General features: G+C 37.7%; 1 protein-coding gene across 1 annotated transcript; it reads left to right on the forward strand.

Annotated features, from left to right (window-relative positions):
• The first annotated feature begins 15516 nt into the window (after nucleotides 1-15516).
• Nucleotides 15517-57743, forward strand: LOC145987291 (scavenger receptor class B member 1-like). Its single transcript, XM_083121808.1, has 9 exons — nucleotides 15517-15647; nucleotides 38500-38591; nucleotides 44007-44167; nucleotides 45680-45824; nucleotides 46870-47076; nucleotides 49165-49534; nucleotides 53263-53384; nucleotides 55264-55392; nucleotides 57521-57743. Exons 1-9 carry the CDS (start codon nucleotides 15548-15550, stop codon nucleotides 57668-57670), a joined length of 1476 nt encoding a protein of 491 aa, XP_082977934.1. The 5' UTR covers nucleotides 15517-15547; the 3' UTR covers nucleotides 57671-57743.
• The last annotated feature ends 14346 nt before the right edge of the window (nucleotides 57744-72089 follow it).

Consider the following 72089-nt stretch of genomic DNA (forward strand, 5'->3'; position numbering starts at 1 on the left):
TTTTACACACAAATGGAATACCTAACTGCCCTCCCTAACATGCAGTGTAAAAGATAGAATACAAGAAAATATTTGTGTCTTAAAAATAAATTTCCACAGTGACAAATCACGAGACCTGGTGAAAATAGCCCCAAAGCTTGGTTCATCACCTGGTGAATGAAGGTAGTCGCTGATTTTATTTTATTACTACAGTATATATGATTACACAAAAATATATGATTTAACATGAACATATTTGAACAAGCATAATTGTGAAATCATGAATATTTCTCTTCTATTTTCCATTCCAAAGGTGTACACAGAAGAGGCTTTATCCCTTCAGATAATTTTTATTTGACATAAATTAATATAGGTCCAAACTCTGCTATTGTAATTTCGATATTCTCATAGTACACACATGCATTTACATAAATCAATTTCTACATGTGCCTATAAGCAAATACTGAACAGGTTTTCTGATGAGAATAATTTTACCATCCTGCTCGTGTGCACTTATGCAAGTAGTTTAGGCAGGTATGTAGCAATTGTTTAGATTTGAATAATACTGAAAAACTTTTACAAACACAGTTATTTTCATGTTATTAACTTCAGAAATGAGTATTTTCTGCATTTCAAAATGCACAAGATATGGACATTTTAATAATCAGGTATGTGTATTGGGTTAATTTGTGGTTAGGCATTAATTTATGTGGAATGAATTTTCTTTACAACTTTCCATGTTCTTATTTTAAATTGTGAGATCAGTCTTAAGGATATTTTGTTGTTATTTTTTCAGGTAGTGCAGGTCCAAAAAGTGAGTTCTTGACTTCGTGGCTAGATGGGCAGGAAGTATTTATGATAATTCGATATTCCAAAGGACAAGATGCAATTCTTCATGGCAAGGGATATTCAGCTCAGCTCGACCATACCTCTACAGTCCATTCCAAGACCCACCAACTGATCCTGAAAGAGGTACAACTATGCCCATGCTCAGCAGAGGAATGTTGCGGAGAGTACCTTTGGGATATGGAAGCGACGTTTTCCACGTTTGTCCAGAAGACTTGGAAACAGTTCGAGACATTGTTATCGCGTGTGCAGTTTTCCACAATATGGGTATCATATGCAGTGGCGATGTTGAAATTTTCAAGGAACCTCAGATATCATGTCTGTAGAAATAGAGCCTACACGTGTGCATCGTAACAATGGTGATGAACGATTCCCGATAAGGTTAGGTTAGGTAGGGTCACGTTTAGGTTACAATAGTTAAAAATTGGTTTCAAAAGAAATATGCATAGCCCCACACACCATTCTCGCATAGCCCCACGAACCATCGACACACAGCCCCACAAACCATTTGCGGAAACGTACGTTCTTCAGTTACAAAAACACTTTTATTAAAAAAATTACAATTACTTTGATCAAAAAACGTGAATGAATTAAAGAATGTTCCGCGAAGCAGATAGGTAGATACAAATGTCAAAAATTGACAAAACGAAGAAGTTATAGGTGTCCGGGGAATATCAGATATTTACTGGTTTTTAGTTTCTTTCGTGATTTCTTCTATTTTATGTATGTGGAAAGAGGACATCCAGTAGATTTCAGGAAAAAAAATTGTAAATATTAACAAAGTGAACAACATCTGTTCTATGGTTTTCTGAAAAGAACATGACAATGTGCAGGTAAGTTTGGACTAGATAGCCCTTTCTCATTTGTTGCAAATTGATACTTGGGTAGAAAATGGAGAAGCATCCCAGTATTAGACTGATGTAAGGAAATTATGTTCAAACAGATTGATGCTACAGTGAAAGAGTGGTAAGGTTGGTAACCTTCAAGTTCATAAGATTCCTCAAATGCATGCCTGCAGCTGTAAATGCCCATTTTGCTCAACTAAAACTTTTTTTTTTATCTTATGCTTATGGATATATATTCACAAATGAATTGATTTTTCTAATATATAATGTATCAAATTTGTGTCCCAAAAAAGTTGAATTGAAATGGTTCTCGCACATATCAATGCAGCGATATCCGTTGAACCATAGAAACTGCAGGCTCTTAGTGCTAACAGTGTTGGACACGTTCCATGTACATATTTACTCCAGGCTGTCTACCAGTCAAAATAGTCAAGAAATCATGCTTGTGGTCAAGAATGTTTGCTATTTTTTTTTTACAGTGTAGCGAGTTAAATTGTTATATACCTGTACTGGGATTTAATAATATTGAATATTTGAAAATTTAAATTATATTGAGTTGTGTTTAAAATTTGTTTACTTTGGTTCTTAAGAATTACATTTTTGTATGCATAAAGTTTTATAAAAATATTACATAACGTAATGTGGCCATTCCCCATCTAAGATGATATCTGGAGCATTAATTTTTACATGCATTAATAATTAAAGCAAGTCAAGCACAGCTTCAGTTTTCATCTTCACCCGCCTTCTGGTAAGGGTTTTTCACTGAATAAAAATATCTAAATTTGCAACTATGCCTAAGTAGTGAACGATTAAATAAGGTTAAGAAAAAGGGAAGAAAGATCAAGAATTTTGTATTTGTTATTTTGGTAGACACCCTGTACTCCGTTGATTAAAAATCTGTTTTGCAACGTGAATTGACAATGATAATGGATTTGAAAAACAGATGCAAAGACCTTCAAAGCAAGACCAAAATTGTATTTGTAGGACTACAATACTATAAGATAAGTAGTTTCGCAAAAATTGATAAGATTAGTTTTTTGACAAATTTTAAAAATCTGAAAATTAAGAATTGTTTAAAACCTTCCTGGTTGCACCGTAATAAAATTTCATTAGAATCGGACCACCCATTTCTTTTTTATAGAATTTCAAAGAGAGCGATCGTATGCAAAAAAAAGGGGGGACACTCTTTTCTCAAGACAAAAAAAATTGCGTAGCATAGATTAACGCAGAATTGAGTACGCTGAGTTTTGATGTAACTCGTTTCTATGTAGACTAATTACTGGTTAATTTTTAATTTGAATCCAAACTCGAGTATCTATAAGTTTTAATCCGTGAGTAGATAATTATTTTGTTGTTCTTGTTTCTCTTTCATCAACGTATATGAACAACAAAACATGAAGCTACAGCACAGCGCCTGCTGTGAATTTACGTCTTGACTGCACACCGCTGCGTGATTTTCTTTTGTTTTACTACCAACATACAACCCTATCGCTAACCCAAGAAAAACATACAAAGCCAGGAAAGTAATTCATCTTCTGTAACAAAATCATCACTTATCGAAATAAATGTACTTTTACGACTCTGTTCATAACTTCACGTAATTTATTAATGTATTTCAAAATGTGTTTTGTTGTTTCTTTTGACAATTTCTCTTGCAGTTCTTTTAAGTTGGTATCACTTCAGGCAATCGTATCTCAGGATCGTCGTCTTGGCGAAGAGAAAGTTTCTTTCCTTGGGAAAACACCCTCAAATTTGCCTTTTCTCAGCACCGACATGAGGGGTTTGCTATGCCTCTATTATCGCGAGGAATTTTTATGACAGGAAATGGTAGAAAGTTGTGTTCACAGATGAAGCTAACGTGCCGCCTTTCGTTGTCGGCGATTTTCCACAATCTTTCAAGTCGAATGCTAACAATAACAAATCAATTTGCCTTCTGCTGGTGTTCGGTGTACAGCTATCGATAGAGGTGGGCACGCGTTCTGCACCATAATGAGAAAAGGCATTACGTATGTGAAATATATTTGGTGAATTAGACAGCATGTCTTCCTCAATAATTCAAGATAGCAACGCTTATGCTAGGGTGCCACCCATCCTTCTCATCTGCTAGAAATACACACACACACCCACAAACACATACATGTATAACATAATTTGCCCACGCTACGAAGTCAGTGTTTCTACCTAGTAAGGCAAGGAAGGATGTTTCACTGTGTCTGTGTCACTTTATCCATTTCATCAGTTTTTCATTCATCCATGTTGTCGTACTTACCCGTAGAGGCACAAAAGCGGCGTAAAATAACTCAAATAGAAATAGGGTTTAGGGTGGGATAAAATACAGCCATCTAAAAATAGTAATGTAGTAAAAGTAAGAAAATAATGTCCTAGCACAATTGGGTAGCGTTTGACATAATTTCACAGTTCAAACAGCACTTGTCACGGCTGAGTGGAGTTCCACTCCACATCTCCCCTCCATGTTCAAGTAAGATGAGCAGGAAACGTGTTTTTAAGCTGGCCGTTGGAGGTTCCATAGCAATAGTTTATTAAGGAATTCTCCCGAGAAATCAATAGGCCTGGCAACGCTGACGTGAGCCAGAGCTAATGTTGCTTCCCCCTGCCCTTTCCCGCACCCGCCGGCGCGATGTGCTTCTGCGCAGGTCTTTTTGCTTGTGGTTCTACTATAGCTATAGGTCTCGCGAGACAATTGAGCTCTGGGGAAAGTGGAAATCCGAGGGGGCCATATGGGTTTTGTCAAGAGAAAGGCAGGCTGGTGGAGCAAAATTCCAATGTTGCCATCTACAGATGTAAACAATTAACTGGTTACTCAGTTTAGATGTAGATTTGCATAATTCGGCAAAAGGTGGTTCTGCATTGCGAAGCCAGGCAAGAAATGTGGGAGAAGCCTCGTTTCACGAGATACTCACCGATGTCAGTGGCGAAGTGGTTAGCACAGCGCGCTACGACGCGAGGAGCATCGGGTTTGAATTCCGGCCTGTAGATGGTGGTGTTTTTGTGCGTGTCCCTTCATCAACATCATCATATCATCACTCATCGTCATCTTGGCAATTAGCCAAATGTGGCAAGAAAGCGAAGTAAACTGAACCAAATCAATTAATCCAATTTGGATAATGGGATTATTAATTCATTGATTGACTTTATTTATTTTACTTCGCTTTTCTGACACTTTTGGCTAACCGCGAAGATCAGGATGACTGATGATAAGACGAAACTGATGAAGGGACAATCACAAAGAACACCCATGCCCAGGCCGGGATTCGAACCCGGGACCTATGACGTCGAAGCGCACTGTGCTAACCACTCCACCACAAACAGTAAAAATGGGTTATTAGAAGGCTTCTAAGAGATTCTTACGTTGTGGGCAATACTGTACCTACACCTATCAAAGAAGTTGCGAGAAAAAATCAATTTTTGATTTGGGGGTCACATTATGGAAATGTTTACTTGATCTTTGTTTTCCTTATTAAAGAACTGAATCCAATAGGAGGGTTTTGATGGAGAAACCAGATATTATTGTTGTGCGCGCCGATTTCTTTAGAGTTATTCAAACTGCCCAAACACTGGAAGAGCCGTGTACTATTTAAACGAAATATATATATACATAAACGAACATCATACGGTGTTAAACGTGGCAGTGTGACAAAGACGTTATAAGGCCTTTACCACCAAGTGGAAAAGGAAGGAGAGGCTTCTAATGGCAACCATGGACGTAGCACAGTTTCCTGTGGCCTTTCGCAAGTAAAATAAATCGAGAAGAGACGTATATACGTATTGATGATGTCAGAGGGATGGACAGACGTTATAACCCAATAACTTCCATTACGAAAAGGAGAGAGAAGGAAATGGGGGGAAGAGGAGCTCGCGGCATTGCATACAAAGCAATATGGCCGTAATAGGTTAGAAGCTCGATATACATTTTTTTCTATTAAAAGAACGTAGTGTATATACAGCTTTGCTAAGAAATGCTCTAGGTTATCACAGGCATTCTGGTAACATATATTGAGAATAGCAAGAAATTAGTGCGGTTGCACACACTGCTTTTGAAGGGCGGAGAACTCATTACGAGGGTTGTCACTGCTTCCGCGGTCAACTCCAATACTTTCTCCTCAGAGCTCAAGTTGTGGCGCGAGACCTATAGGAGCGCCACACACGGTCTTTCTCGCAACTCTTCAACTCGAAGTCGGCCGTTAGAGCGCCTAACCAGCCATAGACACAATCTAGTAGTTTGTCTATGGACACTGTAAGTATCGACAAACGTAGGGATGTCCCCATACACTGCAATAAACGCTGAAACATTACTTTCATATAATTTTCGCGTTTCATTAAATATTATCCCACTTTGAAATTTTTAAGAATTTGGAAATGTAAAAAAATCCATTCTTAGCTCGCGGGCTATAGAGAAAGAGGCGGCTGGCCGTAGTTTGCCGACCCCTGCTCTAGATTACAGAGTGAAAGGGGTGTCCGAAATCTCAAAAACGAAAGTCTGTTAACAATTTTACTTCAGTTGGCTGGCTGAATTCAGTTTTAAGTCAACTTTATGCACAGACAGGCTAAATCAGGACTGGACCTACAGTTTAAAGTGGGATCCGAGCCGCACAGGGTAAAATTTAACTTCGGAGTAAGAATAATTGTATCTTGATACCAGTGAAAATGTTGTACCAGTGGCGTATACTGGTTCTAACGAGTGGGTAATCTCCGACCCTTGATCCTCAAACTCCAAAATTTTCTGTGCAATTTATGTCAGGATCCATATTGGATTTAGGAATATTGTGTCGGAATGTTTGTCTTATTGCTACGACCACAATCAATTAATTCTCGTTATTGCACTTTAATATACGTGTAGAATTTCAAATAATAAAACAAGACAGTATTATAAAGCTATAAAAAAACAACCTGTGATATATAAAATGAAAGACGTGCATTAGTGAAATAAAAACCCGCAATATTAATTTAAGTGCAAAATTCAACTTACTCCAGGACCCGATTACTTGTGCCGTACCACATCCAAAGCACGCTGTTTGTCCAGTTGCACGTCAATACGTGTCTGTGCGAAAGATTGCAGCTTAACAAAGGAAGTTATGTGACTTTTGGATTTTTCGTGTTTGGCACAAGCGTTGCAAAGATTACAGTATAGGCCACGCGTCCATACATTCTTTTCAGCCCCGAAAAGTAAGCACGGCCAACAAAAAAGCAAAGCTTATTAACACTTATACTTCCTGTCAACCATGGTGTTTTGTCATAATTTGCTTGCGAAAATGCCTCACATATTCCCGATTTTTGTCTTTGTGTGTAGAAATAAGTTCAAGCGATGACACTGGACTACCTATATTAACAATTTGCAACTTCTCCTGAAAAGATCTTGTTCCAAAAGGTTTCACCAGCAAATCTTGCATCACATCCATTACCCTTTAACACAGCACTATCACGACAAACACTAACACCTAAATAAATAATAAACACGAAGCACAGCACGAAGCCAACGACTACACGCATTCAGTTTCACGCGCCAAACTTCTGTTGTTGTGTTCCTGGCTCAGAATGAAATTCCCTATGAATGACAAAAAATCCTCCCTTTCCGAGTTCGAAATGACAGGTTTTAAAAGTTCGAATCATTGCAGGCCAGAGCCACAATTTTATTCGGAATGGTGATCATCCCTTATTAGCAGCCGCCACATAAAGTTGAAACAGTGGGGTTAGAAGTCCTGAAGATGAATCTCAGATTATTACAACGTATTATGCAAGGTGTTTAACCCTGCTAATGAAGTAAAATTAATTACCACTATACACTTTTTATATTACATATTTGTAGGATTTCGGGGAGTGGGTTTCAGCCCCCTGAGTCCTCAACCTGACTACGTGCCTGATGTTTTTTTTTTCGTTTTATGTTTAATTCGTTCATCTTCATCACTATTAATCTAAAGAGGCGGAATATAGCAACTTAAATTAACTAATATATATATATAATTTATTTTTGATATCTTTCCCTTTAAAAAATATTCAGTTCCGTGAAAGAAGTATTCTCGCTGCTTTTGAAGATTAGAGAGGAGAAACAATCACTATTTTTGTAAATACAAGGATAGGGAGAGTCAGCATATATGTGCTTTAATTGCTTAGGCTTTGCACTTTAATTTAGTTTGCTTCATCTTCAATATTTAAGCTTTTTCCTTTTGATAAATTTATGTTCAAGTAACAGAAATCAGCAAGACAGAAGCAAATGTAAAGTGAAAATTAGCGTAGAATTGGTTTGCCCATGTTATTCAATTTTCCTGTTCTTCGCACTCTACCGGATATGTTTTCCCTAGTTCCTAGTTCCCTAGTTCAGCGGAGGGAACGGGAGGGCTCTGAAGGTTGAGAGTGCGACCGGTGGACTCTCACAAGAAGGAGCTTACCCTGGGCACGGAATCACCGCGCCTGAGAAGCAGTTTCCTCCCCCTATTTCCTCTCTCCTCCCTCCTCGCCAAGGGTTGTAAGGGAAGCGGGAGGAATGACGTCAGGGTGAGATTCCCTGAAGTCATTCCACCGGCTGGAGAAAGGTTCCCGGACATTCAGCGGCAAACGGTTGGCAGCATTCGCGCGCTTGAAGCAAAGAAATGTATGCATCGAAATTGGTTTGGAAGAATATTGCGAAGAAATGTATATATATATATATATATATATATATATATATATATATATATATATATATATATATATATATATATATTAAATAAGAAATACAGCCGGGTCATCTGCGATTACCTAGATGCCCCAGTGTATACGCCGCTGTGTTGTACCTACTCTGCTAGGAGTAAGGTTAGGCTAACCCTAACCGATTCGTAATGTAAATGACGTGAACGTCGAATTCGTATTAGCACGTTCGAAAATATTTGTATAATTTAACGTGGAAAAAACTTGTTAGGAAGCTACATAATTATTGTATACAACGCATATTGTCAAAAAAGACTGAAACTCTAAGCAGCTCAGAGGAATACGGCTACGAGAGTACACCGTATTCCCTCATAATTTTACGAATAGGTACAGTAACCCCCCCCCCCTCAAAGTCAATCTACACGCACCGCTTGAAAACTTGTGTGACAAATGCAACAGTTATGGCTTGTAGAAATAGATTTTAGATAATATACCCAAAAACAGGTTTTATCGTCCACATCACCTCCTAAAGCATAAAATTTCGATAGGGAATATTTTCACATGAAAAGAGGACATTTTAAAAAAATGTGATTTTTGTGTGTAGAAGGTTTCAACAAATTTTATTTTCAAATGGCGTGGCGCTAGAGCAGGGTGGCTACAAACAAGCAGAAATGAAATTCCCTGACTTTTCCAGGTTTTCCAGGACAAAATTTACATTTTTCCCTGACAATTACAAACTAAACTAAATCGATGTTTTTGCAAATGGAAATAATAAACTCATACAGATCCAGGTATGGATTTGTTAAGTACCAATATTATCTTCTATGAAATTGACTCAATTTCTCTATTCTCTATGATTTGAATTCAAACTGCAAAATAGTGAATTTGGAAAATTATTACAATTCACAAGCTAAGGAAGGATTACGGAATTTTGTCATACGCAGTAAGTTTAAAATAAAATACTTGATTATTTTTAAAGTTAGGACTAAATGAAATTAGAGTGAAGAGTGATTGACTAAGAAATACAATTTGTAATTTTTCAGTTTCCTTATACATTCTTGGTATTATATGTTGATATTTCCACTGAGGTTTGGAACCCTCTGCTTGCAAGAACCATGAGTGCGGACTCATTTTGCAATGCATAAAGCTCTCTTCTCTGTAAAGCAAACAACTTAACTCTTGCATATAAGTGAAACAATTGAATCGAACAAAATAAAGTGTCATATTTCCTTACATTATCAATGGGATTTCTGCTTCAGTGCAGTATATCCAAGTGAAGTACTGTGAAACTGACAACATGCAGTTATACTATTAATGCTGTCGAAAAGGGTATGTAGGTATTAGATATTTAACGCAAGGAATTTATAGAATTGCATTGTATAGGTACCTGATTTAGCTAACCACACATTAAAACAGGAACACACTAATAATAAAAGCTTCTGAAAGTTCATATACGAGGAGCATCCTGAAAAAAGCTCCAATGGTGCCTATACGCAGCACTGGTGGTCAGAGATAGACACACACCCATGCAGGCAGGAAGAAGTGGCATGTAGCAGTAATCTGGTACAGTTGCAATGCAGCCGTTTTAGGACAGTTCTAGGTTAAAGATTGCAGCTGTCATACAGTCTCCCACCGAACCTAGTCTACAATGCACTCTCAGAATTTGGCACAGAGCCACCAGCAATTGTGTGAGGTGTGCAGACAGGACATCGTGCATGGTCAGATGATGGTGCAGACAATTCACGGAAGGCCAATTGAATGTGCACAACCCCATACAGCTGAGTACACACGGGCCCTTTGCGTGAGAGATCTTGGACCACTCCCTGTACAGCCCTGGCCTTGAATGTACCGACTTTCATCTCCTTGTTTAACTGAAGAGGTTTCTGGCAGGGCAAGGATTTGACAGCTACAGTGCGGTAGAGATAGTTCCAGTCTTTTCTGTCAGACACATACACCATGGGCATAGAAGATTTAGTGCCATACTACGACAAATGCCAGAACGACGTTGGTGATTATGCCGAAAATTAGGTTAAGACTCACTGTTACTAATGCAATAAATTACAACTGATATTCATGTTTTATTTATGCCTAATCGGTAGGGACCTTGATATTTTGTAATTTTTTTCAAAATGGTGTATTTTCTTATTTTTTTATTTTTACTATACCGAGTTATTTTTCTCAAAATTCACATTTTCATTTTAGCGCATTTTCTGGTAAATGTCTGAAATTATTCCTTCATGTTATTTTTAAACTACTGTTTCAAATTGTAAGTCACATGGCTTACGCCTCTTCGTGAGAGTTTGATATCTTGAAAGTTCTTTTGGGAAAGTTATTTTCCATACCCCTTTTTTTAATTTTAAGGTAAGGATTTTAGATAATGGTGTTTCCCCCATATATACTGAAGGGTGCATAATGACCATAAGTGGCGACGCACACAAAAAATTAAAATCAATCAATCTCACGTGACAGATACCGATATATTATGGCACCAAAAATTGGTATTATCTTTTTTTGACTTGTCAGTATTACGTTTCCCAAAATTCGCGTTTTTGTTTTAGAACATTTATCTGCCAAATATACCGAAACTTAATACTCCATTGTGCTTTTAAACGATTATTTTAAATTGTAGATCACATGGTCTACGTATTTTCGTGACAGTTTGATACGTTGGAACAGATTTTTGAGGAAGTAAAAGTAATAGTAAAGTGCTCCCCTGCACTTTACCATGAAGGTGTATAGGAGTGTGGAGTTAGGGCCCCACACTTTCTTGATCACGGCTGAAGGCGGGGGTGATGTGATCAGCACCACGCTCCTGGCTACCTTTATCCCTCAAAGTTCCCTCCATGTATCCGCTTGATGTGACGCTGGGTGGGCGCCGGAGCAGTTTGAATAGGTGGAAAACATCCCGGTTCTCCTCCGCAGGGGATCGACCCCGGGTCTCTCGCATGGTAGTCAGACGCCCTAACGACTGAGCTCCATTATTTCTCGCTCGACAAATGCTGATGGTGCGAACTTAGATTGGTAATTCAAAACACATCTCGCGTGACAAAACCCGGAGATGTGGCTCCCGTGTGACGGTAGATACGCACTCGATCTCTCGTTAGAACCCTGCCACGTTGCTCTGTGATGCACATGGTTTTGATAGAAGTTGAAAAAATTGTGGGAAATACATGATTTAATGTGGCTGTCGGAATTATTCCATGTACTTATAACTCTATAGTTTACTCTTGAGTAAAATGTTGGAAAACTTGCATGTTCTATGTACACAAACATGGCCTAGAAAATACAAGAATGTTGGATTTCATGGAATATTTCGTTGTTTTAGGTCATTTCTTTTTAAAAAATTCCTAAAAACGCCAACAATTTACATTTTATGCCAAATTCGCATTATTTCGATATTTATTGTAGAAAGGGCGAAAAATGTGTCCAGACATCACTGCACATTCCTAAACGTAACTTCGCAGCAATTAACATTTTTCACGGTTTTGGCGTTTGCGAAAAATCAATCGGAAATTACTTTCTGGCCACCCCTCGTATAAATCAGTAGATGGAAAGTAAAAATTTAGCAGGGCTGGCAGAAAAAAGTCAATTCTTGAAGAAATTGATTTGCTTTTATGATTGAATGATTCGAGTAAATATGATATTAAAATATTTACGTATTTATTATATTTTATTTCATAATATTGGACATTAACGTTACTCAGTGAGAGATTAATGAGCACCTCTCACGAGTTTAAACAGACAGGACAGAAAATGGTGTTAATTTCATTGCAATACTAGTGTTGCAGTAAATTTGAGGCTGTGAGCATGCACTTGCCAATTTTTATAACGTTCACCAATTCAGATTTATGTTTCACTTTTTCGTGATAGTATTCAATATATATCCCGTTTTGTTGGATTGTTCTTGATATCTAATGTGATTGTAAACGTATGTTAACTTGTGCGAAACCAGTAATACGTCAGGAGGATGACAGCACTGCTACATTAAATGAGGTGAAGTAAGCCAGAAGAGTAACAAGATTCCAGCAGCATATTTGCAGTCTAAAGCTCTTCTTGTTTATGCATATGATTTTGGTTGAATGTTGCAGTCCAAAGACATCGAACAAAAATCATAAGAGTCCCATGCATGCAATTTCTGTCACATGTTGTAATGAGATACTTTGTCGGGTGCCGATATTCGACAAAAATCGTATGTTTCAATGGAACCTATTTGTTTCCATGTTCCTTCAGTTTGCCCAACAAAATGCCTTACTACGACGTCCGACAACTATCGGACGGCGCCACCCGCTCCCATCCCCTCCATCTGTTGACAGTTCCGTCTCCTTACTACTCCCGATGGCCTCCCCGATGGCTCAGTGGTAGCGTCGTCGCCTTGTAATTAAGGGGTCCCAGATTCGATTCCCGGTGGAGGCACATAGTGGTTCGGATCCCACTTTAAACTGTAGGCCCAGTCCCGATTAGCCTTACTGTGCATAAAGTGGACTTAAAACAACAAATCAATCCAATCCAATCCTTACTACTCCCATACGGACAAGAAAAAAATGATAATTCAATGCATTTTCCACGTAATATTTAGAGGCTTAACCTTTACTCCCTCGATTATATTATATGGTATCATCAGAGTAAGGTCATTCTGGCCCGATGAAACCATATGGTATCATGGTGCAGATTACGAAATGAATGTGCATTTTGGATCCTCATACTCTTCTGTTTGGGTTGAAACTCTGACACAGGGCTGGAGCAAGCCTAGGTAAATTCATATTGATGACCAACCTCCCCCCTCTCCGCAACATATCCATGACACATTTCCGAATAGTTTCACATTTTGGCTCATTATTCAACTTGTATGGCACCCAGGAACATGAAACAAGTTTCAATCTCTTTGGAATCGTCCATTCTTTGAAGAGAATATTAAGGTTTGCGCCTTCTTCCGAAAATAGCGAGAGAAGAGGGGGGGGCAAACTCCAGATTTTTGTTTTTTTTCATTGAAATACGATGATCACGCCCCCAAACCCCCCTTCCTCGGATCGGCGATTTTAATTGTACACGGTTGCATGCTAGGATGTTTTAGCTGAAAAACAAAACTTATCCGAAGTAGATTGCTCCAATAGTGCCCGAGTTATAACAATTTTCCTCCAAAAATGCTAATTACCTATTTTTCGTAACAAAAAAAAGAAATCACATTTTGGCTTATTATTCAACTTGTATGACACCCAAGAACATGAAACATGTTTCATTCTCTTCAGAAATGTCCATTCTTTAAAAATAATACTAAAGTTCGCGCCTTCTTCCCAAATAACGGAAGAAGAGGGGGGGGCAAACTCCAGATTTTTATGTTTTTTTCATTCAAATTCGGGGGTCGCGCCCCCCAAACTCCCTTCCTCGGTTCGGCGTTCTGAATTGTACACGGCTGCATGCTATGATGTTTTAGCTGCAAAATAAAACTTATCCGAAGTAGATTGCTCCCATTGTGCCCGAGTTATAACAATTTTCCTCCAAAAATGCAAATTACCTATTTTCTGTTAAAAAAAATATATCACATTTTGGCTTATTATTCAACTTGTATGGCACCCAAGAACATGAAACATGTTTCATTCTCTTGATAAATGTCCATTCTTTGAAAAGAATACTAAAGTTTGCATCTTCTCCCCAAAATAGCGGGAGAAGAGGGGCAAACTACAGATTTTTATGTTTTTTCCATTGAAATTCGGGGGACGTGCCCCCCCAAGCCTCCTTTTTCGGTCCAGTGTTCTAAATTGTACACGGTTGCATGCGCTGATGTTTTAGCTGCAAAACAAAACTTATCCGATGTAGATTGCTCCCATAGTGCCCGAGTTATAACAATTTTCGTCAAAGGAGTGTTCGAAGTCAATGAAGACGATTTTCCCTGACATTTCCCTGACTTTTTTTGACACCTCAAATTCCCTGACTTTTCCCGGTTTTCCATGTCTGTCGCCACCCTGTAGAGTATACGTTCTGAGTTCATTTGACAGCTAAACAAATTGAAGGGTCAAGTGAAATGAACCGGAAACATATATCCTTTGGTTTCAATATAGTTCCGAGATTACACTGGTGTTTTGAAAAATAGCAATTTTCAAAAAGTGTATAATGTTTTGGTAGTGAAAGCATACGGATTTCATAAATTTTATTTAAATATCCGGAAAAGGATGGCGAGTGAGGTCCAATCTACGCTGATTCTCCATAATGTTTGGTGTAGGAAATTTTTTAAGTGAATTTTGTTTCTTCCTGCACCACACTTCCTTTACACGAAGAGTAATTTCTTCCTGAATTACAGAAAAAATGACAATTCGACTATTTAACGAAAACATTTCACGTATTGTGCTCAGTGGTGAAATTTGGTACATAAATAGTCAATTGATGTCTTTAAATTATAAATTTTCTCAAAAACTTTAAAGTGGCGTTTGTGAGGGTTTTAGAAATTTTCGTTTAAGTTTTTGGAAAATTGCAAAATTTAAATACCACAGTCACGTTACACTTCAAATTAAAGTTAGTTAAAACCAGAAGAGAATGACACCAAGTTGAACTCCCTAGGTCAAATAGTTTTTATACTTACAGGAGTTTAAAGATTTCAATGTCAAGTTTTAGCGTTTTTTGCTTTTCGAAGATCAATAGCTCATAACTAATAGCCCCCCCAATTTTTGAAATGTTGTATTTTTTGTCGTATTGATAGGTATAATGAATAAACGGGAAAGGATCTTAAAAATCTTAATTCTAAAAATTCAAAAAAAATATTTTTTCATTGATTGATTTGACACGGAATGACCCATCTTCGGGTTTGGAAATTCGAGGGTTTCTTCAACGTTCGGTGAAGTTATTTACGTTTCTTTTAGTGGGGAGTAAGTACCTTTAGCTGGCTACAATGAAAACAATGAACATTCCACTATCTCGACAATCGCTCCCTGATTCAGCCTTGCTTTGTTCGCAGGCCGTGGGTTTGTGTCAATGTTAACGTACCCTACTTTCAAGTACTCGTATTAGAAAAAAACTCTAAATTACAACATTACGATATAATGACGAGCTGAAGGTCGATTATGGAAGTCATCTCACCTTCCTGAAGGAACCCGTGGAACGATATGAAGTAATCCCGCTTTAGGTTCCCACGAGAATCACTCACTTGAAATTTCCTACGACAGGTTGTAGCATCATGCCACGATCACACTGTGGAACTGGGAGTCTACGGTAAGCAGTTGGTGCAAACAACAACCGGCAGAGCAATGGCCAACTCGAAGCAACAGACGCAAGGCTTCAAGGATGTCGCTTACGATGTGATCAAGGACAGCAAGAAGGAAGATGAGGATAAGAGACGAAGATGGGGCAAGTAAATACAAGATACTGTAACTTAATCAGGGGAACCAACTTTAGAGAAAACATTGCGATAATGTTGTATATGGCATAAGAGGATGAGGATTTGCCCTGAAATGCCTTTTTTGTTCATTGGCCAGAAAATGTAGACTTTTACATTTCAGGCCATTTCTGACAGGAATACATGAATTTTATAATGGCCGTTTTTGCATATTTTAGCCATAGGTGAAAATAACTAATTTTTTAGTATCTCATCCGGGAAAATGATAAGAAATCTGTCGATGTACATTACTTTTGGTGCCCATGTCGTATTTTTGGTGATTTTTGCATGCTTATTTTGTGAGTTTTTAGTGCATATCTATCCTTACCTTGAATTATAAGCCCTTATCCTCTCTTAGTTTCTTTCCAGACTAACGAGGTTCTGGCGTCTGAACCCATGGCCAGTATAATCTTATGGAAATTGTGTCGTGTACCATCCACATGTGTTTGTGATCGTCCCTTCATCTACTTCATCTTATCACCTTTCTTCATCATCTTCGCAATTAGCCAAAACCAGCAGAAACGCTAAGTAAAATAAATCAATTCAATCAATCAATGAATTCAATCTCGTAGTTTCCTAATAACGCTATAAGTGTATAATGATGAAGCATTTTAATTTCGGCGACTTTATTTCTAAAATAAAATCTAGCAACAGGCAAATCATTGGATGGGTTCGAACTCCTCATGCGCACATAAGTTTGCACCACTGATGAATCCAGTTAGGGTATGTCTTCAAGGAAAGGAATCTTTCGACCATATTTGCCGTCTGTTGTTGAGGTAAATTCAATGCAAAGCCTTGACTATTTCATGTAACTATTGCTCCATCGATGTGCTAAAATGTGTGGGAAAGCGTCAAGTAGACTTCTAACCAAGGGGTTCCGGTTTCCATACCCTGCGGATTCCACTTTTAACCGTATTAGCCTATGTGCATAAAGTGGACTTAAAACTCACACTAAAACAAATATTACAACACAGAAGTGTCCGGGATTGTACATCAATGAATTAAATCAGGTAGAGGCGCGGAAAACCTGAAATCGATCGTCTTTGGTGGCAGTGGCGTCTCGTGGCCTCAAATTTGGCCGGGGCTTATTTTTTAAAGAATTTAAAATATAATGAAAATTCACATGAATTACAAAAAATAGGTATTTTTTTTTTCTTCTAGACTACAAAACTGGACTTACTTTTTTGAAATAATTTAAAATGTAATGACAAATTACATGACTTACAAAAAAACGGATATTTATCTTCTTCTAAACTACAAAACTGGACTTATTTTTTTAAAGAATTTAAAATATAATGACAATTCACAAGATTACGAAAGAAACAGGTATTGTTGTGAAACATACCTTTCTACGAACATTGACTCCTGTTCTTCTGCTCAGCAAATTAGTTAGTTATTGCTCAGCAAGTTATTATTTTTTCGTTGAAGCCCTCTATGATTGAAATGTATTCTATCTATATTGTAAGCAACTGCCAAGGCATTTGGTCTGCCTTCTCCCATTGCATTTCTTAAGCAGGTTTTAATACGCTTCAATGTGCTGAAACATCGTTCAGATTCAGCTGTTGCCACTGGAGTTATTCAAACTATGTTTGTCATTTTTACTGTTTCTGAAAAGGTACCCTCTAAATAATTTTAAATAAAAAATGAATGTAATCTACTGATAGAGTTTATGTTTTTCAACTCTTCACTACAATAAAGAACACGAAGTTCCCTCTTTAGTTTTCCCTCTTCTATGAAGGGATCATAAATCTGGGAAGATGCCTTTGTTTAAAGATTGTTCTCTTTCATTATGTCCTCGTAGAGCAAGTCTTTCATTATGTCCTCGTAGAGCAAGTTCATGTCGACGACAGAATTTTAAGCAATCGATAATTCTATTTAATATATGCCTATTTTTCCGGACAAATTCATTGTGTCTTGTAATTGACAGCCTATGTCCTTCATCAATTTGTGTTCGAACATCAACCCTGCCAAACTCACTAAAACATAGCGAATGAAAGCCACCAAAACACTACAGAACAACACGCGAGATCGAACGCGACGCAAAGGAAGTAGCCCCGAATCAGCACTCAAATCCATTGCACTCTCCCCTCCTCTCTCTCCTAGCAGACCTTCACTGTAACGTAGGTGGGTGTAGGCCACGCCTTCCTTTGCGAAGTGCCCCGGAAAACGATAATTGACATCAATGCCGCTAGAAGCGCTGTCGTATCCATTGCAACAAACGATGAATTTACGTGGGTAAAAATCGCCTTTTAAAAGACTGTATGATTATGCGTTATGGTAATTGATAATTACGAGAATACGTCCGTTTTCTTTAGGGGCTAAGCCCCGGAAGCCCCAAGGGACGAGACGTCACTGTTTGGTGGAGACAAACTGAATGCGAACATACTCTTGCAATAACTTACTCCTCGTAATAATAATGGTATATATGAATAGGGGAAAGTAACCAAATTTCGCCTAGTAGCATAATTTCGCCCATCAGAGTTTTTCAGCTGATATGAGTTGTCAACAAACTGCCATAGATCTTAACGTTAGAAATGTTGCGAAAGCAGTCAACTGCGAGATATTGAAGAATATTGCATTATGTGTGCTCCTTGGGCTTTTGAAGATTTTTACCACTGGATTTTTTAGAGGTACCAACGTTTTATAAAAGCTACAGGAAAAGGTATTTTCTATACAGTTACCGATAAGTATGGTTAGTTAGTAAGAAATGTGCTGTAATGTACAGTTTTTTTTTTACGGTTACTTAAGACTTGTGCTCTGAATTCGGAAGAGTCTCATTACACGGCCTCAAGTAAACCCAAATTTCACCAACCTGACGGATCCAAATTTCACCTAACCGTTTCAAGTGGGTTGAATGTACAAAATGTTATATTTCGTTTCATGAGCATTATGTTGGTGACACAGCAAAATATCAACTTTTCACCTGCGAAAATTGCCTCAACATCTAGACAGGGGTCTTAAATAAAAGTACAGCTAAGTAGACTATTTTTAGATTTCATGTTTTCAGCTCACACTGCAGCCAATTTTATTCTTTTCAGTTTTTTCTTGCAGTTCAAATGCTTATGGTGTCACGCATTTCTAATAATTACATACATATTTTCTATTATTTGGTTTCATTACTTGTAACTACCACCTATATGTAAACTACGCAGTGGACGAAATTTGTAGCCTGTTTTAAAAATGACTAGTTTCGTAATGTTTTGGTATAATACATTTTTCTCATATTGTTTGGCTGACGTTCCTTTGATTCCTTGTGTACACTTAGTTTAATGTTTTGTTGTGTTTAGATCACTGATTACTTATTTGTCATGTGTAGTGCAGTAGATTTTGTGTGAAATAAAGAAAGAGTGGGCAAAATTTGGGTACTTTCCCCTATATATGCGATCCTAGAACGGCTAGAGATACAAAAATACCTTACTCTACCACCAACTTTCACATGTCTCACGGTAAGGACTGTAATTACCTTGAACCTGGGGCACGAGCATAATTACACGAGCACCCAAGTACCATAATTTCAGTTATAACACCGTATACAGGTAATTCTGTGTGCTTGTTCAGTTTCGCGTGCAATGCAAAATTAGATTATTCAGTCAAAGCCTGAAACATTACTCAAAGATTTCCACGAGGTGATAAGACATTCATTCTAACGGCTGATGTTCGACACCAGAAGGACCAAAGATTTATCTATCGGTATCGGTATCGAAAATTCCGGTTCGATCTTATTTACCGATACCGGCCAATATTTTCCCGGTGTTTCTGGGTCTGCAAAAATACCACTCAACACTTTCGCGGAATGTAATTATCCTGTAAAATACCAAGTTTCCATTGTTTTGTACAAATATTACGTAAAAAACTGTATTTTGTGATTGCACAACAGGTATCTATATATTCTAATGTATTATTTTAATATTATAAACAGGGTGGGAAAAATCATGGTTTTGTTTTAAAAATAATTTATTCAAATAGATTTTTTTGATGTTTCTTTTTTAAAAAATGCTTAAAATTGCATATGTGGTTTTTGGCACCATACATACCTATAGAAATATGTTTTTATAGAAAGGCTTTTTCTAGTAAGCGGCCCTGTAAAATATTTGAACACTTTGATTAAAGGAAATAAAAAAAATGTAAATATCTGTTTCTGATACTGCACATATGAACCTACCATGAAAATGTTTGTTGAATGTGTTAATGAAACTATAATAATTTCAGTAAGTTACCTTCCAGTGAAAATAAAATATTCTGGATGTACTATACAATTGTAACTTAAAAAAATATTTTCTCTAGTCTTCGTAGTTGAATTGCGACTTTTTTTTAACGGTAGTTTGCAAAATTTCAGCTGCCATGTTTATTTACAGTTTAATGATTTTACTTTTTCTTACCCTTCGTGCTGTTAGGCGTCGGGGTCCTTCAACCACCTGCTAAAACTCTTCCTATCTTGTGCCATTCTTTTAACTTCCATTAGTGTCTTCCCTCCTTTACTTACCATCTCTGACAGGTATTGTTCCCATTCTATCAGAGGTCTTCCTCTTCCTCTCCTTCCTTCTAGTCTGGCTGGCATTACATGTTTCGGTTTTCTTTCTTCTCCTATTCTCATGACATGGCCATACCAGCCCAGTGTTCTTCTCTCTATTATGTCTTCAATTTATTCTACTTGTAACTGTTCCCTGATTATGGTGTTCCTGATTCTATCTCGTCTGGTTTTTCCTATGACTCTTCTGAGGTATTTCATCTCTGTTGCTGTTAATCAACTTTTGTGCTTATTTTGGAGCGTTAAGCTTTCTATGCCATAGAGCATTGTTGGTATAATTAAGTTTTATAAATCCTTAATTTAGTATTTTCTTGTACCTCCTTTTTTCCTACAATTGTATTACTTATTTGGTAATAAATTCCATTTGCTTTTAGAACCTTGCTATTTATTTCTACTTCTACTTTTCCATCGCCTGTTATTATTGTTCCCAAATATTCATACCTATTCACTTGTTCTAGCTGTTCTCCTTGCCATTTTATTTCTAATATGTCTTCACTTCCATGCTTTGATATATGCATTACTTTACTCTTCTTTGGGTTCACTATCATTTCTCTATCTTGTATTGAGCTGGCCCATTCTATTACTGTATGTTGTAGTTCCTGTTTAGTTGATGTTACTAATGCTATGTCATCAGCATACAGAAGTGATTGTACATAAACTGGTTTCAGTTTCCTATTCCCAACCTTACATTTTCGAGTTCTTCTTCTACATTGTTTATGAATTTGATCCATTGTATTATAAATAGTAAGGGGCTGAGGCTATTTCGTTGTTTAACTCCTTTGTTCATGTTAAATTCTTTTGATTTCTCGCCTCCTATTCTCACTATTCCTTAACTGCCTTGTAGACACTTTGTATTCTTCTTACTAGTTTTTCTGAGGCTCCTATTTTTTGTAATGCTGACCATAGTTGCTGTCGAGATACTGTATCGAAAGCTGTCTTTAAATCCAATAAGGCTACAAATAGTTCTTTTTCTCTGCTAAGGAATTTATCTATAACTTGTCGTAGCGTCAAAATGTGATCTTGCGTTTGTCTCCCTCTTCTGAAAGCTGCTTGTTCCTCTTCTAACTCCTCGTCTATTTCATCTCTTAGCCTTCATTCTAATATTCTTGTGTATATTTTAGAGCTACTGAAGATAGACAGATTGCTCTATAATTTTCACATTTTACAGTGCTATCCTTTTTCTGGATTGGTATGATCATGGTTCTTTCCCAATCTTTGGGTATTTTATTTCTCTTCCATGCTTCATTACAAATCTTCCACAACCATTGTACAACTTTCTTTCCTCCCATCTCTATTAGTTCTGGGTATACTCTGTCTGCTCCTGCTGCTTTTCCTAATTTCACTCTCTCTATTGCATCCTCCACTTCTTGCATTTTTATTTCATCTCTTCCATCCTCTTCTATATTTGCACTCTCTGTTGCATCTTCTTCGTTCATCTTCCCATTTTCATCTCTAAATGTGTTTTCGTAGTACATACTCCATGCCTTCAATATACCTTCAGTTTCTGTTTGGATCTTTCCTGATTCATCTTATATGTTTCTTATTCTCTTTCCATACTTTCCCTTCATTGCTTTTACTGTCTGCCAGAACTTTCGACTATTCCCTTGATAGTTTTTCTCTATTTCTAAACCAAACTCATCCCATGATTCTTTGTTTGCTTGTCGGACTGCTTGTTTTACTTCATTTCTCCTCTGAACATACTCATTCTTATTTTCCATGTACTTCTTTCATGCTTATTTCTTACATTTAACTATTTCTTTAACCAAGTTATTCCACCATCTTGATCTTTACTTTGATCTCCTATGGTTGTTAAGCTACAAATTTCTGTAGCTGTCTTAATCAATACTCTTTTTCGAATATTCCATCTTTCTTCTAATTCTTCATTATCTCGGTTCTGGATACTTAGCTCTCTCTCTCTCTCTTTTGTTCAACTCTTCCTTCACTTGCCTTTTAAATTCCTTTTGCTTGCATTCTGTACTTAATTCTCCTATTTTAATTTTTGTATACTTTACTTCTTGTATTTGTTAAGGTTCCTGAAATCTTGTTTTCATTATTAGTAATTTATGTTCTGTGCTTAGTTCTGCACTTCTGTACACTCTGACATCTTGTATTGCATACCTGTATTTTCTGTGTAAGTGGAATAATCTATTGCACTTCTTGCTCTTCTCCTTTCTGCTACAAATATTATGTTATGTATTGTTTTATGTGGAAAAAATGTATTTTCTATAAGTAAATTATTGTCTGTACAATATTCAATCATTCTTTCTCCATTACTATTCTTCACTATTTTTGTTGTATGCTTTCTCATACACTCCTTTCCCTTCTCTGGTTCATTTTCAATTTTGGCATTCAAGTTTTGCATGATGATCACAAGTCTCGCAAAGTCCTTAGCCTAATTCATAGTATCCTGTAGGTTGACATAGAAAAGATCTTTTACACATTCATTTGCATCCTCTGTAGGTGCATAGATCTGAATAAGTGATATCTTCTCCTCCATTTCCATATCTACTCTTCATACATTCTTCTTCAAATATTATACCTATACCTTGTTTTGCTCTTGCTTTCTTATCTACTCCTGACAATATTAAAGTATATCCCTTATTCACCAGTATCTCTCCTGATCGTTTCCTTTTCGTCTCGCTTATACCCAAGATTTTAATCTTGTATTTTTCCATATCCTCTATTATCTCACATTCATTTCCTGTCAGAGAGGTTATATTCCATGTTCCAATAATCATTTTCCTTTTCTTGCCTTGTCGTTTCCATTTGATCTGTCCGGCATCTACCTTCTGTATTCTCTGAATAAAATGAATTTCGACGCCACGTGTGTTATTAGCCCTACGGTGAGTCTAGCAGAATGAAGGGGCTGCCTTCTTATGGCTTTCCGGCCTGCCAGTTTGGAGGGTTTACTCCCTCGCAGTGTCACAGCCATTCTGTTGCTCCAACTCCGCCTGTGACTGTCTGGTTCTAGACTCTTTTGGACTGATGTCCTCATTGACTCTAGGCCAGTACTGCTGCTGCCCCTCTCCAGGAGGCTGCTGCCCCTCTTCAGGGATTTTTATCGACTTCCCAGTCTAGATCTACAGTGTTTAGCGAAATCAGGGTCACCTCGAGAAGGATGTGTTCATCGAACACGCACTGCAGTCTTGGCAAGGGAGAGGTTATGTTCACTTCACCTTACCCTGGGTCGCCCCTCGACCCCCAGTTTAATGATAATGACATTATTTTTGATTTAACATGACTAGTATTTTGTATATTATTCTAAAGAAAATGTTTGCTATTTTTGCCTATATAAATTATTGAATTTTAAATCAAGAGACATTTAAGTGTGTTTAGAGTTTACATATAACATTTCCTTCCATAAAAGCTTCACACCATCAGTACATATATTTTGTTTCTTTTCCTATCTTGGAGCTTAATAAACACCATTAAATGATTACGAGATTAATTTACTTACATTAAAAGTGATTCTGATATCTACAAAATTCTTATGTACATTATTCTATAAATTATTTATTTAAAGTGATTTAAATCAATGATTCAAAAAAAATCAAGTGATTGAAATCAATTCACATTGATTCTAAAGCAAAACTCTGGTAAATTGATGCTTACAATTGGAGTGGAACACTCACTCATTAATATTAATCAATGTTTTGAACAACTTTTAATTGTTACAATTTTCAAGTATCGGTATAAGCATTCAAAGAGGTATCGGTACAGACTTACAAATAAATATTATAGTACTTACACCAATCCTGGTTTCGACGAATCGACCAGGGGCACTGGTTCCCTCTACCCAAATTCCTTACGCCTCCCGTGTACGGAAATACGAGGGTTGGGCCACAAGTCATGGGAACTATTTTTCTTTCGCGTGAATGCAGGACGGGCACCAAAATACGAAATATGCAAATGAAAGGAGCCAGTGTATGATACTGTGGAATCTATGAACAATGCAGATCATGTCTACCAGATTTAGGATAGAGAAGCGTACAAAACATCCCTATAGATAGCATCTTGCCTCCCCATTTTTTGCCACTTTTGCCCCCGCACCATGGTAAACTTTATCTACCAAGAGAACCCAATCGCCGCGACTGCATCGTGCGTGATGGCTTGTCTCGGCCAGCCGCTGTTTAAAAGCTTATAATTTGTCGTTTCTTTATATTTCCTATATTTCCTATGTGGGACGTTCAGTATCTATGAAATTGACAATTTTAATAATGTCCAAGAACGTTCTCTCTCTATCATAATTCTATTTTGTTTATTCATAATTGAATTATGATACTGTAGTCAATTTATTTTTTTCACGTAAAATTACATTTTTACTTCATTATTTGATTCTATAATTAAACGAATAGTACTTTTGATTGAAATATTAGAACACGATTTTATGTAGTTTGTGTTCAGTAATTTCGGATATTTTAAGGTGTGTCAAATTAATCCGTGAAACTGGGAAAAATCAAATTAGTTGCTTAAATGGGACAACAAAATAAAGAGAGACACGTGCAGGAAAAGATGGTAAAAATATATGATTGCCTACTCGAAAAGGAGTGCATAACCTTCCGCATGAAACTTCCTCCTTCTTTTAGTCTTGAGATTATGGTGCTAATAGCTATGAAGACCACTCAAATATTAAGATATTAAGACCGGTAATCGGAATAGAAGACCGATTAACTGGTCCTGTGCAAGCGGACATTTTGCAATTGCAGGCAGAAAAGAAAGTGAACCGACGGGTTGGAAACAATTTGCAATTTGTCAAGTAGGCGAGTTAGCTGGGTTGTCCCAAAAGACGATTTCGTTTGCGGTACCAAGACTAAAAGCTTGACCCTCGCAGCTGAATAGGTCAACCACCTGTAAGTTTGGTAAATCCGGTTTTCGAGTTGCCGGAAAAAAAACTTTTTTTCTTTCTTTCCTTTTTGTACATGCGCATTTGAATTTGAGCAGCAAGAGACGGAGAGAGGTAGATCATCGGTTGCTAAAGAGTTGTCCCACATCAAGTTTCAACAGGTTCAACAGGCCAGAGCAAAGTAGATCACAAAGATGGTAAGACGTCTCGGGGAAAGTACTTTCGAGAATGTGGGCTATGTCGTTGTGAAGAAAGAGAAGTGTAAGGGCAATACGAGTGTGATAAGAACAGGTAGGTAAAACATTATATAATAATCTTAGAGGCGTAAGTTTCAGTAATTTTGAGAAATGACAGGCAGGTGCAACTCGTTTCCTCTGTAATCTTACCGCGGTGTGAGTCTGTGTTTTTACGTTCAAGTCGTTCAGCTCCATCTGTTTATCTAGCGTTGGTTGAGGTGGGTAGGTGAGGTTCTGTGGGGTGGAGGGCGTGGTTTGGGGGAAACTACGTTGTAGTAGAGTTTCGATAATCCAATGTTCCGCATAATCCAAAGCAAGAATTCCGCGTTTTCTTCTGAAAAGTGATCACATAAGTTAGGTGATCAGATTTTAAAACAACAAAAGGAGCACTTTTAATATTTTCCTGCAGGAAAAACGGGACAGCAAGATGTACCATTTTAAATATAAAAACCATTTCCTCATAAATACTTAAGTTTGAAAACTAATTAAACTAATAAATACTGTGTAAATAACGTACATATGATGATATGCACTGTACTTCAAGCAAGCATTCCTTTAGAATTAGCTAATACGGGACTTTTGAACTCCGGTCACCTGCTTTGTGAACTGAAGCAATGCACAGTCCTGATGCAGACGACGCTCGACAATTTCTCTTGAAAGTCTAACTTCAATATTGTTGAATTATTTTTTCCCTAACATCGTTGTTACTATTGTACTGAGCAATCTAAGTATAACATTAAATTATTCGGAACAGTGCTGTATACATGATGTAGTTTTCATTATATTGTCTTCTTCTTTCACTTCTTCCTATTTTCCTGTCGGTCCGTACAGTCCGAGTTTTTGTAACTAGGTAGTTTCATTCCCGTATATTTCGAATTATCGGGACCCTAATGGTCCTGAAGATGAAAGCGGATCTCTAGATGACACTATGGGGGACGTTGACCTAATTTAAACCAAGTTCTGCTCTATCTGTATTTCGATTTAATTTAACTCGCTGCTCTGCCTCTATAGGTTTACTAGAATCTCGATTGATTGAGTTGCTGTTTTAAGTCCACTTTATGCACAGTAAGGCTAATCGAGCCTAAACCTACAGTTTAAAGTGGGATCCGAACCACTATGTGCCTCCACCTGGAATCGAACCAAGGACCCCTTGATTACAAGTCGACGACGCTACCACTGCGCCATCGGGGAGGCCTTTCTGGGATCTCGAGTCTCGCAATGTACAACTTATACAGCGTGTCACCGCACAGACTTTCACGTCGTATGGACGTCATTAAGGGCAAATAACTGTCTTACTAACTTCTTTTTGTTTGACGCCTCGTTTCGATGCTACGAGTCCTTGAAAAAACAATTTTATCCTGAATATTTATGCATCTACACAGAACAGGATCACAATATTTCCGGATATCTTATGTCCAGCCAAATATTTCCTTCACTTTTTATTGTATCTTTAGTTTCTTTCTTATTTTTATTTTATAATTGTATTTATACTCAGGCACATATCTAGAATTATATTTCGCAATCTAATGCTTACATTTAAGTAAGTTTTTCGGATATAACTAAACTTCATATTTTAATAGAATTTTGGACTTGGTAAGTCTTTCGGGGAGGGATCCGGACCCCCTGGGCACCTCCATCTATATACGTACTTGTTAGAACTCGATTAGTAGGAAATATACGTAATCAGTATTCTGAGACAATTTAGATGGTAGAACAGCATATGCTGAACCTCGGTCTCTGATGAAAGATATTTTTATTAACATCATCGCCATGATGATGATGAATATTATTATTATGTTACTGTTTCAGTGGCGAGGCGTCCGGTCTTCGGTAGATGCGACGATGACAAACTAAAATAATAGAACTATTGTTTTTCAAATATTTTAGCCGGACCCTGTGGCCGAGTGGTTAGCACATCGCGCTGCGACGCCAAGGGTCCCGGGTTCGAATCCCGCTCGGGCTTGGTTCTTTGTGAATGTCCATTCATCAATTTCATCATTTCATCACTCATCCCCATCTTCGCAAATTAGCCAAGAGGCACAAAATCTAAGTAAAATAAACTAAATCAATCGATCAAATATTTTAGAAAAGAAGCAAGAAATAAGTCAGAATATTCGCATATTTGTGCGAAATTAGTCAAGTGACACCATAAAACAACTAGAAATACGCAAGAGATGCACTAAGTTTAGCGCATCGAAAGGAGAGCCCAGTGCTACACCCATTCCAACCCTCCCCGCCCCGCTATGTTTCCTGTTGAGTGAAATGGTGTCAGGCGGCCCACGTCATCGCAGGAATTGTGCGAATCCAAGGTCTTTCGACAGCATCTTGAAGGGCTGGTCATAAGAGACCTTTTCCTCCGTGTTTACAACCACGGCAGGGTTTCTGTGACGTCATCAAGATGAAACTTCTCAGAGTGTCTACTATTTCCAGCACTGTAAAGCATGCAACGCTTTGAAGAATATCGCAACACAACTTACACAGAATACATGAAAGTAACGGTGCATAGAAAAAATATAAGTAAGCAAAAGCATAACTTTACCCACGGTTAGTGCTGGGAAGAACTGGAAAAATAGCACTTCCGGATCCATTGTATTTCTTTCAAAGTATTTCTCTTTTTAATTTTTTGAATCCTGTTGTTCAAATATCGATTTCGAAAAAAAAATGTTCTTGCTTTACAAAACACGAAGTACTTCCTGTTGTTTTGTGTTTACTATGGTTACAAAATACAATACTGATCTAATTTTTTTCTCGAGGTTAAAGACATACTTACTCAGAGAGAACATTTCTTTTCTAGCACATCTTACCTTCACACTAGGGAAGGCTAAAAATATCAGGATTCCGGAAAATTTACAAATCTCAATTCTGAAATTTTACTACCTGGATTTCGGAGGCAATCTAAATTTCGGAGAGAGAGGTTTAACAATTTTTCCATTTTTCGGGTAGAATTTATCATCATCCTTATTTTACGATCATATACTTCCAGGTGAAAAAAATGGATTTCGCCATCCCTACTTCACACCATAGAAAACTTCACATCATAGACAAATGTTCTAATACTCTCTGTTCACACGTCATCATCACACTGTTATCATCATTATCAATGTAGGAATTGTGCCTTTCTTCAATCTCTTCTTCGGTGCAATTCGTAATAATTCGAATTTTAAGTCACCTTCGTAATATTTAAATAAAATTGTTAGCAACCTGAAAGTTTGTATTTTCGATAGGATTAGCTCTACCAATTTTTCGGAACTTCTCATCGGACGGAAATGTATGGTAAACAAACTCAGAATATTTTTGTTTTCTTGAGATAGTGTGAACATGAGCTTACAGCACCGTGAGATATTGTAATCTCTCAGATACTAGAATGTGAATCGCACAACATAACGCATGACCTTGGAGTTTACCGTGCACCTCCCCCCCTGGTTAATAGATATACCCTAACGTTTGGCAAGTCTTGCGATGACTACCTAAAAATGCCACGCTTCGCCACTGATCTGTTTGGTATTTGTGATTAAGTCGCCTAAACGCACGACTATGAAAATAAGCGACTGGGCAGAATTACGCTGGTGCCACATATGGGAAAAGCAAAGCGAGAGCAGGACAAAAGTGGCTGGTTCCCGCGCACTGTGTTGTAACGTCAACCGGGCTCATGGTCGTGTGCACGAACGAAGATCAAAATTTAAACTCGGATCGGGAAAGGATAACTGGAAAATTCCATTGCACGAAGACAGTTCAACACTTGATCGCGATCTAGGAACATCAAAACGAGTTTATCTTCTGATCGGCCATTCGCCACCGTTTTGGTGTCTGATCCTGGTTCACCATACTGACGCTTCGACTGCAGGCAGTTGTTTTTGAATATATAAAAAGCGGAAAGAGATATCGAGGGCGTGCAAACGCTAGTGATGTTGGGTGTACAATGCTGGTAATTCGAGAACTGTGTAAAAACTGCCAAAATAACAATAATAATTTGTGGTTCTGTGGTGCAAAGTCGTAATGTTTCTAAATACTTTCTACCCCAGAACACAAAACATATATAAATGTCATATATTACGTGCAAGTGCAAGGTAAATTAGAACACAGCAATGTTACGATATTGCTACATGGTGTTGAAAATATCAAATATGATTGTATAAATTTACGAAAATACATGTTACTGGCTATTTACACGTCACGACACTATAAATATATAAGAATTAAGATATGAAAAATTCAACTTACTTACCACAGACATCAGTATGGTATCAAAATCGAATGCATTTCGTAAGGCATTAAAGTTCCGTAGAAGAAGGTCCCATGCTTTCTCCTTCTCCTTTTGTGTTGTGCCGTCAGTTATTTTTTAATATTATTATTTTTTTACACTCTACTACATTCTTGTACTCGTCGACAAGGTTGATTAGTACATCACTCAAATTCAGAGAAGTTTGCAGCCCGAATTACTTTCTTCTCCTACATGTTGATACTTTAACACATCACACTACTCTATGCGGCTTTTGATTGTAATGGGTTTGCTCAAAGCAAACTATTGTAGGTGGCAGCAGCCCTGTTGTGCCCCCACGCGTTTGATCGGCATTTGTTCTCCCATTTAAATACATGGATAATTTGATGCCGAACGTGATGCTATTACATTAAATTACAAGTTTAATATCATCTTAACCTCACAAATGACGTCTGAACATGATAGTTGAATAATCAGTGCTGTAAAAGTAAGACTTTTGAAAAGACGATCGTCAACAACAGAAAAGATAGCGGAACTCAAAAAAGCCTTAAAATTTGCACAGCACTTTTTTTACGTCACTTGCAAATTTCACAATTTAAGTGATCTATTGTTGAGAATCCGGTAATGAATAATGCATAATAATTCCGCGCGACTGAAACTTTATTTTTATAGTTGTTTTTAATACCAACTGACTTTTTTCACGTGATATTATACTTTTCCACGTAGCTAGTAAATATGGTCCTTTGTTTTATATACTACACACATTTATCGCCAAAAATAGTTATTACAAAAAATATTTTTTCTTCTGTTTCATGTCTCTCAACCTCTAGGGCTATGTTATTTACAGGAATTATAATTTTAAAATTGTTGTTACCAAGAAAAAGAAGGACGAAAATACGAGGTGAGAATATCTGCTTAATACAATGAAAACTCACATTAATATTAAATTATCGGATAGGGCATAATGTCAGTCATAGTGTATAATAATATATATCATGCGTTTACGCACTTAATGCACTTTTCTTTATAATTTTGCGAGTTTCTTCGATTCCTACCCGTCGTTGAATTACACATGCTCGCAACCAGAAAAAAAGCATTTAGTCATTCCATGCGAAATCAACACAGCCTTTGACCTGACCATCTCCGATTTTCATGAAATTTGGGGAATTGAAACTATGCATGGAACTTAGTAAGTATAAAAATTTTTAGTCTCGTGCGTCTTGTAATTGTTAAATTATTCAAGGTCAAAGTTAGCAAAAATTGCCTTTTTTGAGCCCGCTTATCTATACTAAATGTGCTGTAACTCCGCCCCTATTTCACCTAGGAAGCTCAAATAAAGCTTACTGTACAGGGAATTGAATAAGCTTTCCAGTGATATATAACAAGCCTACCTTTGGATAAAAATATAATTTTATCACGTGACCTTGACTTTGACCTTGAATATCTCAAAACATGTCATCACCAAAAATCGTGAAAAAAATATATTTGGTCCCTCATTCCATACTCTAAAACATACCAAAAAATCATTCTGGGAATGCAATGGGATCAGAAGATACAAAATAATATGTGTAACTATGTGACTGATAAAAGCCCCATTACATGAACTATGAAGAGTCAAATGTCCCTTAACACCCCCTACAAAATATGAAGGAGTTATCCTGGGTATAATTGGTCATGAAAGAAATAGGTTAGGCACAGGGAGATTTCTAGCCGTGTGTGTCAAACGCAGGTCCGGCATATTGTTGACCGCCATATTGAATTCAACGCAAACATTTCAAAGGAAAGGGGGTGATGTGATATATCAAATAAGGCTAGAATTTCACGAGAAATGAAGTGACGAAGGATTTTCCAACGTATCTTACGCCAGCAAAAAGTTAAACACAAATCTTTCACTTACGATATATGCACATTATAATGTTGTCAATGTTCCTGTGAGCACACTCGTTGACGTCTCTCACACTCGCATAGAACATTTGGTAATGTAGCAGGTGCAACATCATCGCAAGCAGCAACTATGCCTTCTCTCAGATGGTCAATATCAGGGACTTTTAGTGCATGCACCATTCTCTTCAAATGTTTCTGAAGGTAAAAGTCCTCCTAAGATGTTAGATCTGGGGAATGTGCAGGCCTTTTAATAGATCCCCGTGTGCCCATCAATCTACCTAGAAAATTACCATGAAGAAATTGCGAAAATGTCTACATAGTGTGGTCACACTCTGTCCTGTTTCAAAACTCTCGAAAAGTGCCATATCCCGTAAGCAAGGGTGAAAAAACCTGTTCACTTAACAAATCCAAGAAGCCCTCACCATTTAAGGTTCCGTTGTTGAATATGGACCAACCATTCCCGTTCGCCATATATTATACCACATAATTAGCTTACCAGCAACAACCATTCGACTGAGCAAATCACAGGTATTGCATATTATTTTTATTAACTTCACCGTGAACATAAAAATTTGCCTCGTCACTGAATAATTTTTCATTCCAAACGAAGTGTTACGTAATTGTTTGAGATACTTTTCCCAATATTCTTCACTATTCAACTATTTGGTGAATGTAGCTGATTAAAATCATATGCAATGGTGCGTATACTTCTTTCTCTCCCAAGATGTCAGCGTGATCTCGATGAGTTCCTAACACGTTAGGAGCATTCCAATGCTTTGTTTTTAACACCTCGAAAAGGAGAAAATTGTTACAAGCATGCAGTAATAAATTTTTGCTGGTTAAATATATGTTGGAAAATCCTTCGTCACTTCATTTCTCGTGAAATTCTAGCCTTATTTGATATATCACATCACCCCCTTTCCTTTGAAATGTTTGCGTTGAATTCAATATGGCGGTCAACAATATGCCGGACCTGCGCTTGACACACACGGCTAGAAATCTCCCTGTGCCTAACCTATTTCTTTCATGACAAATTATACCCAGGATAACTCCTTCACATTTTGTAGGGGGTGTTAAGGGACATTTGACTCTTCATAGTTCATGTAATGGGGCTTTTATCAGTCACATAGTTACACATATTATTTTGTATCTTCTGATCCCATTGCATTCCCAGAATGATTTTTTGGTATGTTTTAGAGTATGGAATGAGGGACCAAATATATTTTTTTCACGATTTTTGGTGATGACATGTTTTGAGATATTCAAGGTCAAAGTCAAGGTCACGTGACAAAATTATATTTTTTATCCAAAGGTAGGCTTGTTATATATCACTGGAAAGCTTATTCAATTCCCTGTACAATAAGCTTTATTTGAGCTTCCTAGGTGAAATAGGGGCGGAGTTACAGCACATTTAGTATAGCTAAGCGGGCTCAAAAAAGGCAATTTCTGCAAACTTTGACCTTGAATAATTTAACAATTACAAGACGCACGAGACTAAAAATTTTCATAGTTACTAAGTTCTATGCATAGTTTCAACTCCCCAAATTTCATGAAAATCGGAGATGGTCAGGTTAAAAATTGCACATATCTGTGTTGATTTGGCATGGAATGACAATGCTGGCATAGTGTAAAAATGTAAATTTTTGTATTTTCGACCCATGGCAGCTAGAGACGACCCAAATGACGTCAAACTTAGTGTTTTTTGTGCATTAACGTACTATACAGCACATTTTCGCAACCTTTCCGTTGCGCTTTAAGGCGAAGAGGGACAATTACGCACCAGGCATGCATTTATTCCAATATCGTCGGAATGAGCAATGCTACTAAAAAGATCTCCGCCAGAAATGAAGAGTATGAATTTCTCCCCATGTGGCAAGTGGAAGCGCTTTCCTAAGTTGATTATTAAGCCTTATACGATTTTTGAAAAATATGATGAATTAGTATTTACCGAATCCCATGTATTCCTTATGGGACATCAACTTCAACTTCAAGTTACGGCTCATCAAATGGGAGTTTCGACTTTTCCTACTGCTATGACATAGTTCTACGTGTCCTTTTTCCGTCCATGTACTTTTCTACGTCATCGGATGTTTGATATTCCCGAGAGAACAAATAAAATAATGGTCCCATAAGCCTAGTGCATTTCTCCTTGCCTCCTACGGCCATCCTGGCAGTGTTGCCAAACCTGATGTGCATAATAGAGCTAAATTTCACCATTAATATAGCTAAAGAGGACTTTCAAGGAGCTAGATTAACGAAGGCTGCATAAAGTGCCTACTAGGGTAATTTTAGTTGTCAGAGGGGTAGGGGTGCTGCTATTACCGTTAGCTTTAAAGTGATGGCAATTTATTCTTTCTTAGTTTTCACCGCATAGATTTGGCGGCATCACCCATCTCAATAATCCAATGATGTTAATATAAAATCGAAAATAAAGGGTTCCCGATAACACAATTGTCATCTTCATCTTAGCCACAGCGCTATATATAAAAATACATGGGGAGGAAACAAAAGGTGGGTGACGCAGTCTATAGCTATACGAATATCACGTCACGTGCAAAATGTACACTCATGGCAAAAGTTGGTATTTTTGGGCCGGAGCCAGTGGTGGGCATCATGGTGGGGCAGAGGGCGGGTGCCACAGTTCACAGTCAAACGAGTGCACGAAAGAGCCAGATTTGGCTCCAAAAGAGCGAAGTTGGCAACAGTGATCAGCAGCTGCCCCAGCGAGAAAGACCAAGGGGAAATTGTCCCTCCTCGCCTTAACATAATAATTCTTAGGTTCAGGAGAATGTAATTTTCGGAAACTTATGACTGGCTACATAATCTTTAAGCATTGCTAAACCCATTTTTATTATCGATTTACACGATAAATTCTTACGGTCAATGAAAATAACGTTTGAATAGCCATCCCATCGTGCTCCAATGTAAAGCTTAGGGCAACCAAATGACGAACGAAATTATTTAGGGACGGAACAGGGGTGGCGCCGCCACCGGAAAAGTTTGGCAATGAACATTCCCATTTGTTTTAGCCAACCAATCAGGTATAGCCTTACAAATTAACCTCGGATCAGTTGAACGGAATCTCGTGAACGTCGTTTTTCGTTGGTGCAATGCAAATCTTTAAACCAAGTTCATTTAGAGTGGATTAAGATTGATCTCGTTCATCTGAACTTCGAAATAATCGGCGTTTCGAGCAAATACTGTCCGTTTGTATCACATAGATTATAAAAACCAACTCTACAACGAGATATTTTATTCTCTTAAACCCCCGAAAACACGAGGTTGAGCTCCAACGTGGCAACAGCGTGAACTTCTGCCACCCGCCTAATTTCGTAGCCGTGCGTTTAGTAAATTTGGTTCATATAAAATTTTAAAGGTTACGTTTTCGATTTCGTCTCCACAACAGTGATGCCAATCGTAGGGACATGTCCCTACGCATAGGGACTTGTCACTATATCTTACCCGCGTAGGGACAGATTTTGCCAAATGAGGGAAAACGTAGGGACTTTTTTCAATGTTGGAAAATAACATTTTATTGTGCAAAGGTGCAAAGAACTAACTAACAAATCTCCATCAGAATTTTGGAATATGTTATGAGTTACCAAGAACATTGAAGACAAGTTCTTTTTTTAAAACAGTTCCACTCTCGCGAAAATAGTGCTAACATTACCACATTCTAACGCGGAAACGGAATATTTTCAATGTTAAGTGATACAAAAACAAAAAAGAGAAATAAAATGGGACCAGAATTGTTAAATTCTTTGCTAGTGATAAATTCTTCCCTTAAGGCACGTGAAGAAGACTACAGGAAATACAGCATCACCAACCAACAATATCTCTTCACAGCAGTAGCATGTATGATTTCAAATAACATAATCAACAGTAAACGACTCAACGTTATTCATTCATAAATTGTGGAAGCATCGAGCAGAAAGATTTGGTATGTAAATGTGTACATTTTATCTTCTGTTTTGCATGCTCATGAGGTGTTGTTTTCTTTTTAGTCGCTTTACTTGGCGTAGGGACATTTTGACTACGTCTGTAGGGACATTGCCGAAAAATGGTTGGCAACACTGCTCCACAAGTCTCGAAGCACCTGGTGTCGTTTTCATCTCGATTTTTTTCATTCTCGCTACGAAGTCTTCGACTGATAGTCATTCACGGCTACATCGCAACAGTCTTTTGTCCTTTTCAACCTTTACAACAATACAGAAATTGCTAAGGCTCTAAGTTCAAGGAAGTTTAATGACGGTGCCGAAGAATGCCTCGCTGGCATTTCCTATTCGACTGGGGAAACACAATGCCAAGGCTGCAGTGCAACTGAGAACAGAAGATCGTCAGTGAACCGTAAACAAACGAACACATTGTAGCAAAAAGGTGATTCTTTATACATGATGATTAATAAGTGTTGGCACGTGGCAGACAGGTGTAAGGGGTCGTAACTTCCACTTCGGATTTTTTAAAAAGAAGTTTTGCGTGTTGCATTTGGGCGGTGGGAATGATGAGAAGTCATTGTCCAAATTTCCACACCGAGAATCAAGAACCAAGAATCATATCGAAGTCTCTTGAATATCAAAACAAGAGACGAGACTTGGCACCGGATGATTTCTAAATTTCAATCTTGGCCTCCTCTCGTGGTATATCCTGGAATGCATTTTGCAGACTAACGAGGATCTGGCGCCTGGATCTGCTGCAGCCAGGGTAATCCTCTTTGGAAATTGTGTTATATCGTCCATAAGTGTTTGTGATTGTCCCTTCATCCATCTTATGGGATGACCACTCATCTCATTGTCGCAATTAGGCCAAAGTGGCAGAAAAGTGACGTAAGATAATCTAATTAAATCAATCGATTCGAATCACGCAATAGTAATGAATAGAGAAATGAAAGAAATATTTATTAGAACAAACTAAAAACACTCACTCTTCCACATGAAACATATAACCAGGGTACGAATTATTATGGTAGAAAATATGCCTCGTTTGCACCCCCTGGAAAAAAATTGCCTTGCTTTCTCCCCTCCATGGAGAAAATCGTGCGGACGTCCATGCACACATTAGAGATAAGTATCCCGGCAACAAGGGTAAATCTTCAACCCTGTCAGGAATGATATCACCTTCCCCCAACCCATAACACTATAGTAGTCATAATACTGTATCACAAATGGTCCGTTATCATTTTTAATGTGAACTTGTTCATGATACAATTATAGTTTCAGGGAATATTTTAAAATGTTTTGAGTATTTGTTGCTACTAGCTAAAGAAAGAGAAATATATTCAAGGTTTGTCGTTGTTACACTAAATTTTTACACAAGAAAGAGCAGCAGGTGAACTCTGTCTGGAAGTTTATGTGTCTGTGAGAGAAAGACAGAGATTGGAAAGGAAGGTCCAAAAATATAAGCTGCTTGACTCATTTATAAAATACCATATTCTAAGCAACCAAGTATACTGAAAACGAATGTTAAGTACTACAATATGCATTAACCTCTGTTATGTAATATCCATTGTTGCACAGAATTGCACAATGATATGAAAATGCAAGTTGTATGCAAGAGAAATGTACATACATTTACTACATTGTCTTGTAGAGAAAGAAGTAGCATCCATTGTGATAAGTAATAAGAAATCTTCAATTTTTTAAAACTTCATGAATGCATGTTGTTGTCATAGACTCCGCACATTTGATTGATGTACGATATGCTCGATCTTGAAACTCATAAAATTGTCGAGTGCTACGATGACAAGGCTCGCGAGTTCGATTCTCACCCGGGGTATGGGTGTTCTTTGAGTGTCTCTTCATCAACCTCATCACATCATTAGGCCTCCCAGATGATTGATCTGGTTTGTTTTGATTAGCTTTTCTGCCACTCTTGGCTTATTGTGAAGATGAGGATGAGTGATGATGTGATGAGATTGATGAAGGGTCACTGTGTGTGTGTGTGTGTGTGTGTGTGTGAACGCAGTTAGATTATATTAAACATCCCCCGCCTCCTATATCGTTTTCATGTTGAATCATATCATATACAACTTAAGATATGGTTCAACATTACGACGATGTAGAAGGTATGGGGTGCTTACGCAAATTATCCTAGCTGCGTTCCCTCAGATAAACACAGACAGACACGCACGCTATTAATTACCTTCATCTTTCTTCCTCCCTCAATTTCTTTTAAGTTGGTTTGCTATTCACACTTACATCTTTCCGGGTGGTACGAAACAGAGATTTTTCATATGTTCCTAAAGTGGTACCAAAGAGGTAAGTTGTAACCATGAAGAAAGAAAAGTTGGCAACTATGTCGTCAAGAATACAGATTCGGTAGCTTAGAAGGGAATTACCCAACTCCCGTACATTGAACTCTTCATTCAGAGTTTTTACTCGGCACTCACCAGGAAGTTATCCATTTCATTCCAATGCAAGTCGCATGTAGTGTGTGAAGCGATTGCAATTTGTCTTTGCAATTCCACTGCAGTTCGATGAACTATTCGTCTTCAGACTACATAGTCAGGTGCACAAGAGAGAGTTGATAAGATGAATATCCTCCTCCATTCAACCAGATTTTATTTTTTATAAAAGGTGCAAGAAAGATAAAGAATGTTGAATATAGATGTGACTTATAAAAGAGTTCATATGCGGTGTATGGAATCCTTATGCATATAATTAATTTTTTGATAGAAAACCTGGTTGAATCTTAATAACTGAAGACCCAGGGGGAAAAACGATGAATGTCGATTTTTCGCCCATTTTGAGATCGCAGCGCCATCTGATAGTTCAGAAGCTGTACTATAAGAATGAGAATGGCCTTAGTTGGGAAACGGTGAGAAGTGCCTGAAAAACGCATTATTATTTTGGTATATACTGACGTATTTATGAATAGAATTTTTTTGTTTTTCATTTCCTGGCAAATCGTCTCGAATGAACGTTGATTGTTTTTCCCCCTGGCCCTTCAACTGTGAACGTGTATAACTGGAACTGGTGTAAAGACAATGTTTACATCCAATGTAATAAATGTAAGAAAAAGGTTATATTCTACAGTTGATCACCCTGCCAGTGACTTCAGTATACTTCGTACTTTGTTTTCTTAGTGTATATTCTATATATTTGCTTTGATCTTTCAGACTTGCTTGTCCTGGCAACTGTGTTCGTCTTCAGTGCGATTGGGACCATTGTTTTGTTCACAACGAATCTTATGGATCAAATTATTCTTGAGGTAATGTTGAATAACAATTCACAAAATATATAGCTTTTTCTTTGTTATTAGATTGCTCATTTTGCTATAGCCATAAGTAAATGATTCAAATTAGTACTTGTAGTTGATAAATAATAACTCCCTTCACGCTTGCACTTTAGAAACAATTGTTTATATCTTTAGAGTGTACAGAAAGTCCACAGCAGGGTAAATTGTGTTCATCTTGCTGGAATGTAATGTTTACTCTTATTGTGAGTACGGTTAATTGAGACATGGGAGGGTAACGAGGAAGGCCGGAGGGGTGTCGCCCCATAAGACATTAATTATTTGATTAATTAATTAACCTTAATGTGGTTTATAAAGTACAAATGAGTGTTAAAAACTTGATGAATCTAGGATGGAATGTAGAAGTTGGTGGAGGTTTCCGTATGGAATACCTCGGGAACATTTCTGCTAACTCATATATCAACGGGGTCGGCCCCCTTGGCGGAGTGGTTAGCACATCGCGCTAGGACGCCAGGGGTCCCGGGTTCGAATCCTGGGATGGGCATGGATGTTTGTTTATCAATTTCATCATATCACTCATCCCAATCTTCGCAAATTAGCCAAAAGTGGCACAAAAGCGAAGTTAAACATTGAAAATCAATCAATCATATAGCAACGAAGCCACGTCCTGTCAGTAGCAGTCGACCTCCGTGGTGGAGTGGTTAGCGTAGCACAACAAGGTCCCGGCTTAGAATCCTGGGTAAGATATAGATGTTTGTGTACAACTGTTGTGAACGAAAAAGTAGAACAAATAAGTGACATGGATGTGAGAAATTGAAAGACGCTTCTTCTTTTTTTTTAAGATGAGGATGGGTGATGATATGATGAGATTGATGAAGGGACTTGTGGTTATTAGATGATTTGGAAAAGTGTAATATCTGAAGCTCTACTGGCCATAATATGATTAAGGGGTCTACAATCAAGAATCAATATGGGTGTTAAAAAAGGCAGTAACGGACCCGAAAAGAAAGTTGTTAGTCCGTCACTGAATGGACGGACAGTATTTCACTTACGAACTACACGCTGCTGATTTTCAAATATTTAAAACTGCTTTATGGAGAAAAATAAAAGGCGATTTTTTTAGAGATAATAACAAAAGAAAGAAAGATGAAACAATTATATTGCTATTCTAATTTGTTTTCCAAATAGTTTTTAGCAACCTTAGCAAATGATCACAGGTGATAGTAACAAATTTTAGGTGAGTATCGACGAAACTTTTGATGGGACTCTATAGCCTCGTATAGTTCGCTGCACTTTCTGACACTAAAGTTCAAATCACCAACCCTGAGACTTTCTGTAAACAAAACCACGTGCATGCAGAAAGCATTGCAAACTCATAGAAGTAAAATAATCCACACGAAAATCCAGCGTTGTTACAGGGTTCATTACGTAAGATAAAACAACGGCCAATTTGCAGTATGGGTTACGCTGCCGCAAATGACGTCTCACTTTAAACCCAATGGTCTTTCTTTTGTACTTATTACTTCACCTTTATGGTTAACTCTTTGCACCAGTAATCATTTCCCATAAATTTGCTTCTTTCTTGCATGCGAATTGAATATATTTTACTGGCATTTTTGTAGACAAAATGATATAACATGGTAATGTATATTGTATATTTCTAAGGTTTGATATAGATAGGAGTGTATTTGAAATTTGTTTGTAGATTTTATGTAAATTGTATCTTATGTAAATAAAATATATAATGGGCATATACAGCCATATGCATTGCTGTAAGTCCAATAAATATATTGATGATGATGATCAAAACAAGACAAAGAAAGTTCGTAAATTTATTGCGGTTGGAAACTTTGACAAGCATCCTAATAACGATATTTGTTCCGCCAAATATAGTGCACTTCGTAAAATAACTTGGTGACATGGCAAGGCAAGATAAATGTGAACATTTTGTAGGAATATGCATTGTAACTTTCAATGAGCTTAGAGATTTGTGAACACAATGATATTTTATAACATTGGTTATTTTCTAAAAATAACCATGTGAACAGGAAGGAAGTAGTGCCACTTTCAACAAGGCGAGCTCTATGCGTGCGGGAAGGTCTCCGTGTTCTCCGAGCTTGTTTTCAAAGCACCAGCAAGGACAGCCTTTGAAAAGGGGCGAGAAACAGATTCTACTCAATATTTATGTAACGTTCTGTCAGTGGTATCCTGAAAAACCAGTAAAAGAAATGGTTAAGTTGGTATCCCAGTGCAGTGGTGTGTCAGTGTCTGCAGTTTTAAGGGTTATGAAAGACAGAAAAATGACCGGGAAAGTTGTGTCTCCCAAACAAAACCAACAAAGTTGTGTCTCGTGTTAATAAGTATGACGATTTCGAAATAAGTGCAATAAGGCGCAAAGTGAATTCTTTCTTTTTAAACCAAGAACTACCTACTTTGAGAAAGGTTTTAGCTGAAGTTAATAATGATGAAGATCTTCCAAGTTTCAGTATGTCTACGTTAAACCGCCTCTTGCTGGATGTTGGGCTTGTTTGTGGAAAGAGGAACCGACAAGCAGCACTCGTTGATAGGGATGATGTTGTTGTTTGGCGGCGAAAATACCTCCGATCCATTCGGGAACTACGAAACCAAGGTAAGAAAATCTATTACTTGGATGAAACGTGGGTGAATGCGGGGCACACTGTAAGCAAGGTGTGGCATGATAGCACTATAACCTCAAAGAAGCAAGCTTTCCTCGAAGGACTATGAACTGGACTTAAACAACCATCATGAAAAGGCAAAATTCTCATTATCACTCACATTGGAAGTGAAAATGGCTTTGTTGAAGGTGCGGAACTTATTTGTGTGTCGAAAACGACTGGCGATTACCATGAAGACATGAACGGTCATATTTTTAAAGAGTGGTTTTCGTCTGCCTTCCTAAACTTAATGCGGATAGTGTTATTGTGCTCGACAATGCTCCCTATCTTAGCGTGAAATGCGAAACATTACCGACCACTGCTTGGAGGAAAGGTGATATTTTAGAATGGCTACGTGGCAAAGGTGTCGTACTTTCAGCTGATTCATTAAAGTTGGAACTTTTGGATCAAGTTTCCCACTTGAAGCCAAGCTACGATAGTTCCGTGATAGACGAAATGGCAAGGAGATCGGGGCACACTGTGTTGCGCTTGCCTCCTTACCACTGTAACCTCAATCCCATTGAACTGATATGGGCTCAAGTCAAAGGGTACGTTGCCAGGAACAACAAAACATTCAAGCTTGAAGAAGTGAAGAGACTTACTGAGAGTGGCATTTCTTAAATTTCAGCTAACAACTGGGCAGATGCAGTTCGACACGTTATTGAAAAAGAAGAGAGAAAACTGTGGGATGTGGACAATTTAACCGAGAACTTGAATTTTGAAAGATTTGTTATCCAAGTAAGCGACAGGGAAAGAGAATCCGAAGACAGCTGTGACGAAGATTTGGCAGTAAGTGAACCCCTTCCATTGAATTAAAAATACATATTTTCACCCTGTCTCAACAGTTTGGGCATTGTCGTGACTTATGAAATGTAAAGTGAAGAGGAAGAATCAACGTTTCATTTTTCTCGGCTTGCCTTTGATTTGAGTCTGATCTTTTCTTTCTGCCACCAGAATACAATACTCTGGACGTCAACAATATAGAGAAATGTTTTGGTGCGAGTGAAATACTGAAATAAAGTATAGTTTAAATATGCTTACGATTGTCTTTGCTTTGTCACTGATAACAAAGGAAAATTTAGCGTACTATGTTTTTGTTAGTAAATATACACATGGGACAGGTTATTATAAAACAGTAGAAAATAAAATTTGAAAATGTTTAATTCAAGAACATTTCTGTTAGACATCCATTTTGGCTCTTATATAAAATGAATAGGTGCGGCGAACTATGAGTGTAACAGCAGATGATTGCGGTAGTCGGCGGTCATGAATCAGCTAACGCGGAGTGATACATCGAATCGGTGAGACAGTTTGTTTACAGAAGATCTCAGGGTTGGTGATTTACACTTTAGGTGTAGCTTTAGCAAATTCTCGCCACACACTACAATAAAGCCTGATCTGGAAACCAGACAGGGAACTTGCGTCTGTGCAGACTAATCCAAGCCATGATTCACCCCAATCTAAACTCTCATCCCATCATACTCTCCCCTCAAGCTTAAAACAGTTCTGGATACCAGAATGTTTGTCCCTCCTGTACATAGCATTGCCTACTATCTATATGATAACTAAAACTAACCAATGAACTAACACAAATTAATCCATAACTACTATTAAGAAGTTTAATTAATTACCAATCATACAAATGCACAGTAAATTTACAAGAAATCTGAAGACTTGTTCTGGTCACCAGAACGGTCTATTAAAATAATACAAACTAAAAATTATTAAATGTAGCTATGTATATAATCTCCATGTATTTTCTTTTCTTTTTTGTACTTGTATGTGTATTTTATGTATGAAAATAAAGACGAAAAGAAGGAGGATAAAAAGGCGGGGGAACCGTTTAAATTCAGGAAACTGACGTCCTGGTTTATTTAAAGGTACCTTGATATTAAGAGCATACCCTCGAAAAAACGCGGGTGGAAGCGGGCTACTTCGGAGGTTCCCCCCCTTTAGATATTAATATGTGTCTCAAAAAGTATTCTTTGATACTCACTCAATATGTTCTGCACTACTGTCTTCTTCATGTTCTAATTAAGTATTGTATCATGATTCATTCCATGAACTAGTGTATCTTGTATATCAATTAAGCTCATAAGGAAAAGCTTTGTAATGAGATGTAGTGAAAATGTGATCCAATGAAATGTATGATAAAGTTATGAATGTATACATTCTAAAGCTCAATAAATATAGGTGTAATGTAGGTATCCTGGTGTCACGCTGGTGCAAGGAAATGGTGTTCAACCAAGTAGACGGATAGCGGGGTTCAAGTTTAGAAGATTCGACAAATGCCTTGTTTGCCGTTTTAAAAGTTAATTTTACTACTTAGCGCGCACCACGTGACCATTCACCACACATTACACAGCTCCAGAACGTAGAGCAAACGGTGCAGACACCAAATACACTACTTGACACCAAATCAAAAGTAAACGTGTCGGTGTTGCATCAACTAGACGTGCAAGTGCGGAGAGTGTCAGTCAAAAAGTGCAGCGAACTAATGCATGGGGAGTAATCCACTGTGCTTGATCATGTACACATGTACGCGTACACGGGCAGCCATCTTGATAAAGATACCAGACGCTTGGATTGACAGCTGGTAGTTCCTGGAGGTAGCTTTTGCAAACAACATTTTACCCTCGTGGAAAATTCCACCAACTTATTCACGTTATAATCTACTTCACCTTCATTTTATTACTGTGCATGTGAATGTTCAACCCATTATTTAACCAAAGGTAAACTATGACTTGATTTGCAGATGACTGTAATCAGGAACGGAACGTTGTTCTACAACTTGTGGAAAGACGTTCCGATTCAACCAATTGTCACATTGTACATCTACAACTACACGAACGTAGAAGCTTTTGAACAGGGCAAGGAGAAGCTCAGAGTACAAGAAGTCGGTCCTTATGTTTATAGGTGAGTTGTATGCACATCTATTCTGGTTATATCTCATTATGCTCCACTTGGAAGTTGTTCTTTAATTCGTTAGACGTGATTTAATCTTTGAGTATTGGGCCAGCCCTATGCAGGCTACATATAAATAAACGGCATCTTTCATTTTGATGTATTCACTGTTTGATACATTGCCCACTGAACTCTGACATTTCCCATTGAACTCTGACATTCCCGAGTTGAATTCTCTGAACGCGAGACAACTCCACCAATGAACACGTGAGAGGGAATGGGACTGCGTGGAAGGGGAAGCGACTGCAGTTACCAGCCTTCGACAAGCGTGTACTGCTTCGTTCTTCCCACTCGATTTCGCCCCTTCTCTGCCGCTATGCGCGGCCTTGCTCCAGAGATAACCGGGACAGAGTATAGCTGAATTCTTTGCGATTTTTTCTATTCGATCCTTGCATGTCCAAGGTAAGCTCGTCGGATACTTTTTTGTGATCGGGAATTATTGTGTGACGTAAGGTGAAGGCCCACACATATTTGCACAAGACGACAGTTCAAGAGTAGGCTATCTTTTATCTTCTTTCGGATTTCCAAGGAAAATTGAACATTTGTGTGGGAAATTAGTTTCATGAAACTGTTAAGATCGGTAGCGGCGAATGGGTGCTAAAACTGAAGGGGCAAGGACAGTTTACTTTTTCTTGGTATACAACCCCCCACCCCCTAATTGGCACCACTGGTTAAGATTATATTATAAAGTCAAGGGAACCCTCGTGTTTGCTGAATATTTCGGACGAGCCCCCAGTTTGGCGTATGGGTCATTCGGGGCGAAATCACCCAGAGCGGGTTGATTCATTGTCATGGACTTACTTCATCTTTTTTATTGATAGACACTTGGTCCAATATTACAAATACGTAATATTAGACTTGTTAAACATATATTTTGAAAGTTATAATTTTTTGAAAATCTGAAGATTTTCAGAAATTGACTGGACGAACGAACCACCGTCATGTGACACAAAACATGTCATATCTCGGAAACTATACTACGTGGAGTCAGTGGCGGCTCGTGGTTCGGAATGTTGGTGGTTGCAGCGAATATATATATATATATATATATATATATATATATATATATAATTTTAATATTTATATATTTATAATGTAATTATATATATTCATAATTTTATATATATATATATATATATATATATATATATATATATATATATATATATATATATAATTTTAATATTTATATATTTATAATGTAATTATATATATTCATAATTTTATATATATATATATATATCGGTTGTATTTTGTTCACCAGTACCGGCCCTTTAGCAGGATTCGAAAAATATGCATATGCAAAGTTGTGTAATAATAACTTAATAATCTCATGTATGAACACATTTATGTTTAACAAATATTGGTTGAAAATAGATTATGTGCCTGTTATTTCTTTTTTATGATATTCTTGGTGATAATCGAAGTCTATGAGTAAGTGAGCTTCACTCCATATTATTTCAGAGAAACGATGCAGAAAGTAGATCTCCATCACAGCGAAGATGGCGACATTGTATCTTTTAAGGAAAAGAGAATCTACAAATTCCTTCCCGAAATGTCTGTAGGGAAGCCGAATGACACACTGATGGTACCCAACATTCCTCTGTTCGTAAGTTCTTTTCCAGTTTTCAGTAGTTATTGTATTAAGATTGTATGAGTTGAGGCAATTTATATCTAGAACCTAGGTAACCTATATTTATACTCACTTAGAATAATGCATTTAACCAAGGTAAATATTAAAGATACATTCAGTTACAACTGACGTTATTTGAAAGATAAATCTTGAAAGTTTTACATACCCTAAACAGTAGCGTAACCAGGATATAATTTTCGGAGGGTCTGAAGCTGGAGCCTTGTAGAGTCTGTGTGAATTTATAAATATTGAATAATGTTTAGTAATGATTTAAATTAATCTGAACTTCTATTACGTTAATTGTTGGTGTGAGTCGCATTTATTATATCCTAAAAGTCATTTTACCAAGCTTTTCTCTTGTTATATGCATTTGTGTGTGTGTGTGGCGGGGGGGGGGGGGGGGGGGGCTTGGTTGTACCGCGCCGTTTTACCTTCTGGCACGTCACTGTTACATATAATGTTCAGGAAAAGTTATACTCTTCGGAATCTTTTGGTTCACTGACACCCATATATGTACGAAAAACAGTGTACAAATAAAGGGAAATCCACAAAACCTACATGCTCTGTTAGTACAGAACAGGTGAACCAAAACAAGGATCATTAGTAAAAAAATAATAATTTTTCACAGCATTTGAACAGCATCAGAAGAGCGTTTATAATGCCTTTTTGTTCGGTGTATATATAGTACGTATATGTCAGTATATAGAGTTCCATCGTCGCTGTTTTCTGACTTTCAATACGTGTTCGTTTGCTTTAGGTAGGTCAACACTGCATTTTTTTTCATTTATTAACACATATTATGTTTAAATCTTTGTTATTTTTGTCTGCCGGGGCAATAATTCATGTTATAGGGGATATTCAAGATATTCTTTGAATTTGGAGCTCCCATAAGAAAGCCTGCAAGAAGATAAATATAATAAAATATCTTGGTCTTGTCTGTAATTTTTAAAAATACTTTCGTTTATATAGAACGACGAATATAAGCCCATATCACAAGAGTATTTTTATTATTATTTTACAGACAGCAGCCTCGTTTTTGGAGCACACCTCTTTTGTGGTGAGGATGGGATTTTCGACTCTGATGTCCACATTAAATTGGAAGCCCTTCATTCCTTTATCAGCAGAAGAATTTCTCAATGGACATGACAGCACCATATTTAAAGTATACAAGGGCATACTGCCGAAAGAAGCAAAGCTTCCAATGGAAAAATTTGGAATTATATCACGGGTAAGTGAGAGGAAAAAGTCAATTGACATTTTCTGATTCAACTCTGGTCGTACCAATGTGGACGTTAGGAGCGAGTCTTAACTTATGACGTAGCACTCTTTGTTATTCTAACTGCACAAACGTCTACGTGGGTCGACCCTTTGTAGAGAGACACACCCAAATGTCAATCTCTCTATCAAGTAGTACACCCTGAACTGCATTTTGCAGACTAAGGAAGCTCTGGCGTCTGGACCCTCAGCCAGTGTAATCCTCTGTGGGGTTCGTGTTTTATCGTCCATATATGTTTGTGATTGTCCCTTTATCCACTTCATATTGTCATCATTTATCCTCATCGTCGCGATTAGCCAAAATTGGTAGAAATACGACGTTATATAAACTAAATCAATCAATAAATAAACGACTACGTGGTGAAAGTGTTAGCGCACATATTCTCAGTGCAAATTAAACAAACGGGCTCGACCACTGACTACCTTGGCTTAGTTGTAAGGAATAAAAATATATATTTAAAAATTACTGCAAAACATTGTTGCGCAATCTGAATGTATAGCTTTTTGCCTTCTACCTTCACATATTTAAATATGGAACAATAATGAACAGGCGGTGTAGTTGAGGAAATATCCTCCAAACAGAATTACGTTTGCTACTGACTGATCTTCAAAGAATTTGAGATGGAATGGTTTGTTATTTGAGAAGTTTTCCTAAGAAAAATGATAGATAGCTGTTGTAAACAACATTGTTTTCAGTACATTTCAAGCATTATTTTATGTTCTGTGCCTCTTTGCACCATCTGTAATGAAAATTGCTGAAATTTAAGGCCAATATTTGATATTCAATTTTGACAAAAAAATCAAAGTTTAGGATTTTTTAGTACATATATGATAATAATTTGCGTAAAATATTGAAAACAGTTATGTCATAATAATAACAATAATCAAAATCTAGACTTCATGCTGTTGATTTATATAGGTTTATTTTACTTCGCTTTTCTGTCACTTTTGGCTAATCACGAAGATGAGAATTGATGGTGATAAGATGGAATGGATGAAAGAACAATAACAGATACAAATGAACAGCACACAACATGAGCCCCACAGAGAATTGGATCCCGTGCTCTTAGCGAACACCAGAAGGAAAGGAATTGCGGGTGCGTGCTGTTAGCGAACACATAACTTGCCCTGTCTTGCTTGTCCTTGAAAGTGATACCTTATAATCACATTGTGTTTGAAATTAGCTAATTAGCTAGTAGAAATCCGAGTTCTGTCTTCAAAGCAAAGTGACACCTTACACTTCATTTTCTTCTCTTTCGTATATAGCCACGTCACCACAACTTTTGCCATGCGTACTTTTCGATAGTGGTAACCATCCTACACCAAACACAAATTCCCGTACTTCAATTTAATGAATTCTATTTCATTCATCTTGCTGGTTTCACAGTGGATTAAAGAATGAGATCAGGAGTGAGGCAAGGGGTCTCACTTATCGCACAACACTTGAGCAACCTTGTGTTCTGAGTTCACGGAAGACAGCTTTTTAATTTTAGGCTAAACGCCTACGTTGTTAGGTTAGGCTAGATATGTTTAGTTCTCTTAGCCTAAATAATACATTTTCATTGTATTTATGCTAATGAAAACTAACCTAACAGGCCTAACCTAACCTCGTAGGCAATCCTCGTCTGACGTCAGAGCACAAGGTAGCAAAACTGTTGTGCGACAACAGTCAGGTCAGGTCAAGAGGCACCAGCCAATGAGGTGTTTCCCCACGCAAGTTGGCTTATCACTGGCAACACTTGCATGCTGACTAGTTTCAAGGACAAAAAAGACAGGACAAGTTTGCGTGTTCGCTAACAGCACGCACCTGCAAATCCTTCCGTAACTGTGTTCGCTAAGAGCACGTGTTCGATATGAGCACGTTCGATAACAGCACGGCACCGAGGATTGTACTGAATGTAAGTCCAGACGCCAGAGCCTTGCTAGTCTGCAAAGTGCACAATTGTCAGGGATAAAAGGGCACCAATCCTATCATGGTCAGCAATGTTTCTATTCAGAATTTCCAATCGACACATGTCTCTAACACATGATTCTCTTGCAGGTGAACATTACATATCCAGTCACGCTGAAAATGTTCACAGGAATGAAAGATTTAAGCAAACGTGGTGAAATAATAGGAATCAGCAACATCTACGATAACGAAAAAAACGGCAATGACAGCCAGAAGATTAATGCATATGAAATCGGCGTCTACCATCCACTTCTGACGAGAGACATGGAGTTCGACATTTACAAGACCGAAATTTGCAAGCTGATCAGGTTCCGATATGAAGAGGATGTTTATTCTTATGGGGTTCTTGCGTATAGATACGTTTTCAAAGATTTCCTTTCATCGCCTGAGAATATTAGCTGTGGAGGAAACGAATTTTGTCCACTTCAAGGCGTATCAGATATAAGCGCATGCATGTACGGTAAGTATACACTTTTTTACAGTTCTGACTATTTTCTAGATTGGATACTTTATTTCCATTCCCTTAAGACGTCAATGGAATTTCTATTTATACTTTTCCATAACAGACACGTATCTAGAATCGGAGGTGGATCGGAACAACGGATCTCATAAATAATAATAATATAAATATTTTGTTAATATAATTTATAATTTATAGGTCAATTCATATAATACGTAAATGAATTAATATTGTATTGTTATTATTACATGACTATACAAAAACACGATATAAGAATAGAGATATAACACCAAGTATTTATTATCTACCTTACGTGTAGTTAACATAGCAAAAATAAGTATGAAAACAGCTATCGTGACAAGAAAATTCATGACAAAATGATAAGGAATTCAATATTTATTGAATAACAAAATATAATGTTAAATCCAGTTGAAGAGAAGTAAATTACCTGATTAATATTTTATGCAAATCTTCTTTAGTGCTGTCATTCAAAACCGTATGATTCCAATTCAAACTTCGTCTTTCAGTAAGTTTGGCGGAAAAAGATAACCCTCGATGATGCAACAAATGTCAAATAAGTATATTTTCAGTATTTAATTTTAGTACACTTAAAATTCGATTCAAAACATATCGCGGGCAGGTAAAAGAACGCTTTTTAGTATTGCCACTGTTCAATCATTAGAAGCAAATTCGCTTTTTCTCGTACATATCAAAATCGAATAACTTCTTCCCCAAGAACTCCATAGGTGCATGTAATTGTGTAGCACAAACATACGTTGAAGTGGTAGAGTGAGAGGTGCACCAGGGTCAGAATATTTCTTGAATTATGAGATAACTGTAACCCTTTCCAGATTTTTATTTCTGTGATAACATTTCCCTGAAAGATGAAACGCAGATTTTGCCCAAAACTTTTCAGCGTTACGAAGATGGAACGAAAGTACTCCACTTAATGGGTTTAGATTTCTTCGAAATCCTAGGAAAGTATAAATTGGCATTTCACAAGGCTCACACTCTAGTTGTATTCTCTCCAATGCAGCATGTGAAAGAACCTTTTCGTGTTTGAATCTTTGAAATGCTTTGCTCGAAACAGGATGCGGGATGCCAGCTGCCTCATTTGGCTGTCCTTGCTATTGAGAAGAAATGTCAAGTCCTGGACGTACCGAAGCACATACAGCAGATTTCTCGTACAGGAGAATTGCACTTCACTAAGTGACTTTCGTTGTTTAAATATACTGCTGGACAAAGAAAACCGGACACTTTAATATTTGACATCTGAATTGCAATGACAGCTCGCAGGTATATTACAGAATGTTTGGCAGATCATGTAGTAGCATATGCACCATTCATAGGCTCGGACTTTGTTTATGCATTCGTACTTAATTCAGTTCTGCAACATTTAGTTAGCCTTCGAATCAGAGCTTTTATCGACCCATTACGTTATCACAATAATGCAAGTGTCCGGTTTATTTTGTCCAGCAGTATAGTTAACATTAGTTTCTTCCAACGTCATGTTTATTTTCCAAGAAAATTAAACTCTTCGATTTTTTTTCGTCATTTATATTATTATCTTATAACTTGAATATTTATCAGTAGTTTCATCTCAAGAAAGAGGATGAATTATAAAATTATAATGTCTTTCAATGCTGAAATAGGCCATTAGAAACAATGCAACTTGCGGCAGTTCCCACGAATAAAAAAAAAGAATGAATGCCTTTATTAAAGTGAATCATATGGAGATAAACTCGTAATCAAGAATTAATTTAGGCAGTAAACGTCCACTGAATAAAGGACAATCACAAACACCATAATGAATATAGCTAATAATAATAATAATAATATAAGTATTATTGTGTGTATATATATATATATATTTATATATAGTATTTTAGGGCGTTTCAATGTGACTGCCTCCCAACAATATTTGTCGCCCCCCCCCCAGTCACTTTTCCCTGGCGCCGTCACAGTGCAGGGTCTTCTTACACTTCTTCAATAATTGAAACTCAGGATAATTCTAATTATTCTTCGAACTCTTGTTGTTATAAGCACATACGCTTGTAAAATACCGTTGCCTTAGTTCTAACCAGCTTTGGCTCGATTTCAGTTACTTTCTAAGAAATTAAACAAATTTAAAAAAATCGGTTCTATTGAATAAAATATAGTCGAATAGATCCCGTACCAAAATATATTATACCCTGTTACAGCCCCACTTAATTCAGTAATGCGATGATTAAGATGTTAAATTTAAAAGCAACACTTTTCTCATATTATGACGTTAATTATGATACGACGCAATTCTGTAGATTGCCGGGCAATCTTTTCTGGCACTCTTGGATAATCGCGACGATGAGGATGAGTGATAATATGATGAAATTGATGAAGGGGCACTCACAAAGAAGAAAATCTATGTCCAGGCCTGGATTCGAACCCGGGACCCCTGGTGTTGAAGCGCATTGAGACAATAACTCGGTCACGAAGGTCGAGTTTCAGTGGCTCGAAAAATGATACTCTCAAAAATAGGTGAGAAATGCACTAAATGTACATAAATTACGTGAACTTTCTACGCAGTTTTTAAAGGTACTGGTCGAACACTATCCCAGTGGGGCGCCGTGGCTGGCTTACAGGGGCGCCGCGAAATGTTCCAATATTTTCAGTGAAATGATATGATTGTTCCAAATATGTGCTTATTTAGTACTTTTTACACACATGTTTCTGAAAATATGTGTTTATTTTTTAACTTCAGGCAAGCAACCTAACAACACTAACTGAGCGTTGCAAGTGTTAGATAGGCCTACATTCTGACTTGGGCGTCGCGAAAATGTCTTGAAACATTAAGCGCGCCGTAAAACGAAAACGTTTTGGAACCCTTGCACTAGCCATTATATTAGTCACACTAAATCTGCGCATCGAGAACTTTTTAGCCCTCTTCTCATCCTCGGCATTAAATATAATAATAATAATAAACATGAAGGAAACTTATAAAAAAGGAACAAGTTCTGATGCAACCATTCCACGCTAGTCCGCAATGTTTACATAGATTACATACATTGTCTACGTGAATTACATAGTTTACATTGTAGTCTATTGTTGTTGATGCGTAGACGAACATCGGTGTTTAATTAATGTTACTGTTATATTTTAAGTGTCTTTGCTGGTTGAGATGCTAATACAGCGTGTCTCAAAATGAGTATCGGGGTTTCAAGTAGTTGGTATATTGCAGCAAACGAAGGTTAATGTTTATATCGTTAAGGTACGGTAAGAACGGCTGTGGATGTTTGCTACACTGACCACTTATAATTTGTTTCCCATCAGTCACAGCGGCGTAGGTGTATTACAAGATGGCGACCCCCGTGCCGACGTCCTTTTGTGTCATTGAATTTGCAAGGTGTGGTTCTTTGTTCTTCTTGTGGAGCTACGTGAAAGATAAAGTGTACGTACCACCGCTTTCTGCCGACATGCCAGACTTGAGAAACAGAATTGTTGCAGCTGTTCAATCTATCACTTTAGACATGCTGACCCGTGTTTGGGAAGAATTGGACTTGTTACAAAATTGTTTAGTCCCATATAAGCTTTGTCCTTGTACAAATATAAGAGATATTAAACGACTATGAAACCTCGATGATCATTTTGGAACACGCGTATTTTCATGACATCAATATGATATTTCACACACGATAAGACACATTGTCAAATATACAACACCTTCATATTTTTGTTTTTCTTCAATACAGGATCACCTATGGTCGTCTCTAATCCTCGTTTCTACCTCGGAGACCCAAAACTGCTCGCCATGGTGGACGGAATCCCTCCTGCTGTAAAAGAACATCACGATACATTCATCGACATTCACCCAGTGAGTGACATTACTACACAATAGATACATGTGTGCGTTTGTGCGCGCGCGCTTTTTCAAGGAGCGTGTAACTTCTTACCAGACAAAGGCCTTTTTTAGACGGATGCACTTCCTTTAGCATTTTTGCTAGCACGCTTCCAAAAAATTTATAGCATATGGTACTTTCCACGGAAGCATTTCATGTAACATTTCCGTTAGCTTTTGCGATTGCAATGTATAATAAATACAGCACGAAAAGCACGTCGAGTTACACCATCTATGGTGAGTGCACGGTGTTCACAATTCAAACAACTATAAAATGTTCTTCCATACGTGTACTGTATGTATATATTTAAGCAGCGCCATTGTTTTGTAGAGCAAAATCACCAAACCCGACATACCATTTTGTTTTTTACTCTTAACTTGGAGTAGGGAATGAATTTTCCGACGTGGAATACATCAATGTGTACATCAATTCCATGCCTAATTATAAGCTGTATAACAATGTATATTACAACAACATTTTATTCCACAAAATTGTTTTCTCAAAAATGTACAATTATACCATCTGAGAAAATGTGTTCCTAAACCGACATACCTGTTTAAGCAAGGAATTAAATTACAAAGCAACACAAACCAATATATGTAAATGGTTTCTATTAGTGAATAAAGCAATTCCTTTAATCATCATGAACAAAATGCAATTTCTTTGGACTATTTAGCCATCAATGGCATGTCATTTACAGAAAACGCAGACGTGTAGGTCATGTTCTGCACCTGCACATTAAACATGAGCCCAAAGATTGCACATGATACACATTATCCATTTTCAGCTCTGGCAACTTCAGAATAAAGTCCCTCACCAAAATACATTCAGCATCTAGAGTATCTTCATCTCGTGCAACGGTTTGGGGAACCCAATTATTGACGTATGTCAGTTTAGGGAACGACGCCATCAATAACAATAACTAAAAAATTTACAAACACCACATCTTCACAACTGAAAGAAATACATGTTCGGAATCGTTATTCTATCTACAATGACCTGATGAAACTGTAAAACTTTAAAAATTAAAATTTAAAAATGAGACGGATCCTATCCTTAAGAAATCCCATGAAATATGCAATGGCATCTGAAATGCCATAACATTTTTCACTTTACACCGTAGCATTTTGGTCATGGTGTAGGCTAAATGTTAAGAAATATGCTCAGGAAAATGCTTTCGTCTGAAGCGGGCCTAATACTTTCGAAATTGACAATATAATGCTCAAACTTTTACAGTCGTCATAGGGCGAATCGAAAGACAATATTTTCTATACGCAAAATGAACTTGACCGTCTTTAAATATAACATAGTTAACCCAACTAATATCATTTTAATAATCCAGCTTATAATATTTATGATGCATACAACATAATTTATAATCATTACCTGTCTTCATGCAAGATAAAAGATTCGAAGATTGAAATTAAATTAAAAGAAAAACAACCTGTAAATGTAAAGCAAAAACTTCCTGAAACTCGCAGCATTTAAAAGCTAATATTTATTTACGGTATTTCTATTGCATTATGAACATTCTTCAACGAATGAATACATTAGAAACAAACAAAGCATAATAGTCAGGAAATAAACAAGGAGTAATAACTTCCAACAGTACAGTGAACCAACTTGAAATCAAGAAGCACAAATATGGTCAAAATCGATCATATACTTTGTTGTACTAGGTCTATTTAAAATTATTAGAATATCAATTAACAGCCTTCTGTACATGGTGCCAGTGAGTCACCGAAATCAATAGGCGAAGGAATTAAGGTTTCGTGAAAATTAAACGGAATTATTATATACGTATTTGATAAGTAAAAGTTGGTTCATTATGGAAATTTCTTTTAATTTTTTCAGACATACGCTTTAACTATGCGTGGGGCCGCAAGACTGCAGCTCAACATTGTCGTCAAAAAACCAATAGGGATCCGGCGACTAAAAATATTCGAACACGGCACCATTCTGCCGATTTTTTGGGGAGAGGAGGTCAGTATCATTCTTAAGAAGCAATTTTAAAAATGTTTTGTAACTTTGGTACAGTTATTCTTTATGATGTTAAAAGTTATTTCGAAAAAGATAACTTTGGGTTTCTAATTTTTAAAAGTAAATATATTACTGTTAAAACAAGCTACAAGAGTACGCAGGTATGCTTAAGTGTCTGATTCCGTACTTTGAACAAAAGTTTCGAAAACGTAGGCTGCTGAACGCAGGACCACTGTCTGATACAATATTATTCTATATACCTAAGTAAGAGCACTGTACGGTAAGAATAATGGCCATCTTAATAGCCGATTCAGTGTGTTCTCCCAAATAACAGGATTAAATTCAGCGCTTTTATAATTTCTACGCTGTGGATTAACAAAGTTCTCTTTCTTGACGAGGATTGAAAGGCTGGTTTAAATTTCTGTTGTTGCCCAGCAAATCAGTGCTAGAAGTTAGTGGTCATAAAGGGGGATGGTATCCCCCAGCTAGCAAAACATTCGCAAAGCATCTCCTAGCTGTGACATTGTCCGTATGTTAAACATCCACCCAGCTAACCCTAAGCCTCCACCAAACATGCCCCCAGTTAACATTTTCCACTTCAAGAGTAGCTACGTTCCCTTTCACGGTGTGTGAACCTCTGTTTCTCGTTCAATTAACAACATCTGGAGCTGCTATCTTGACATTTTGCTGAAGATAGTGTAGGTTCGGACAGTATTTTTTTCTAATGGCGTCAGACCGAACAATTACAATTACTTACTTCACGATTGTTTCCTGCAAGTGTTTCCCAAAACTACATTTAAGTGCTTTTTGCCTAACACGTGCCATAAACTATCTTGCATTCTCTTCACTTTCTTGCATGCACTGTCTGCATTTATAGCGCTTCACAAATTCGATTACAAGCGGAGTATCCTTGAACACAGGTTCTGGTGCAAGGACATTTTTCAGCACTTTGAAAGTTTCAGATCGCAAAACTGAAATAACTGTGGGCACCTTTCTGGCTTCATTAACATACTGAACTAAACATAACTGTTAAATAGTCTTCAATTTCTTCCAAGTCTGGCAATAACTCAGAGAACTGATTGATTTGGTTAATTTTACTTCACTCTTCTGCCACTTTTGACTAATCGCGAAGATGAGGATGAGTGATGATATGATGAAATTGATGAAGGGACACTCACAAAGAACACCCATGCCCAGACCGGGAGTCCTGGCGTCGTAGCGCGCTATGCTAACCACTCCGCCACAAAGGTCAACAGAGAACAAATTGTAACGTAATAGCACTATATCGTTGACACAATCCATAGAGTACTGATTTAAACTTTGCCCTTGTATAAATCGTATTCGTTCGAATATAAAAGTACCTTGCAAAGTATACTGCACTGTTAGAAATTCCCGTAAGATTTACAATATTCCAGCCGTTAAAATTCAACAGCCTGTCTGTTAATTTTCGAAAACAGGACGCACCCGTTTTTCCTCCAGAGCAGGGCGATTCATGGTCACCTGTGTGCTCTGGCTAGAATAAGAAGTAAATATGGTGTCGGTAACCTCTTGGGATTGATTGATATGAGTTTTTTTACTTCGTGTCTCTGCCACTCTTGGCTAATTGCCAGGATGAAGATGAATGCTGACAAGAGAAAATAGATGAAGGGACAAACACAGATGGACAGGACACAGTACTAGCCCCACAGAGGATTATCCTGGCCGTGGGTCCAGGCACCAGAGCCTCGTTGGCTTGCAATATTGCAGTTACCGGGGTGTGCTACGTGGAAGTGAGGTTGACATTTGAGTGTTTTCTGCCTGTAGAACAGCAATGCAACATCAAAACTTATATGGAATATTTTATCTTTCAAGATGATGGGTCAAACTATATTTTTGCCCACTCATTCATTGAAATTATATTAATTACAGTTAACTATGAAACGGCAGTTAATACTTAAGAACAGCTATGACCATTGTTTTTACGGTAGTGATGGCAGCGGAAATTAACTATCTTAGACCGTCATTTCTCCAGTTAACTTTATACAGTGATGTATTTCTCAATTGGTCTCTGACTGTCATTTTTCCAGTTAACTTTTTCAGTGATGTATTTCTCAATTAATGCTATCAACATTTTTTTCTGTTCTCGTTGCAGGCTTTGTTTGAGCTTCCGTTTTTCTTCGGTTTACTGGCCTTTGGTGCCACTTATATAACGCCTATAACCGCACTTCTTCTCATGACAATTTCGGTGGGAACGTTCGTTGTGCTTGTGAGACGCCTCATCAGACTTACAGTCAACAATTGACCGTGGAGTACTGGCGCTTCGAGAACAACATGTGCTGATCAAAAAAGCTTTGAAGTCATCATTATTGTGTATATTTTCACGCATGGAGTGACGTACTCAGGGAGGGAGGGGGGGATTATAACACACTTTTAGATCAGCATTTTTAAGAGAGTCTATGAGAGTCAAATGAAAATCTTAAAAGTCCGACAAAAATTTCAGAACAGACTGTAAACAGCTAATTTACATGAGGTATCGACTGGTATCGACTGTTATTTACAAAACTACCTCAAAGGCTGCAACATAGGCGTAACTTGGAGGGGGCAAGTGGGGAAGGGGGCGCTTGCCCTCCAAACTTTTCGGTTTTATTAAAATTTACAAGTTAGGGGTCCTGAGGAGCAAAGTAATAAAGAGTAATATTTGTAATTTCGCAAACGTTACAGTTATTTAGCAAATATTCCTGGACGCTGTTTTTATGGAATGGAGAACTTTTCGAACCTCTTCCTCCAAAGTTAGGCTCCAGGTTTGATTCTACCGCCCCAAAATTAAGCCCAGTTTAATTCTGCCCCCTCAAAATTTGGCCATGTTTGATTCTGTCTCCTCAAAATTAGGCCCAGTTTGATTGTACGCCCTCAAAATTAGGCCCAGTTTGATTCTGCGCCCTCAAAGTTAGGTCCGAAGTTACGCCCATGGGCTGCAACACTGATCAAATGAGCTTCACAACACCATTTTTGTCATATTAAAGATGGCGCCTCCTGCATACACATGCACCAGTAAAGAGCAGTGGTTTATTGCCCTCTGGAAGCCTAAAACTTATAGACATTCTATGGCAAATGAAAATTCAATGTCTCTAAGCATGCGTACCACACCAGCAAGTTTACAAACAGTGGAGGAAGTTCGATAATGGCCTCCGTCCGCATGCAGATGGTTGAAATGACCTTCGCGGTGGCTCATAAGTGACTGCAAATAGACTCCAAATATTATTTTCTTGTGTACAGGCACTAACTCAGACTTGAAAATATATGTGGATCAATAGGTCTGTGCTAAAATGCAGCAAACGTGTGCAACTTTACATGCAGAAATCTACTAGATAAAAAACAAGGACAAATTAAGGTTTATATTTGACTCTCCCTTGTATATATCGTCGCACCAATGCCAAAAGCACGAATGTACAAATTTTGAGTTTTTCATCAAAGTGCAGTCTCTGACTGCATTTCGGTGATAGATTCCTATATTTACATTCTTACCTAATAAACTGTCATAAGTACGTTCACATTTTACCGATGACAACATTTATCCAAATGTAAAATCTCCCCCCACCCAGAACATTGATTATTAAAATGCAGTTTTATCTCAAAGTAAGATTTAGCACACTCGAGGTTTTGACACTGATGCGACAACATAGATGATTGATACATATACAGGTGCCAAATATGAGAGATGTCCTACGCCCTTTGAAGATATCCCTGGACATGCCGCAGCACGCGAAAGTCAACAGATGAAGTAGAATCCTTATCGCCAAACAGGGATAGTAGAGACAATGAGATAATCCTTGGTTTTGTTTCGAATTTCAAGACGAGACCGACACATTTAATATCGTAATTAAACAGTTAATCCATTGGCGACAATGTGAATCTGTATAGCGTGGTTGCATACATTCAGAATTTTTTTTTAAATGTTCGTAGCGTACAAACAAAGCGTCCTATGTAATAACACGCTGTACGTATGTGTTGTTTACACAAGTCTCGTCTCGATACTATCCCTACCGTCAACCATCTGAACCTCCCTAAATACAACCACTTGCAAAGAGAAAGTGTTGCCATATGACACAAGAGTTATCCAATCACGAGAGCAGTTACCAAAATACGTACTACGCAACTACAATCGTAAAGAATAGCATTTGTAACATTTACAATAGCCGAAACGTGTTGTGGACCTGAACAACCATTCTAGCAGGATCTGAACGTAGGCAGTCTCAACTGGCTACAATCGACTTACCAAAATCCTTCGCTGGATACTATAGTGTGAGCTTTAAAAGTTTTGGTATTCAACAGAAACCGTTCACAATTTGACAAGGCAAGTTTGTTATATTTTGTGTTTCATGGAACACTCCTTTATATAACTAAGATGTGATAATTCAACTTTGTTCTATCTGATATCAAATTGGTTTTGTTTATTGTTGGGAAACAGCATCACGTTCATTGTCAGAGTTCCACGCGTGCCTCTAGGTTCATCGAGCTCTGATTGGTGCGGGTGCAACAGCTGACACAGCAACATCCAGCGTTGCCATCTCGAAACGTCCTAACCGCCTAGGCACGTCAATGGACTGTACTTCTGTTCCTGAATCGTATTTATGTATGTGTGTGTGTATATAGTGGCATATTGTAAGTATTGCTATAGATCTTAACATCAAAATTATAAATCCGTAGTGTGAACAACACTGTAGGTTTGTTTTTACGTCGAGACCAAAAATTGTTTCTTATTCATAAAAATGTCTCTATTCAGGTTTTTTTCTATTATTTTTTGTATTAAAAGAACTTCATTGTTGACACTTCTCTAAGTTGTAGGGAATTTCTGATTCTCGTAGCAGAATAAGAACTTCTGCATCGCAATTAAATATTTACATGTCATTCCGAATATCTAAAGTTGTTCCCTGAACTGTTTACGTCCGTATAACCATAGCACGCTATACAATCCTAAGGATCGTAGGGGGCTATGGTATAACACATGAAAGTATGTGCACATTCAGTTCGGACAGTAGGTTGGCAACGCTGGATCATACAGATACAGTTTTTTTTTTCACAGGTCAGAAGATTCTTGAAGAAGACTTGATCCCTAAGGGATCATTTTATGTCATATAGGCTAGTGCTAACAAAAATGTAAATAAGGTCAATATTAATAAAAATATTGTTTCAGAAATATTGTGAAAATTATTCTTGTTAACTCTGGTGTAATTAGCATTATACAGAGTCGGTCAAGAAAAGGTATCCCCAGACTGAAATGTTGTACTTTGGAGCCGGCTATTTATTCGTTATTCGTGGCCCTATACTTACTTATGTCTAGGGAACGGATTTTAAGGTGTAAAATTATGGTCGGGAGGGGGTGGGGGAAAGGTTCTGAAAATGTTTTCAAAAAGGTGCAAAAAGGTGCTGATGAAATGCCTTTATTCCGGTATAAACCAGTTATTAACATTCTTTATTCAACACTGTAGCAAATAACATAATTAGTAATAATTACATAAAGTAAACAGTATTTAGGAAGTATATGTGACATTTACTGGGTTTCAACCAACTTGTCATACTGGCTTACGCTCAACATTTCTATGCTTTCGAATGTAAGTCGCTGACACTTTGAGCTCAGGAGATCCTTATGTGGAGAAACTCCTCTCAACATCAAATGAAACAAAAGGAGCACATCTCGTAAGCACGCGGAAAGAGAGAGGTCAGTCGAAATTGAAAAGGGTTCCACATTCGGATTGTTCCTCAAATTGAAGCCAAGCTTGGCTTTGGCAAATAGGACTACAGGATTTTATGTAGCAGCTCAAGAAGACTGAAAATCATTTATTTTTCTGTCCAATTTTTTTTAAACAAAATATGAAAGAAAAGGAAGGGAAAAGATGCTGAAGCATCAAAGAGGGGGTAAACAGTGGATAAATGTGCTAATGTCACGAAAAGGTTTCATGTCCTAAAACTACATATCTCAAACGACCAGTATGAAAACAGGTATATTTTTGGAAAGGTGCTGAACTTTAAAATCCTTTCCCTACTTATGTTAATTTGATTTCCAAGAAGTTTGCAATCCTCAGTCAACCGTACCGTCTAAAGTTAGACGATTACCAAGAGCTGTGTCTATGCAAGTGACCTTGAATATAACGAGAATAAATTAATCACAAAATAGAATAAATATGCATTTCAATACGCTAAAGGTATGAAATGTTAAAAAAATATATTAAAACAATTGTTCTGCTGGATATTCATTCATCTGGTGTATCGAGCAGAAAAGTCTGCCATTCTTACATAATAATAATAATAATAATAATAATAATAATAATAATAATAATAATAATATTAATAATAATAATAATTTTTGAATAATATTAGTTTATTTTTATGTTTTCAATGGTTATTATTGTTTAATAATCATCATCATAACCATTGTAATTATTATTATTGATAACAGTTCTACTAATCAAATTTCAAGGGTCTTAATCCCCTCTCCTACAAAAATTTCTGCCGTAGTTAAAGAAAGAGGACAACGCCCAGGGGCTAAGGCAACCTGTAGCTCCTGCCCTTATTTTTGCGTAACCGGGCTTGGTCAGCTTCACCCGCAAGGATACGGTTCGTGAACTCTGGCGGGCTACAACTGGTGAAATAACATCACCCTTGACGAGAATTTGAAATTAATTCCCCACAGTTTCAGTTATTTATGATAGGTCAAGGATCGTAGCGTTGGGCATCCTTTCGGCAAAGTCTTACCACCCTATCTTCCGCAATGGTGCAGTTAGATTTATTCTAACCCTGTGTGACAACAAAGAAATTTCTTTCTGGTGGGCTTATCGTAGCTAGATTTAATTGTTGTGCCATGTACAACAATAACATGGCAACAAAAACAACCTTGAAGCACCACGATTCGGGCTAATAAGGGAACACCACAAGGACAAAGGCATCTGAGGAGTTCACACATGTGATAGAGAAGATTAAAATCTCAGTAAATTAGTTAGTGACGTCAATGAATATAAAAGAAGAGTTACAAAAACATACATTACGCACTTCGTGCGTAAATACAGTTTCATGTTTTGAGCTGCACACACGCACGTCTGTTCCCTCATGAACATAATTCCCTCATAAGAAGATCTATGATGGCCTTGTTATACTTGGTAACAATGATGTAGCACGTGATTGATTATATAATCGGCAACACCAAACTAGGCGGGTAGTAGATATGCACTACTGCCACATCGATGAACCTGACGAGACCGAGATTGATTCGACGGTTTACGATAATTCATGTTCTCCCTTTTTAATCCCTGCTTGATATGACACAAAAAAATGCATCAGCTTTTGTTCGGAGGATCACGGATCGCAAGGGTCTATTTCAGGCTGGAGGAAGGGTAGACGCTTCGACTTGGCAGCATTGCATGTTCACGTTTCCAGATAGCGTGTGTGAATCACCATTTCTTGGACCCTCTCTCGCTTACCCTTTCCAACTTGTACTAGCCTACTTCCGTGACCAGTCATATAGATGGGTTTTATGTGACGTCAGGATGAGCATAGCCGCCATGTTTGCAGCCAATTTTATTTGTCGTTAGCAAGGAAATATTCAACACGTAGCGTTCATTACATCTGCACAAACTGCACGTTTCTTTTAAATCACGAATGTCTGTGCTAGTACCTAATGCCCGTCCACTTGAATTCCGTAGGCTTACAAGAACTTGCCTCAATCATGTCTGCTCGATCCCACAATGCAACAGTTTGTGGCGTAGGTGAAATACACATATAGGTAGACAATATTGATGGCCAGAGCATGATCCTGAAATGCCCGGGTATTAATATTCCAGTGTTAATATAAAATTGATAACTTAGTTGTAAATGTACAGTATAATGAGAATCACTACTAAGCTACTGGCAACACTACAGCCAGTCCACTGCGTTCAGAGGAGTGGTGGGAAGAAGGGCGAGAATTGGTCCAGGTTGGGGTAGAAGCGTGACTTTGAACCGCCTCTATTCACGTAATACGTTAAAGTTACTCTGCCAAGGTATAACACAGATCATCGCAGTGCACCCTGGAAACTGGATCCTTGCAGGCAAGTGAGGCTCTGGCGCCTGGACCCCATAAACAACCCCTGTGGAGTTCATGATGTGTGCCTGGCCCGTACATGTTTTTGCTTATCCCTTCATCCCTTCCATATAATCACCGTTAATCCTCATCGTCGCGATTATCTAAAAGTGGCAGAACGGTAACGTACACTAAATCAAATCAAATACCTACAACTTTTACAGCCGGTAGAAGTCGTCAAGGCAAACAACTTTTTCATAGTAACGATTTGCTCGTGGAGGCGTAGTTTAAACCCTACAGGCCGTTGAAAAAGAGTAATTTCTATTCATGGTTGCCACTGGCATTTATTTTTTCTGTCGGAACGACTCGAGCATCCTCGCTACAAAACTTATAAAGTATATCCTTTCCATAAAATACGATGAGCAACATATATCCGTATGGTGATAAATGCAGGAAAAGGATAAAAAAATCAAAAAAACAGCGACTTCATTCACCGTGACGAAGACTCTATTGACAATACACTGTTTCAACAGTGCACTGTTGCTTTTAATATCTTATCTCAAAGGAAAAATTAAGTGATAGTGGCAACAGTAAAAATTTGTCACATGGTTGCATGCATAATGAATAGAAAACTTGAGGGATGGTAGCATGGAAAGGAAGGATCGACTAGAAAAACGTTACTTCACCGTGCTGTGTTACGCAAGTAGAGGCTGGTCAGAACCAAGTTTCATCCTCCATCCTGGACCAATTCTAGTCCTTCTTTCTACATATCCTCAGAACACAAAAGCCTGGCTGCAGTGTTGCCAGTAGCATAGTAGTAGTGATTCTCACTATGCTGTACATTCACAACCAAATAACCATTTTTATATTACACTGGAAGATGCAATAAAACATTTACCACTACAGATGATGAAACATCTATAGCGACAAATAATGAAACATTAACAGTACTGATCAGCTGGATTCTTATTACAGTCTATAGTGTATGAAATGTTTATAAAATAGTGTTACGGATCATTTTTCTTCTGTTTCCAGGAACAGTACAACCCTCTACCTCAAATGACTGCTCCGTACATATAAATTCTGTCAGACAGCTAGTAGAAAGACGATAGGCCTGCAACACTGAGAGATAGTATGTTGGGGGGGGGGGAGGAAAAGTAACAACGATTCTCAGTTGCTGATTCCTAGAGTGTGGGAAGCAGGGGCCTTCACCTGTCTATAAAAAAAGTGACTATCTTTAGGACACGTGCAGTAGCTCACGTTGATGCTCTCTACAGGATGTGAAATTTCTTTTAGATATAACATAATAAGCAGTTCGGGATTAAAATAAATGTGAACAATAAGAGACTGAAGTTCAAATCACAAACCTTGAGACTTTCTGTAAATAAAACCACGTGCATGCAGAAAGCATTGCAAACTCATAGAAGTAAAATAATCCACACGAAATTCCAGCGTTATTACAGGATTCATTACGTAATGGCCAATTTGTAGTATGGGATACGCTGCCGCAAATGACGTCTCACTTTAAACCCAATGCTCTTTCTTTTGTACTTATTGCTTCACCTTTATGGTTAACTCTTTGCACCAGTAATCATTTCCCATAAATTTGGCTTCTTTCTTGCATGTGAATTGAATATATTTTACTTGCATTTCTTTAGACAAAATGATATAACATGGTAATGTATATTTCTAAGGATGATATAGATAGGAGTGTATTTGAAATTTGTTTGTAGATTTTATGTATATTGTATCTTATGTAAATAAAATATATAATGGGCATAAACAGCCAGCCATATGCATTGCTGTAAGATGGGGATGAGTGATGAAATGATGAAATTGATGAATGGACATTCATAAACAACCAAGCCCGACCGGGATTCGAACCCGGGACCCTTGGTGTCGCAGCGCGATGTGCAAACCACTCGGCCACAGGGTCGGGCAAACATGGCAAGGCAAGATAAGTGTGAACATTTTGTAGTAATATGCATTGTAACTTTCAATGAGCTTAGAGATTTGTGTACATTATGATATTTTATAACATTGGTTATTTTCTAAAAATAATCATGTGAACAGCAAGGAAGTAGTGCAACTTAGTAATATTGCCTGACTTATCCTTAGAAACATAACATGCCGAGTTCTATGCGTGCGGGAAGGTCTACGTGTTCTCCGAGCTTGTTTTCAAAACACCAGCAAGGACAGCCTTTGAAAAGGGGTGAGAAACAGATTCTACTCAATATTTATGTAACGTTCTGTCAGTGGTATCCTGAGAAACCAGTAAATGAAGTGGTTAAGTTGGTATCCCAGTGCAGTGGTGTGTCAGTGTCTGCAGTTTTAAGGGTTATGAAAGAGAATGACCGGGAGAGTAACAATGTATGCGGCTGCATATTCGTCTGATGTTTCGAGAGCGGGTTCTCACATTCAGAGGCTCTTATATAAAATGATTAGCTGCGGCGAACTATGAGTGTAACAGCAAATGATTGCTGTCATGAGTCAGCTGAGGCGGAGTGATACATCAAACCGGTGAGACCGTTTGTTTACAGAAGGTCTCAGGGTTGGTGATTTACACTTTAGAATGAATATACATAGAACAGTGGCGAATCTAAGGAGGGGTTATTCCGCTTGAATCTCCCCTTTTCAGGGATATCCCTGAACCAGAAAGAACGGCACAATTTTCACATCGCAAGAAAACAAAAATGGAAATACGTCAATAAGTAAAATGAATCAGTATTTTTTTGTTATTTAGCAAGTAAGTCTCTTATATTGTAACCTTCGGCTAATGGCAGCGATGTGGACGAGTGAATATTTGATGTAACTGATGAAGGACACTCACAAAGAACACCCATCCGACGCCGGGATTCGAACTCGGGAACTTTGGTGATACGATCGAAAGTGAAATACTTAACACGCTATTGATTGAGTTGTGTTTTAAGTCCACTTTATTCACAATAAGGCAAATCGGGACTGGACCTACAGTTTAAAGTGGGATCCGAACCAGTATGTTCCTCTACCGGGTATCGAACCCGGGATCCTTTTATTACAAGGCGACGACGCTACCACCACGCCATCTTGGAGGCCGCTATGCCACTGAGCCGGCGAGTAAAGTACATATTAGTGGGGCATGTACTGTATTTGCCCTTATGATGGTATACACTAAACAAGTCGTTTATGCGAATAATATTTAATCCGAAAGTCCGGCCGTCACTAAAATCAATATTTAATATCAAGTGATTCCACGTGATATAATATTGTACACGTAATGTATAGCTTGATGGTTCACTGTATGTTTTGTTATATTTACTTTTTATGTACAGTACAAGTTTAATATATCTCTGATTATCTGGAACTCGTAGCACAGCTCCATGGAATTTGAATAAGTTATCATGTTTTGTTGTCGTGCCACGTGTAGTAGTTTAAACGTTTATTGACAGAAACAAATAATCGTCATAGTAGTTACACAGCCATGTCGCCCAGACATTTTGGTAGCGCTTCGTTCGTGAGTGAGCGTTCTAGGAATTGAGGTGGCAATCGGTGGGTTGTTACTACCGGACAGCATAAGTTCTTCTCTGTAGCCACGAGTTAGTTCGAAGGCATTCTAAGAAACCCATTTATGCAAATCTAACGCATAAATGTTCAGTTTTACGTCATTCGTAAATGGTTTATTAAGATCTCTCTACCACATAATCAAAACACAAGTTTTACAAACTATGTGCAACAAGGGTTGCCAGGTGTTGTATTTCTTTTTTTTCGGACATGTCCTTTGGTGCCCGGAAGTAATTTGAAAGAAATTGAAAATACCCTACATTTTGAGCATCAGCTAGTCTATCAAGAACACTTATCTTGCAGTGGAGAAGCAGAGCTATCCAGGGATATGTGAGAAAATGAGCGGTATCATCACGATTTTCAGGACACCCAACATTCAGGAAATTCTGAATGTATTCACACTTTATACATTATTTATAAGATATCGGAGTGGACGTGGTAATTAAGTAATCAATTTTCTGATCAAATGCCACTTGATCGTAAATCATATAAGTTTTGATAGCAAGACTTTTGAAGACTGGCTTGTCATTTCATTTGAGCAAAATCGGTTTTCATGCTTCAAGATGTCGGATGATAAATTTGGTCACCCTGTCGTAAGTATTGCCAGTGTTTTTATCGTTACAACCAAAAGAGTAGCTTCATTTATGAAAAGCCTCGAGCTACAGATTCGAATACATAGTCAAAACAGGGGAGAGGGAAGGTAATAATCGAACTTTTAATTTCTATTCGCCACTTTATCTCTTGGGAGGAATCTCAGTACCTCTCCCCATTGGATACCTCATTATTAGCACCTTGGAAATAACGTTATGGTCACTGGTACCTAGTCTCACCATAAATACTATTACAACGTAAATTATTAAGAACCGAGCAGTGGTTAAAGATATATTAATGTAACTTTACACGGCACTTATATGGAGTATTGACCCCACTTAGCACCAATCAGTTTTCAAAATGGCCACCTTTGGCATGCGCACAGGCTCAAAGTTGTCCAGGTCACTCATCTATTGCAGCATGCATGATGTCCACTGAAAAATTCGCCACTGCTGCTACCAAGGAACGATTCAGACTTGCAATTGTGGGGTGCCTCTTTTTGCAGACAATGCCCTCAAGCACTGACAACAATTTGTAGTCCAATGAGTTGAGGTCGGAGCTGCTAGAAGCCCAGTCTGCAGGTGAAACGAAATCAGGCACATGATGCTCGGGCCACTGTTGTGTTGATCGTGCCTTGTGGGCTGGAGCAGAATCTTGCTTGAAACTCCACTGTTGGTTTGCAAACAATGTGGTGCTTAAATCTTTGACAGTGGGCTCCAGGACTGTGTTTGCATACGTTACCGCATTGGTTTTTACCTACTTTTCACAAAAATGAAGCTGGGTGGCACCAGAATAACGCGCCCCCCACCAGAGGCGCCGACTCCATGGGGCTTGGGGGGCTCGAGCCCCCCCCCCCAATGTTAACTCTGTATTGTGCCACATTAACTTAACTTTAAATACACATTTGAAATGTTCTAGATCATCAACTTTGGGGGCTGAGACCGCTAAACCATCAACTTTGAGGGGAGAGGGCTAGCAAAACACATGACTTATTACTATATACTAAGTATATAATTATGAGTATTGTTAACATTTTTACTAAAAAGAATTTCAAAGTAACTAGGTGTTGTGAGAATTATACTAGTATGTTGTTTAGTGAGTTCTGAACAATTTGAGGTCGTAAACACGACTTTCAGGCAATATTGATATGTACGATACTTAGTTATCCTCGAAATCTCTTCCTCTAGTCCAAAGAATGAGAGGAAAATAATTCTAAAGTCTTTGAGTTTATTTAACACTGGCTTGCAGTAAAGTACGAAGGAAAGCTTATGAAAAGTCTGGTAACGGCTAAGATCAAATGCATTAATGCTAAAGCACGGCGTGCTACGTTTTTTTTCTTATTACAAAATTAAATTTAAAAAGTAAAACTATTTTCCTGCGATTTGTGTTAGCATTTATGTAAATAATTAAATAAAACGGTTACATATTGTAAATATTAGTTTTTTTATGGGTACGTCAACACTAAGGTTATTTGCAACTGTCTCATTTCCTTTCTTTACAAGTCTGTTGCGGACATTAACACTCCGTAACCCGCGCGGCGACTTTTCTAAAATTTTGAATTTTTCTCCTTATCAGTGAAAGAATTGTCTGGAAAGCACTAGGAAACTTTTCTACACTATTCCCACGAAAACATAGAGGCGTTCCAACCTTTTGCCTGGCGTTTTTCAGTTGTTTACAAGCCTCAAAAGTGACCGGTCCCCCTTAGGCGGCACTCAGTACCGCGCGTTCTGCCATTATTCAAGCATGCCATTATTCATACCAGCATTCCAGCCATTAATTTGGCGGATAAGAAAAATAAAACGACGGTACTTTGTTCGGAATGCAAATTATTTGTATGCAGAAACCATTGCAGTGCCCATAAGAAATGTCGGAGTTGTCAAAATGTATTGAAAAGTGAGAATATTGGGTCCGTTTTATTTGAGTTTCTATGTCTCTTTTCACGTATATCTTGTAAAACAAGAAGAAACATATTGAGAATTGATAATTTTAATATTTTTAAGTATCTTCGAGTTGTATTTTACTCATTTGATTGCTTTTTTTGTGAGTCAGCAATATTTTGACTGAGAATTTTGTAACAATTATTTCTTTTCTAAGTCCATATAAGTTGTATGATTTCAATTCGTTTTGAAAAATATGTTGAACGGATTTGAAAACTACGTTGAAAAATTTGTGAATGATGAGTTCATTTTTAGTTCCTTTATTATATGGCAAAATTTTAATTACGCGTATTTTGGGAATAATATTTCGGTGCATTTGCTTCAAGACTCTAAGCGTGTACTTCTGTGTCATTTCCTCGAATATTTTTATTTAATAATAGTTTTAGTTGTAGTTTAGCTAATAAAATGTCCGAAATGGACTGTTTGCGTTCATATATATATCGTCTGATTTCCAGTAAGCGCTAGGGTAATTCAACATCAATTTGTATCAATAGTTCATCTAAATAAAATTGGTTTTGATAGGACGGCACTGAGTGCCGCGTGCGGGACATTTGTGCTACTATGAGGGCGCGGATAACGGAGGCTTAAAACACACCCATGCCCTCGCCGGGACTCGAACCTGAGACCTTCGGATCAAAGCGAGCTGAGTCGACCACCCAACACACTCGGCTACCGAGGCCGGCATAAAACCGTTAGGTTGGCTTCTTAATGTAAATACATAGCCTACTTTTCAATAAAAATGTTAATTGTTATCTAAAAAAACAAATGAGCAGGCACAAAAGACATAAAAAGACTTTGAAACATTTTCTATACGTTTTTCATGTTACATTTTATTTGCATGAGGAATATAATAGCTACTTAAAAACTGCTATACGAAGACGTAATTTTTATATTTAAAAAGGGAGGGAGTGAGTCATTCATTTATTTATTTCAGTGATCAGAGTCTCCCCCAATAATTTTAACAAGTCGTCGTCGCCCCTGCCCCCCACCAAACCATCACTGAAGAGCGATGATGGCCGCTCTGAATTCTGGGAACTTGTTGATGGGCCTCATGCGAGCTAGTGGCATACACCCGATCATTTTGGCGGTTGAAGCTCTCTTCAATCGTGTAGATTTTCTCAACGGTGAAAAAAATCCTTTGATGTCCATTCTGGGCGTAACGCTGCAAGAAACGTTTGCATTTCACCACCCTCTGCTGCTTCAGTCGTGCGACAAGGTAATGTCCAGTAAATCGGCGATATGCTTTAAGTCCAAGGTCCTCACGAAGTAGCCTGGACATCTATCTTTTTGATACGTTCATCTCACGAGCCATCACTGCATGCTTCCGAACTGGATTTCGGCACTGCTGGGGTCTCCACAGTACGAGGGTGACCTTGTCGTGGGCGATCCTGAACAGACCCGGTTTCAGTGAAGCGCTGTATAGTCTGGTGAACAAACATTCGACTGATTTTCAACTTTTTTAAGGTCTGGAAAATTTCACTCGCTGATTTTCCAACCTTGTATAATGCTATCACGACGACACAGTTTTTCGTCTATGCTCTATAGTTTACACTTGTTGGATGGTATACATCAGACGTTTGCCACAGTATTTATGGCAAGACTGGGTATTTTCCGTGCTGAAGCGTGACATGAACCTACAAGACTATAATGACAAATGTACCTTCTGTGCACATGGGAACCCACTGTGCTAATTAAGGTTTTAGCTTTGGAAGGAATACCCACTCAGTGACTTCATCCATCCCTCCATCGTTAATTGGAACACTGTAGGAACTTTACAGTATGGAGTAACAGTCGCCTTAATGAGTTCCATTGTCTGAAATAGGAGCCGACAAACACCTCGTGGAGATCAACTCCACTTCAATTTACACAGAAACCTTCTTCCCGTAAGATTAGCATTTAAATATAAAAATTTCATCCTCTGACGTAGAACAAATTGTGCAAGAACATGGAGTTCCATTTTTCCTGGTGCAGATAGTCGCGATCCGTAGACTTCTACATGAGATTCGTGCTTAAGAACAATTTGCCCATCAAGGCCTCAGGATAAAATATGTACGTGCTAACCTTTTTACGTTTTACAACTCCAAGAAGCATTGTAACTTTAAACCATTCGAGTTTTATTTTCAAAATTTCATCTTTTAACCACCCTTTAAGTTCTTTTAGCTTTTTCCATGTTGTTTCCTTGAGCATTTACTCTTCTTTCCTTACAAACTAAACATTGGTCATTATCTCCTTCTTCTTTTATCAGGTCTTACTTCCAACAATTCTTCACTGTTGCTGTTGCCATCCATCCATTTCTCTTTCTTCCAAAGTTTCTCATCATATTACAGCGATTCATGCTAACTGATAGACTTTTAAATATTCTCATTCAAAATCATCAGTAAATCTAATACTTAAAAAATGTCAGAAAATGTCTTAAGAAAACATTTAATTTCAATAAGAATATTACTAGCCAAAAGTGGAAAGGTTCTGTTAAATTGGAGCTGATAAAAATTATGAATTTTGTATGTAAGTGGTCTAAGATTCGGGCAAGTGAAAGACATTAAAGTTGGATTTCATACTATGGAAAGTTTAGCAACGTTTTTGCTTTTGACAACTGACCG

The sequence above is a fragment of the Lepisma saccharinum genome, chromosome 4, assembly GCF_977018435.1.
Source record: "Lepisma saccharinum chromosome 4, izLepSacc3.1, whole genome shotgun sequence".
Classification (NCBI taxonomy): domain Eukaryota; kingdom Metazoa; phylum Arthropoda; class Insecta; order Zygentoma; family Lepismatidae; genus Lepisma; species Lepisma saccharinum.

Excerpts from the sequence above, each read along its gene's own strand:
- LOC145987291 (XM_083121808.1), top strand. The coding sequence starts at position 15,548 with ATGGCCAACTCGAAGCAACAGACGCAAGGCTTCAAGGATGTCGCTTAC. Across the intron at positions 38,592-44,006 it reads TGGATCAAATTATTCTTGAG|ATGACTGTAATCAGGAACGG; the intron begins GTAATGTTGAAT and ends CTTGATTTGCAG. Across the intron at positions 53,385-55,263 it reads CATTCATCGACATTCACCCA|ACATACGCTTTAACTATGCG; the intron begins GTGAGTGACATT and ends TAATTTTTTCAG.